Genomic DNA, 70,284 nt, shown 5'->3' on the forward strand with positions numbered 1-70,284 from the left:
ATTATGAAATTATACGTGTTTATATGTTTGTATGTTTTTGTTTTGTGTATTGTTTGTTTTCATTATGTGTTTGGAAAATCAATAAAAATTTATCGGGTCTTACCGTGCCGGCGACGCGGGGACCCTCAGAAACCACAGGTGCGGATGCCTGTGGACTTGGTGACTCGGTGGGCACCTTAAACGCCCTCCTCGACAGTCAAAGAGCCTTTTCAAAGGCTGCGGAGAAGGTACGAGGAGTGGCGTGGTGCTGAGAGTAGACCGCTACCTCGGCGGAGCGAAGCCGCAAGCCATTGCCGGAGAGCGTCAACTTTCTTCCCGACATTTGGACTGGAAACAAATACCCCGTGAGTAGAACGAAATTCGGATTTTAGAAGAAATTTATCCTTAATCTGGAACGAACGGGGGGGTTGTGCTAAAGGGAAGTCCGCACCCCCCCTCCTATGCAGACAATCTGAAGCAAGGAACGGAAACCTAAGATCGGATTAAAAAATCTTTTTGTGCCTTTCGGGACTGACAAGAGATTCCATTAATTTGTGAGAATAAGCTTCTATCTTTTTATTTAAAGCTGTGCTGGAGGAAAGAGGCGTTTTTTGAAAGTTTTTATGAACCCCCCCCCCTCCGGGACCCTGGAGTGTCCTGTATCAACTTAGCCTGAAAAAACGGGAGTTTGACAGCTGTCAATTGAGCTGTCAAACGGCTGGATCAAGATAAGAACTGTATCTCTATATCTCTCTGACTTAAAGGTGTTACATTGAACTAGAAGTGATTGGAAACAAAGTAATAACAAGTAACCATAAAGTAAAGGACTGTTGGTGGGGAACTTTGAAAAATGGCAATCCCCCTAGGGGAAACCAGTGATATTACAATGGCTGCAGAAGGAAAACTACTAGCAGAAATAGAAAGAGCTCTCTTTCTCGTGGGAACTCTACAAGAGCAAGAGATGGTTATGGAAAAGCAGCTCATGACCTTGATTTCTAAAACAAACAACCCTGCTGGTGGAAAGGAGGATCTGATTTCGGAAGATTCTACAGCTGAACCAGAAAAAACATCTTTGGAGCTGGTGGAAAAGGAGACTGGAGGGGAAAAAGTGCAGGAATATGAATTTGTGCAGCCAGGGAACAGAGAACTCTCTTGGATTACAAGTTATGAGAGGAGAAAAGCAAAGGAGGAAGTCCATGGACACTATGAAGTTAAAGTTAAAGGAATAAAGAAACACAACTGGGGCTTCCTCCTCTTTTCTGGCCTTGCTGACTGTGATCTGGGGGAACCTTTGGCAGAACCCTGGCAGCAAACTCGACTGGAATTCGACTGGAGAGAAAGTGAAGAGATTGTGCCAGACATCCCTCGAGACCTGGAGATCTACAAGAAGGACTACCAACATAACAGGCAAAGAGAGACTCAAAGGGACTTAAAAGCCTCTGATGTGAGAAATCCAGGCTAAGAGTTCTACAAGAGGACAGTGATCTGGGAAGGGACAGATACCAGGGCAGGGAGGAAAGGGGGAAAAATTTTACTTCATCTTATGATTTTTGGATTTTATAGTTTTAATCTATATTTTAATATGAAAAAGTGGGAATTTATGGTATAAGAACCTGGATCGATCTTAGAAAATGGGTTTAATGTATATAAGAGAAGTAGACAAGTAAATTGGACTTAACAAAGGGAATTAACTCTAAGTATAACAAGAATAGGTTTAAGGAGTGAAACAAGAACTTGCTGAATTATATAGGAGAATTGGGATGCATGGGGGGGGGAAGTCAGGGAAAGAAGGTTATGAAAAAATCTATTTGTGTTTTTCTTCTTTCTTCTTTTTTGTTTTTTTTTTTTGTTTTGTGTTGTTTTAAAAATGTGAAAATTCAATAAAAATTTATAAAAAAAATAAAATAAAAATTTATTTAAAAAATAAAAAAATAAAATAAAATCCAATTGTTGCTGAAACCATCCACAATTCCTCTAGAGGGCGAAATATCTCAAATTCTCTTTTCAGTTTTTACTATAAGCACATTCTTACTTGTAAACCAGTCCCACAATCTTTTAGAACAATCTCAAAGTCTCTTTAAGAATTTCTTAAGAAGCCACCAAAATACTGTCCTGCATAAATCCTCTGAATGCAACAAAGTAGAAATGTTTCCAGTCTGAGAGTATCCAAAGTTAATGTCCCAGTTACTTTTTTGCCTTAATGTAGCAACAGTCCACAGCCGGCTTCTCTTCTCCGGCAGCCCGTTCCCAGGGTTAAGAATAGCGGTGTACACTTTAATTTATTTCTAAAAAAGCAGGAATGTAATGTAGACTTTCTTCCCCCCCTCTCCTGCCTTTGGGGGGGGGAGGTCCCTGTCTCTTTGACGGTGGATTACTTATCCCACCACCACATCTTCAATAGTTATAGCTTAAAAGTCCTTTGCTTTGATCTTACTGCAGAACGGAAAGCAGAGATCCTTTTTATTGCTTTTCCGTCCTTTAACTTTGACTTCCAATTAATCCTTGAACTTTTATCCTACTCACGGATAGTTGTTTCTTTTAGTTCCAATTCTCAGGAAGAAGTCAGCGCTCTCCGCTAATGGCGACGCGGCTTCACTTCGCAGGCTGGGTGAAACGACTCTCAGCAACGCTGCTGTTCCGTAGCCTTTAAAAAGGCTCCTTCACAGCTTGGGGGGGGGCACAAAGGTGCCCACTGAGTCTCCAGTTCACAGGCTTTGCGCCTGTGATTTTTAAGGGTCCCCGCTCCGCCGTAACTGCGGGACCCGAACCTACGAAGCAGATCCCCCTCGAGAGCTCCAAGGGAAATCCGCCATTAAGCGCTGGCGCTAACCGGAACCATTTTCACCTTGTACTTTCCCTTTTCTCACCCAGCCTCTCACCCTGGGAGATGCCCACTTCTCCACCTCTCCACCTGGTAACTGGCACCAGGTTCAGATTTCCCACCACCACCACTTGCAGCACATTAAGCATTTTATTTTATTTTATTTTATTTTATTTTTTTATTTTATTTTTTTATTTTATTTTATTTTATTTATTTTATTTTATTTTATTTTATTTTTAAAGCCATGGTGGGTACAAGGGACATCTGGGTGATTCCAGAAAGCAAGAGCTTTTTTCAGATGTCTCCAGCAGAACATAACAGCCAGGCTTCCCGAAAGGATCTGAGGTACTGGTTTGGATCAAGACTGCATCCAAATATCCACAAAAAGTACAGAATACATATTTCTTTAAGAAAAATAAGACAACAGTGGAGTAAGAATCCAGTTACCAAATAGGAATAAAAAAATGTCAGAAGAAGGTCACTTAAGATTTTGGGAACATTTGGGGAAATATGTACACAGAAATCAACAAATCTGACGTAGTCTAAGCTAGTATATTTTCACACCACTTTCTAAACCTCAAAGAGATGTGGCAGCCATGTTAAAGTTTGTGGGTTGTAAATCCTTTGGCCCACGGAGTTTGATTTATTGTCACTCCGACAAACTTCAACGGCGCCCACACGCTGCCACTCGAGTGCTGCCACTCTTCTCAGTTGCCAGATGTTAGCAGAGTTCACACGCAGTGTAAAAAGGCTTTGTCTGTGTCTGCGTGGTGTCCTCAATAACTCAGCTTGACACCAGTGCTTCTATTCTATCATTCTTTATTTAGAAGCATACAAAAACAGAAAAGAAAAACCTACAGAATCTAGCTGCATGCTGGCAGCTTTCTGTCTCTAACAAAACGAAACTACCTTGCTCGCATTCTCAGACAGACTGCTCTCAGCAGCCCCCAGAGAGCACAGATCAAAGGAAAATGCCTGACTCATGTGGGCAGTGCACCCAGTTGATAAGAATGCTCCTGTAGTGTTAACTCTTAACTATCCAGAATCACAACACCCCCTCTCATTCGCAATGACCTGGGTGCAAATGTACAAACAGTTCAACCCATGTTTAGCCCCTCACAGAACTCTCTGTGCTTCGGGAAACTTAAGGGCTTGGTAAAACCATCAGCAAGGTTCTCTTCGCTAGGACAATACTTCAGTTTGATCATGTTTGTCCTAACACCCTCACACACGTTTTTGAACCGTATGTCCAAATGCTTGGTCCGGGCATTGAATTGGCCTGTCTCTGCCAGTTTCAGGCAAGCTTGATTGTCCTCCCACACTGTTATGGGTAGGCAACAAACTCCACATATCTCCTGGACCAGACATGTGTAGAATTCCAGCTGTCTACACACTCCTGAAAGAGCGCTGAATTCTGCCTCAGTTGATGACAGAGCAATGAGGCTTTGTTTTTTGCACCTCCAGCCAATTACAGAATCTCTGTACATTACAACCATTCCAGAGATAGACTTCCTGTCTGAGTTGTTGGCCCAATCTGCATCTGCCCATCACTGAATCTGTGCATGTCCCTTAGCTGACAGTGTGAGACTATACTACTTGGTCTCTTGCAGATACCTAAGAACACTTTTTACACCATTCCAGGCCACCACACTGGGTTTTGCAGCCTCTCTGCTTAGGAGATTAACAGCAACAGCTATATAGGGTCTGCACCATTGTGAGAGATATAGCAGACTCCCCAGAGCAGATTGAAACACCTCCCAGTTCTCGAACTCTGGCTTTACCTCAGACTGACTGTCTTTCAGAAAACACGTTTCCACTGGTGTTCTGACACGTTTGCAGTCTGCCATCTTGAACTTTTGCAGTAATTGCTCTATCTTTCCTCCCTGATTTAGCAAAAAACTAAAGCTCATACCAAGAACTAACTTAGTTGGTCTTTAAGGTGCTACTGGAAGGATTTGTTTTGTTTTGTTTTGAGTGTAGGTGTGGTTAGACTGGAAGAGGCATCTGGCTGATTTGCACAGAGTTCCTTAAAAAGACTGCATCCAATATGAAAAAAGGGCTTCATGTTACACTATAAAAATATAGGATTTCTGGGAAACCTACAGAATCTAGCTGCTTGCTTGCAGCTTTCTCTCTCTAACAAAACGAAACTACCTTGCTCACATTCTCAGACAGACTGCTCTCAGCAGCCCCCAGAGAGCATAGATCAATGGAAAATGCCCGGGCCATGTGGGCAGTGCACCCAGCTGATAAAAACGCTCCTGGAGTGTTAACTCTTAACTGTCCGACAACTGAGAAGAGTGGCAGCGCGGGAGTGGAAGCGTGTGGGCATCATTGAAGTTTGTTGGAGTGGCAATAAAACAATTTTATTGCAGTGCTGTTGCAGCAGACTCCGTGGGTCAAAGGATTTATGACCCACAAACTTTAACAGGTTATGGGCGGCAGTAACACGCTAATGGCTGAGTGTCCTGAGGTGATTGATGGCCCTGGAATCAAGGCACAGCCCATGACAGCTTAATGAATTACGTGTCCATTCTGGCCAAATTGGGACTGTTGAGGGGTATACGTTCAAATCAGCTTGAAAATAACTTTGCCTCCAGGGTGAATGTACTCTTCAACTGTAAGGAATGGTCAGAGTAGAAGGCCCATAGGATTGGCGTAAATGTCCATTGCCTTTTAAATATGACTTTTTGTATGCTGTGTTTTAAAAAGGTTAAGGTACCTGAACATACAAAGATTGTTAGGCCCAGCCAGTCTCTTCCACCACCTGTTCTAACTTTTTTCTCATTTCACTTAGTTGAGAGATGTGTCCTCTTGTATTGGGGTTAGATGACATAACCATGCATTCAAAAATTGTCAAACCTCTGTTTGCCTTCTGTTTTACATTAAAAACAAAACTCTGGTGCTTTATATCAGCATATACCATACTTCCCCATTCCAAACTAATGATTTGAAAGATGCACATTTTAGAACCAATTTTTTATTTCACACAATCCTTTATATTTATCATAATAAGTATAATGACACACTATGATACAGCACACTTTTCTCTGTGTCCTGCATCCCATCTCCCTCCATCAACAGCAAAAAAGGAAGAGACACGGATCCTGAGGGCTGACTCTCACCACTAGGCTTCCAACTCCCCAACTGCCCCATTGTTGTGAATTCTTGAATTCAGAAGGAGGAGATTTATGCTGAACCATAATTACCCATCAGTGTGAGGCTGGTTTAGTGGGAAATGAGGATATTGCTCTGTGTCCAAGAGCAGTGGAAAGAGAAGAAAGAAATAGGCAAAAAGCTGTCCCTCACCCATTTAAACACAAGGTGAAGATGCTGGATCAGGACAATCACCCATCTAGTCCAGCATCCCAACCGATCCCTGTCGAAAGCCTACAAGCTGGACAAGACTGTGACAATATTCTGTCCATCAAAAATCCCCAGCACCAATTATTCAAAGGCAAAACTTCTTTTGACAGTGGAAGTAGAACATAGGCACTGTGGGAAAACATGCCCTCTCTAATCCTCTTTTTAAGTCATCTGAGTTGGTGACCATCACTGCAGCCTATTAGAGTTGCCATATCTTGAAGAGCAAAATGAGCACAGCCAGAGCTGCTGTTAGCCTTCCAGACAGCGAAAGAGGCATAAGGGCCCAGGTTCACGGGGCCGCTACTGCCACCCGCACAGTGGGAGTGGCCTACCACCCTCCTATCATGATATTCCTGTACCCATGGACATCTGAACAGCCACTCCAAGAAGGATTCTTCTGTACTTCAGGGCTCTTCTTATCTTTTGGAAATGAAAAATGGGATTTGAAGCAGGTATAAGCAACTAGCTGGGTTCTATTCAAGACAATGTGGCTAAGGACAGTCATCAGCAAACAGATGAGCTGAGTCAAAGTACCCCCCCCCCCAATGATCTGACACAATTAGAACAAGGAGGGGCAAAGTTCCATAATATGATTTAATTAGTTCTCAGTAATTATCTTGGAGTCATTCAGTGCATAGCAGTGTGTCCCTGCCACCTTTCAACAGTCCTGAGCCATGCCAGCTGAGCAGTCACCTGAGCTGTACCTTGATCAGTATTTTGCTCCTTCCAACTCAGTAAGACTCCCACATCAAGTAAGAGCAAAGACTGAGGAACAGGCTCAGAATATACTTTTATTCATCAAGGACCCAGCAACTTCTCATAGACCTTGGATGCGATAGTATTAGCAGTTTGTGCACATGGCTGTCGCAAATGAGGGCTACAATCAGGCACTGAAGAATATGGTTGGCGGTCACAGCCATTGCGGGAAGATATTTAAAAATATTATCACAAGCACTTAGTGTTTGCAGCAGAACAACCAAAGAAACAAATTACAGCATTTGTTCTGCTTTAATGATGGACATAGTTATATGGCCTCAATGGACTTTTCAGCCTCCTTACAACACGTTGTTCGCTTGGAGCTGTCCATTGTCCTGCAGTATCCCTACCAGGGGGAATCGACACCTTCCCTGCTGCCCTGCACCAATACATATGGCAGCTGCCTCTTTTGCTAAGAGACAATGGCCTGTATTCTCACTATCCACAACCTTTTAGGATTCTTTAAGGAGTTTCTGCTTTAAAATTGCTATATAGGTACAGGTTTATAAAACTGAGTGGCATGCTGTTACAATAATAATAATTTTAGAATCCAGATTACTAAAAATAAAAAAAATGAAGAGCTGTAGTTGCCTGACTGCATAAAACAACAATGTCTCAGAGGAGCAGATTGTAGGACAGAGAAATATTTTTGTATGGTACAAGTGGATTTTATAGAGTCCAGAGGTGGATGTACTTCTACACCCATTGCGTTAGGAGACTGGGCATAAAGAGAGGAGACAAAAACATACTGTATCGGATGAAAAACTCTGAACCACACAGGTAGGAAAGACCACATGTGCACAGTATGCAAATCATCTGTTAGGCTCCAATGCTTTTTGGGAAGCCTGCCCTGCAAGAAGGACAGGTAAGTTAATCTTCTGGAGGAACTGCAAACCAAATTTGGACATGGAAGCTGCATTTCAGCAATACACACAAAATGTGGAGATCTCTCTCTCTCTCTCTCTCTCTCTCTCTCTCTCTCTCTCTCTCTCTGGGTGTGGGTGGGTGAGGGTAGGGATACTGAGGGGGGGATTTGCAAAGGCAAGAGATTGCCAGATGAAAATGTTGGGCATGATTTCAAAGTGCAGGGAAAGTGCTAAGAAGGTGAATAAGCTTTTCTTTACTGGGAGAGGTGGAGGAAATATGGCTTAAAAATAGGATAGAAGAATAATTCCATTGGAATGGAGAGTAAAAGTTGCTTAGGAAAGGAAGGGGAAGAAAACAAAGTATGGCCATTGCAGGAAGAAATTAAATAAATTTTACAAAGAAAGACACCTTCAAGTCTACTCCTTGGAACAGATCACATCAACTCACTGGTGAGGATCCAGATTCACTACTGCTACTCGTTGATTGTGGAAATTTGGGGAGCTGAATGTGATTTGAGTGTCAGACAAGGATGCAGGAGGCTAGGCTTCACTCAGCCACAAAGCTCACTGGGGATCCCTTAGCTTAACCTGCCTCACAGGAATCTTCTGAGGATAAAATGGGGAGGAGAAAACCATGTACACTACCTTGAGCTTCTTAGAGGAAGTGGCTGCAGATAAATAAATGAATTAGAAAAATAAGAAATTGACAGCAAGTGAAATGGATAGATAGGTTCATCCCTAGTTCACGATCCTGTCCTAACACTGGCCAACCTAGTGACTAAGGAAAGTACACAATCAGGACCACACCACAGCAACACTCTGGCTTACTGTGGGTTCCAGCAACTGTTATTTGAAATATGCTACTTTTGATATTGGAGGTAATACATAGCCGTCATACTTAGTAGCCTTAGTAGTCTTATTCTCCATCAATTTATCTAATCCTCTTTAAAAGTCATTGAAATTGGGGGCATTCAGTGCCTCTTGTAGAAAATGCCATAGTTTAATTGGGCTCAGATCTACGCTTGTGACCAAACAGTGGGAAGAAAATGTATTTAAGTGAGAGTCTGGATGGGAGGAAAAGTTGGCTGTGAGAAAGGGAGGGTACACCTCCCCACTTCTTGGAAATAATTAAACCAGTGTTCTGAACAATGGCTACAAGAGTTTTAATTAATGAGTGTTTTATTCATTTCATTTCATCCTCTTCTATTAAAATGCTTATTAAATTAAACACTTTTTAATTTAAAAGTTTAATTCACGAACACCTCCTCCTCTGTACCTCATTAAGCAAACAGCAAAACAAAACAATGATGATGATGATGATGATGATGATGATAATTCATGAATCTTTTCCTCCTGTCCTCAGCGGTACGTCTAATGTGCAAACATAAGTTTAACAGGACTGGATTCACAGATAATAGCAATGCAGATACACCTTGTAATAATAATGTTATGTATACCTGTTCTGCCAGTGTTCTGCGTACAAATATAGGTAAGATTTGCCTGTCTTTTTGTCTTTTGCTGTTGGATTTGACCTAGGTTAAGATATAGGTGAACTTTAAGGGTTCTACTAGCATATAGAAGTCTATGCTGGAACAACTCACCTATGAAAAAAGTGAGGTGAGGAAGCTGTGACACTTCAGCTGTAGATGAATTAGAACTCCCATCAGCCTCAGCTAGCCACCCACCAGTCAGGGATGATGGGAGATGCAGTCCAACAACATCTGAAGTAAGGAATGCATGGCTTGCATATGAAAATGGGGAATCTAACATCACCTGATCACAAGCAGTGGCTGAATTTGGTGCTGATCGCCAAGCTTGGAGAACTTTATTTGCATCAACCAGAAATCCCTATTGAGTCAAACCAATGAACTCCAGTTTGGTTTTGGTTATCAATCTAGGACAATAAGCCTGGAATATAAGCTGAATATCCCCTTTGCCGTAAATGACATTAAAATTGACAATCCTTTCACAGATGTATAAAAACTATTCAAAATCTGAGCAACCAGAATGGGAGATGATGGTGCTTCACACTTTTATGGCTCCTTGAGGGGGGCCTCAAGTAATTTTGAAATAATTCTCAGTGATGAAATGATGAGGAAGCCACCAACATGAAGGAAGTATTCCTGTAGTTCACCTCTTAAAAAGGGTTTCAGTCACACAGCTTGATTCATAGTGGGTCCCTCCTGTTGGGATACTGCCAGGGAAACACAGTCCATCATGGCCCCCAAGCGGCCTCTGGACGTCCATCGATCTCCCGTAGACACACAGTATCAGCAATTAGCGACATGAGCTCCAAAAATAGCCTGCCACATTCTAGAGCTGATGCACGCTCTCTATCAGCAGATAATGCACAGCGAAAGTTGCATGCAGGAGAGTATTATTTACAAATTTTATTCAGCGTTGATCAGAACAAAGAAAAACATGGCTGCCTGCTTCAGTGTCTCTGACACAGAGAGAGAAATGAAAGCAATAGAAAACATAAACTTCCTGTGATCAGGAAATGCGCAGACTCTGTGACTCACAAAGCCTGCTCCCTTTTAAGGTGGAACGGAAATATCCTAACACCTCCACCTTGATGGTTTTTGGTTCCTACTTGAACCATTGGTTAAGGTTGATTTGATCCCTTTGCTTGTTCCTGGTTAACCCACCACTCCTTTTACCCAGGTACCATTTGGCACTTCAGTGCCAAAATGCCTTGGGGCGATCCTGCGTGGGATGGTGCTTGCTTGATCATCTGTTCCAACATCACTGCTACATTCTTGGAGGGAGAGGCATAAGGGGGTAGTAAAGTTGGTGCAATGCAAGTGTCTTGCTAAGTGTCTTGTGTTCAACAACAGGAGTTCAGGGAAGCATGCCCTGAACCTGCAAGCTGTTAGGATCGACTAGAAGAGAGCGTGCAGTGTATGGCAGATGTATTGTCAGGTGTATGCAAAAAGGCATGATTCTTCATGCAATAAATTTGACCTAAAATGAAGTTCTGCAGAAATTCCAAATTTAATGCATTTTGCAAATTAATTGTGAACATAAAAAGAATGTCTGGTTCTATCGATTAAGGAGGAAAGAGTCTACTGCTTGTGATTGAGAGATGAACTCTTTTTTTAAAAATTGGATTTAATTCATTATAAAACAAAGACAACATATAAAACATAAATACACAGAGAAAAAATACATAAGACAAACTTAAAAATAATAATAATAAAGAGAGAAAAGAAAAAAAGAGAGAGAAAAAGAACATCACCTGACATAAGACATCAGCAAATTATCTTACATTAACTTACAGAACACTAAATTGACTTCACTTCATCTCGGTTTCGGAATGTGTTAAGAATATCTCTATCTGCAGTTTCTTTTCCTCAAAAAACTCTTTGCGTCACAGGCGTTATGTCACACCTACTGTGGTTTTAAAATTTTTTACTTCTGTTTCCATGTATACCATAAATTTATTCCATTCGTTGTTAAACTTTATGCCTTTTTGGTTTCTTATTTTCTGTGTCATTTTTGCCAATTCTAAATAATCCAATAGTTTAGATTGCCACTCATTTATGGTTGGGTTTTTTATGTCTTCCAATTCTGCGCTATTAAAGTTCTGGCAGCCACTGTTGCATACTGAAAAAGTGTTTGATCTTCCTTTTTGATTTCCTCTCCTATTATCCCCAGCAGAAATGCCTCGGGTTTTTTTATGAAGGTGTATTTAAGGATTATTTTTTTTAGCTCATTATAAATAGATTCCCAGAATTTTCTGATTACCTCACACGACCACCACATGTGATAAAAGTCACCCTCCTTGATCTTACATTTCCAGCATAATTTATCACCAGTTTTGTATATTTTTTCCAATTTTACAGGCATGATATACCACCTGTACATCATTTTATACATATTTTCCCTGAGTGTTATACATGCCGAGAATCTCATTCCTTTATTCCATAATGCCTTCCATTTATCAAACTCTATGTTATGTCCAAGGTCCATTGCCCATCTCACCATTACCTCCTTTACTTCCTCATCCTTAGTGTCCCATTCAAGCAGCAAGCAGATTTCCTATTTTCGATAGGAGTTTTGTTTTGCTCTCTAATATTTCAATCTGGAATCTAGATTTTTTCTCACTCATACCATTCTTTTTATCTTCAGTCCATTTAGAGTTGATTTGGTGAAATTGGATCCAACCTGTCAATTTGTTTTTTATTTCTTCATATGGCCTAATCCTCCAACCATTCTCTGTTTTTACTAGCAAGTCTTCATAGGTCCACCTTTCTCCTTCAATGTTTGTTTTTTTATTGTTAGAATATCAATTGGTGATAATCACCAAGGGGTATTTTGTTCCAGTAATTTTTTGTTTCTATCCCACACTTCTAGCAGTGACCCTCTAAAAATGTGGTTAGAAAATCCTTTATGGACCTGTCCCTTGTTGCGCCATAGGTAAGCGTGCCAACCGAATCTTAAGTTAAATCCTTCTAAGTCTAACAGGTCTTTATTTTTAATAATAATCCAATCTTTAACCCAACAAAGGCACTAGGCTTCATAGTATATAACTTTAAATTTGGAACCACGAATCCTCCCCTATCTCTTTGATCTGTAAGTAATTTGAATCTAATTCTTGGTCTTTTTCCTTGCCAGATAAATTTAGAGAGTATTTTCTGCCAGTCTTTAAATATTGAGGTTCCCCTCATTTTCGGTATATTTTGGAATAAGAATAGCAATTTCGGTAATAAACTCATTTTAATAGCCGCCATTCTCCCCGACCAAGAAAGTTTTATTCTGTTCAAAGTATCTAGGTCCTTCCTTATTTCTTTCCAAGTAGTTATATAGTTATCTTCCATCAGATTTATATTCTTCATCGTTAACCAGATTCCAAGGTATTTTACTTTTTTTGTTGCTTTAATTCCAGTCTGAGTTTCAAGCTGGTTTTTGATCTCTTCTGTCAGATTTTTAGTCATCATTTTAGTTCTATTTAATTTAAAGCCAGATAGTTTTCCAAATTCTTCTAGCATATCTAACACCTTACCGACACTCTCTTTTGGTTCCTCCAAAGACAACATAAGATCATCGGCATATGCTTTCAATTTTTATTCTTTCACTCCAATTTTAATTCCTCGAATCTCTGGGATTTTTCTTATCTTATTTGTAATTATCTCTAACATCATAATAAACAAAAGAGGTGACAGAGGGCACCCCTGTCTTGTACCTTTTGAAATTTCAAAAGATTCTGTTAGGTTGTTATTAATAATTAATTTAGCACTTTGTTGTGAGTAAATTGCTTTTATTCCTTCCAGGAACGTGCCCTCTATCCCTGTCATTTCCAAACATTTTATAAAAAAACGCCAGAATACATTGTCAAAAGCCTTTTCAGCATCAATGAACATTAAAACTGCGGGAATTTCATTTTTGGATTCCAAGTATTCAATAATGTTTATTGTGTGTCTTATGTTGTCCTTTATTTGCCTATTTGGTAGAAAACCAGCCTGATCTGTATGGATAAGATTGACTAAACACTTTTTAAGTCGGCTCGCCATTACGTCTGCGAAAATCTTATAATCATTATTCAATAATGAAATCGGTGTATAGTTTTTAATGTTAAGTCTGTCCGAATCCGTTTTCGGTATCAGTGTAATGTATGCCTCTTTCCATGACGCTGGTATTCTTCCTCCTCGTAAAATCTCATTCATTACTTCACATAACACCAGTGTTATAAGTTCTTCTAGGACTTTATAGTACTTGGCCAATAAACCATCTGGGCCTGAGGCTTTCCCCAATTTCATCCTCTTTATCGCCTCTTGAATTTCCTCTGCTTTTATGGGTTTATTTAATGCAGTTCTTTCCTCTTCCGATATGCTGTTAATTCTATTTTCTTCTAAATATTTTCCTATTTCTGTTACATCTTCTTCTTCTCTTTTATATAGGTGTTCAAAAATTTTAAGGAAGCTCTTTTTTATTTCCCTAGGGTCCTCCAAGACTTGTTCTTCTACTTTTATTTTATTGATGACACTTAGTTTTCTTCTTTTTCTCAGTTGCCATGCCAGAAACTTTCCAGTTTTGTTTGCCAATTCAAAAAAAATTTGTTTCATTAACTTAATTCCCCATTCCACCTCTTGGTTTATTAATATTGAGTATTGTGTTTGCAACATCTTGTGCAATTGCTTGTTCCCATCATCTTTGGTTTTTCTATCAAGATCTTTTCACATTTCTTAATTGGTTAATTAATTCTTCTTTTTTTTGTTCTCTCACCTTTTTTCTTTGACTATTTTGTTGTATCAGAAAACCCCTTAACACTGCCTTACTGGCATCCCAAACTATATCCATATTTGTCTCCTTATTAATATTGAACTCAAAATATTCTTTTAAGGTGGTTTTAGCTTTTTCAATCACTTCTTCTTTTTCAAACAAATAATCATTCATTCTCCATTTATACATACCCTGGATCTTCCAATTTAGATGTAACATTATTGAGCTGTGATCAGATAGTGTTCTAGGTTGTATCTCACATTTTGACACTCTTATTGTTAATTCTCTTGATATCCATATCTGATCCAGCCTGCTCCAACTCCGATGTGGCTCCGAAAAGTGAGTGAACTGTTTTGTCGTAGGGTTTTTGTGTCTCCATATATCTATTAAATCTAAGTTTTCCTCAAGGTGAATTAAACGATCTCGGAAGTTTCCCTTGATTTAAATTCTTCTTTTTCGAGCTTCTATCTAATTCTGGTGTTGGCACTCCATTTAAATCTCCAAGCAGGACCAACTTGTTGTTCTCTAAATCTAGTAAAACTTGTTCCAGTTTTTTAAAAAACTCTGTTTTATTTGTGTTTGGTGCATAGACCGTTACCACGTTCAGTTTTCTCCCTGGTAGTTAATTTGTACTCCTAGAATTCTTCCTTCCTCATCCTTACATATTAATTTAGGTTCTAATCTCTCTTTCACATATATTACTACCCCTCTTTTTTTCTTAGAATCTGAATTAATGAATTCTATTCCCAACTTTTTATTTATTAGAATATGTTTGTGTTTTTTGGCAACATGCGTTTCTTGGCAACAAATCACATCAATGTTTTTTTTCTTTACAATTTTCTCAAATTTATTTCTCTTGGACTTTTCGTTAAAGCCATTAACATTCCAAGACAAAAACTTAAGAGTCATTTCAGTTTATAGCTAACCACACTTTATCCTAGTTTCTGATTTAAATTCTGGTACTTCTGTTTCCAGTAGTCTCCACCTCTTCCCCTCCTCTTCCTCCCCCGATCCTGTGTCTTCCGCTTCTTCCTCCACCTCCCCTCCCCTCCTCTCCTCCTCATCCTCCTTCCCTCCCCTCCCTCTCCTCTCCTCCATGTCTATTTCTCCTCCTCCATGTCTTTCCTCTTCCTTACCCAGCTCCTTTTCATATCTTCTCAAAAACTTTCCTGCTTCTTGTATGTCTGTCAATCTAAACTTTTTATTCTTGTAAAAAAAGGAAATCCCTTCTGGGAATTCCCATTTGTACTGTATTGTGTTTCTCTTCAGGACACTTGTTAATTGTCTGTATTGTCCCTTTTGCGCAGAATCCTGATTGGAATTTCTTTAAAGATGATAATTGGACGGCCTCCAATCATTAACTTTCTTTTGTAGCTTGTTCTTAGTATTGTGTTCTTCATTTCAATAGAATTAAATATTACTAAACAATCACCAGGAATTTTTTTTGACTTAGTTTGTTGTGGTTTCCCTCTTATTCTGAAAGCACTCTCTCTTGTATATGCAACTTGTTCTTCTTTTATTTCTAACCATTTTGCAAGTTCTTTAACCATTTTTTCTCTTATATTCTCATTTACTTCTTCTATGACACCTCTGAATTTTAAATTAAGTTGTTTCTAATGCATTTCTGTCATGGCTAAATTGTCCCATAATTGTTCTTGCGTTTTATTTAAATCTTTTACTTCTTCCTTCAATTTTTCTGTTTCTTTCTTTTGGTCTCTCAATTTTTTGGGGGTTCTTTTATTGGTTTCCTCAATTATTTTTGACTTGACTGTCAAGTCTTGTATCTTCTTAGAAAGTTCTCCTATGGCACTTTCTATTTTCCTATCTATCTGTTCCAGTATTTCTCCTAATTTGCTTTCCATGTGTAATTCACTTTGCTTAAACTCCTCTTTAATCTTTAACCATAGAATGTCTAAATCTCTGATTTCCTCTTGTCGGGATGCCTTTCTCTCTCCTGGAGTCCCCCCGACATTTTATGGTTTATTTCTCAGTAATTAGCTTTGCTTTTAACTCTCTCCCCTAGGGGGCACACAATCTTTCCTCTACCCTTTATCTATATATTCTTATGTCCTTTCCTTACATCACTTTATTTCCTCTTTAGTTTTCATCCAGCCTTTATCCCCCAAATGAAAATAGAAGTCTCTCATTGGCTTATTCAAATTATGCAGTCCCACTAGCTTCACCAATGACCTTTTGTTATCATATATTTAGGTTATGTTAGTGTGTTAATATAGTTATTTCAACAACAACAAAAAAGAAAGCAGAGTAAAAGACAGAAATCACAGATGGTAATCTCTTTTTGTAGTCCAAAAGAGATTGTACAATCTCTGTAGTTTTCTGTAGTTTTCAGCCACTTGTCGGCCTAATCCAGTTCATTGCCTCAGGTTCTAAATTTTATTAGTTCACTTTTGTAGTCCTAAAAGAGATGTGAATATTTCAAGAAGTCCTCACTGGTTACATCAAATAATGTCCGGCTTTTCAGAACCTGAAGTTGTTCAACATGTCATTTGCTTTTCTCAGGTTTGAGTTCAGTTGGTTATTTATGTCAAAGTATAGAAAGACATAGGGACGCGGGTGGCGCTGTGGGTAAAAGCCTCAGCTCCTAGGGCTTGCTGATCGAAAGGTCGGCGGTTCGAATCCCCGCGGCGGGGTGCGCTCCCAGCGCCTGCCAACCTAGCAGTTCGAAAGCACCCCCAGGTGCAAGTAGATAAATAGGGACCGCTTTCTAGCGGGAAGGTAAACGGCGTTTCCGTGTGCGGCTCTGGCTCGCCAGATGCAGCTTGTCACGCTGGCCACGTGACCCGGAAGTGTCTGCGGACAGCGCTGGCCCCCGGCCTATAGAGTGAGATGGGTGCACCAACCCCAGAGTCTGTCAAGACTGGCCCATACGGGCAGGGGTACCTTTACCTTTATAGAGGTACCTTTACCTTTATAGAAAGACATCTTGGATTACCGTATTTTTTGCTCTATAAGACTCGCTTTTTCCCTCCTGAAAAGTAAGGGGGAATGTGTGTGCGTCTTATGGAGCGAATGCAGGCTGCGCAGCTGTCCCAGAAGCCAGAACAGCAAGAGGGATTGCTGCTTTCACTGCGCAGCAATCCCTCTTGCTGTTCTGGCTTCTGAGATTCCGAATATTTTTTTCCTTGTTTTCCTCCTCCAAAAACCAGGTGCGTCTTGTGGTCTGGTGCGTCTTATAGAGTGAAAAATATGGTAAATACTGTTCCTGTTCAAGTTGGTATAGTCAGGTTAAATTCTCCTCAAAACTGAGGGTAAGGAGGATAGGTTCTTAATTATGTTATTATAGTGGAAACAAAAAGAAAAAGAAAAAGGGAGGGGGAAGTCAGATGAGAAAGAGGGATGAGAAAAGAAGTAGGATGAGAAAAGAAGGAGGGCAAAATTCTCTAATTTAAAGCAGAGGTGAAAATATCATGAATAACATAAGGGAACGTGGAAAGAGAGAGAGAGTGGGAAGGGAAAAGACCAGAAATTTATCGGCAGGAGATAATTGCAGCCTTTGCAGAAAATTCTGAAGAAACTTCTAAGATTCAAAGCGTCCCAAGGGTCCTCAGATTAAAGTTCTTCAAATTAGAGTTCCAGATGCTTTAACTTCATAAATTTCCTGTCCTAGCCGTTCAAAGCATACATTGAGTAAGTCTCAGAAACCTTGATTGATTGAGAGATGAACTCTTAAATGCCTGCAGAAAACCTTTCTTTTCCACCAGGCCTATGCAGACCATTAAGAATACACTGGTTTATTGAAATCTATTTACTTTTAATATGGTTCTTATTGTATCTTTTATGTATTATAACTGAAAAACATTTTAATATTTCTTTCCTTTTATGATATACCAGTGTGCACACATTTAAATAAATAAACAGCACCTCACTTTAGATTGCCAAATTGAATAATACCTTCCATATTGTATTTTTCAAAAGGTCCTGATTCGGGTAACACAGAAAATTGGAACCATTATATTGAATGTGCTTTAGTAGCAATAGACCACATTTCCACCCAGATCCTGATAGTTCTTTCAAATTCTTTTTCATAGAAAAACCGGAAGTGCAAATTGAGAATATATGTGTGCCATCCAACTCTTGTTACTTAGGCGATTACAGCTTTACTGCAGGGGATGGTAAATTCTTTGAGATGAAGACACAATGCTGCAACACTGACTATTGTAACAATGAAACTCTCAGCCGTAAGTTTCTGCATCATTGTGGAATCATTAACATGTTAGGGCTGTGCACTGGATTTGGCCACGGCTTGGATCCTTTGTCAATCAGCAGTACTTAGAGAATCTGTGCCTCGTTCAGATGGGGTGAGACAGCCCCAGATGGCTGTAGGTTGGGTTGAGCAGCTCAGGACTATTAGGGGCTCTCAACGGGTGGGAATTCAGATTGGACAGAAAGTCGGGCATGAGGAGATACTGTGAAAAAGAGGGACCTAATAGGCAGCAGGGAGGGACCTACTAGGGATGGATTGCCTTTCCAGCCAGGCCCCTCCTTCTTCCTGTCCCTTGAAGTAGCACCAAGAAGGATCAGATATACCATATTTTTCACCCTATAGGATGCACTTTTCCCCCTCCAAAAATGAAGGGGAAATCAGTGTGCATCCTATGGGGTGAATACAGGCTTTCGCTGAAGCTTGGAAAGCGAGAGGGATGTTGGTGCCGCCATCCGGCTGTTCCTCTACCTGGTTTGGAGGCTGGCGCTGGCGTGCTTCTCCCCAGCGCCAGCCCCACAAGCTTGGGGGAAAGCGGGGAGGCGGAGCGCCGCCATACCGCTATTCCCTGACCTGGTTTTTTTGGGGGGGAAATAAAGGGAAAAAAATTTCCCTTTATTTCCCCCCAAAAAACCTAGGTGCGTCCTATGGGGCGGAGTGTCCTATGGGACGAAAAATACGATATAATTGGATACCTAAGCTCCTGAACTGCTCATAAATAGCTTATGGTCCCTTCAAGTTCACTTTCAATTGGATGTTTCAAATATGGACCTTACAACCCACCTATCTTATTCAAGTGTCCTCCTGAATTAAGCTGGTTCTTCTCTGTCTTTTAATTGGCAAGCACTACCTAAGCCAGCAGTTATAATGGTGCAAATATAAGACCCTACCTAACAGCATTCTCTGAAATTTGTTTATTGAATTTATTGAATTTTTGTACCAACCTGTACCTGGGTGTCTCGGGGCGGTTCACAAAAATTATTGGATAGCTCATTGCTGAAGAGCAGAAGAGAGAAAGAATCTCTGTACAAAAATGGAGGACTAAGAAACTATATTTTCAGAGAGGCTACACCATAATCGATGGCATGAATACATTCAGAGAGATTAAAAGTTCACACTCTCCCACCCCACTTTGGGTAAAGGTCATTCATCTCAGAGACCAATGGTGACTTTGTCCCATGCTCAACCCTGAACCCAGATTGTTTCTAGATCATGTTTTCATCCAAGAACACTTGCAGCTGCCCCAGCAGAACAGTAAGTTTCTAGGGTGGATTCCATTTATATAACACAGAGATACAAAAACAGACAAAGACATTAACATGCTCACTTTACATTTGATCTTGGAAGTTCCTGATCGCAACATGCTGGCTGAAAATGGTCTGCGATGCCCAGCCTGCTTCTCCAAAGGAGAAAATGAGAAAGTGAGAAAGTGTAAAAGTGAGAAGACCGTCAACTGCCTTGAGAATGAGACCCAATGTGCTGATTTTAGAGGAGCTTTTGCTAGAGGTAACATTGCTATTCAGTCAGGGGGAAAGGCCTAGACATGGGCTGGATCACACAGACTCTGTCCTAATCTCCTTCTCTCCCTTCCTCCCTCTCTTTTTCCATTGGACTTTGCTGGAAAAGTGAAAGGGATCATATCTCTTACTGGCTGCACTCTGCACTCTTCCTTGGTGTTTTGCCTGCCTGGACTTTGCCCTTTAACTTTCATAATGCACTTGCTTGTCTAGAAGCAGGATTCAGATCGGGATGTTTATATTAAATACTCTTCTGAACCAAAGAGGAAAATGCATTCATTGCTCCACCCCAGTTGCATCTGGATCTTTCCACCACTGGGATGCAGTGCAGGACAAAATGTGTGCCTCTTTCTCAAAAAGCATATTTCTTATGTAAAAGAAATGTAATTAAATTTCCTTAAATTCTGTGACAATGAGCAGTATCTGGCTAACTCAGACCATTAGTGCAAGGATTTATAGTTGTGCAACAGAATTTCCACTCTCTTCTGCCTGTAGGTGCTCCGTATCCTCCTAAAAGCTACTCCAAAGATTTAGCTGTCATAATTTAACTAAATTTGTAAAAAGATGCCGTATTTTTCGCCCTATAGTACACACTTTTCCCCCTCCAAAAATGAAAGGGAAATGTGTGTGCGTCCTATGGGGCAAATGCAGGCTTTCGCTGAAGCCTGGAGAGCGAGAGGGGTCGGTGTGCACCGCCGGGCTCCCATGGCTTGCGGAGAGCTGCCTGCACCCCGAAGCCCAGGCGCGCTGAGCAGTCACGCCCTGGCTTTGGGTAGCTCTGCGCAAGCTGCGGGAGCCCTCTCATGGCTTGTGCAGAGCTGCCTCTTATTCCGAAGCCCGGGCGTGCTGAGCAGTCACGCCCAGGCTTCAGGTAGCTCTGCGCAAGCTGCGGGAGCCCTCTCATGGCTTGTGCAGAGCTGCCTGTACCCTGAAGCCCGGGCGTGCCGAGCAGTCACGCCCGGGCTTCGGGGAAGCTCTCCGCAAGCCGTGGGAGGGCTCCCACGGATTGCGGAGAGCAGCCTGTTCTGGGGGCTGGGGTTGGGGGAAGCTCGGTCTTGCCCCGCCCCAGCCCCGCGCCTGGGGGGGAAATAAAAATTGTTTTATTTATGCCCCCCCAAACTAGGTGCGCCCTATGGGCTGGTGCGCCCTATGGGGCGAAAAATACGGTAAATTGCTTTATATGCCAGTGTTTCCCAACCTTTTTTGGGCAAAGGCACACTTGTTTCATGAAAAAAATCTCGAGGCACACCACCATTAGAAAATGTTTAAAAAATTAACTGTGTGCCTATATTGACTATATATAAAGTAACTCTCTTTAATAGGCATCAAATAAACACAAAGAAAGTATTTTATAATTACTTTATTATGAAATAGGACGCACCTACTTTTTTTGGGGGGGGGAAATAAAGGAAAAAAATTTTCCTTTATCTCCCCCCCCCCAAACCAGGTCGGGGAACAGTGGGATGGCGGTGCTGCACCTCCCCGCTGTCCCCCGAGCTTGTGGGGCTGGCCCATGTCTGCCTGGCGCGAGGGGCACTCTGCTTCAGGGCGCCCCGCGCGTCGGGCGGCAGGCTACAGTGCGCAGCATGGGGAACCCTCTGTTTCAGGGTGCCCCACGCGCCCCCCGGGTGCGCAAGGCTTGCCAACACGAGCGCGGAGCACGGGGCGTCCTCCGAAGGGCGCCCCGTGCTCTGCGCTGCCAGCTGCCGCCCGCAAGCCTTGCGCTCTCGGGGGGAGATCCCCCAGGTGCGCAAGGCTGGCCAACAGCAGCGCGGAGCACGGGGCGTCCTCAAAAGGGCGCCCCGTGCTCCCGGCTTCCGCCCGCAAGCCTTGCGCTCTCGGGGGGAGATCCCCCGGGTGCGCAAGGCTTGCCGACACCAGCGCGGAGCACGGGGCGTCCTCCGAAGGGCGCCCCGTGCTCCGCGCTGCCAGCTGCCGCCCGCAAGCCTTGCGCTCTCGGGGGGAGATCCCCCGGGTGCGCAAGGCTGGCCAACACCAGCGCGGAGCACGGGGCGTCCTCCGAAGGGTGCCCCGTGGTCCGCGCTGCCAGCTGCGGCCCGCAAGCCTTGCGCTCTCGGGGGGAGATCCCCCGGGTGCGCAAGGCTGGCCAACACCAGCGCGGAGCACGGGGCGTCCTCCGAAGGGCGCCCCGTGCTCCGCGCTGCCAGCTGCCGCCCGCAAGCCTTGCGCTCTCGGGGGGAGATCCCCCGGGTGCGCAAGGCTTGCCAGCACCAGCGCGGAGCACGGGGCGTCCTCCGAAGGGCGCGCCGTGCTCCGCGCTGCCAGCTGCCGCCCGCAAGCCTTGCGCTCTCGGGGGGAGAACCCCCGGGTGCGCAAGGCTTGCCGGCACCAGCGCGGAGCACGGGGCGTCCTCCGAAGGGCGCGCCATGCTCCGCGCTGCCGGCTGCTGTCCGCAAGCCTTGCTCCCGCCGCCCGCCTCGCCCGCCTCCCTCCCACGGCACACCAGGCAATGTCTCGCGGCACACTAGTGTGCCGCGGAACACCGGTTGGGAAACACTGTTATATGCATTATAATACTGTGGTACCAGACGGCGATGTGGAGTCCTATCTTTCTGCATTGGGATTTCACAACACATTGAACCAAATTATTTAACTGTATCACTGTATTCATGTGCCTGCATCCAGCCTTACATGCACCCCCCCACCCCTTTCAACAGCGTTTTTGAGGAATAATACTCTTTGGAGAGGGACCAATTTTACCACACCCTTCCTTCCTGAAAAGAAGAGGGGATTGGAAATGAATAGGGGAGGGGTATATGGGCTGATTTGCCCCAGGAAGGAAGAGGCAGAGTCCAGGCCATTTGAGCTGCCTCTGCCCTACACCCCCCCATCCTTTGCCTGCCCTTTGCTAGTTTCACTTTTGAGAGCTAATTAAGAATTCGGATAGGAGTTCCTGATTGGCTTTTGGGACCCCCTTTTCTCCCACTTCATGTTAGATGTGTTTAACATGAAAATAGATATGGCAAAATAAAAGGAGGATTCTCTGGATGGCTAGGTCACAGTTTTTGACAGTGCGGGAGCCTCAGTTGGCATCCAACCATCCTGAGAAACAATGGAGTGCAACTCCAGCTTCTTATGCGGCTGGATCACCTTGTTGACTCACGGCAGGTTGTTTTCAAATATCTTTGTGTGGCCACAGCATGTGCCTTTTTAACAGGCCCAGGAGATACTCGGATTGAATTCCTGTCATTTTAATGCAAATCACCAGACCACAAGAATTTGATTTAAATAATATATATAAATAATATAGTAGTAATAATAATAATAATAATAATAATAATAATAATAATAATAATAATAATAATAAATTATTATTATTATTATTATTATTATTTTGTTAACATGGTTAATTAGGGCAGTTTTCAGAACCTCTAATTTCATTATATTTTATAAATATAACCTGTTTATTAATAAACTTCATGTCTTGAGACTCCTTTGGGTGCCAATTTTGATTATATCTGAGTAATTTTTTTACCTGAATTCCTAATGCTGAAAATTATGTACATTCATGTTATGATGAAATTATATTTTTCAGATTTCTTAAATATACCCTTTTTAAAACTAACGTGTTAAAATTCTCATTCACCATCACAGGCACCATCTCCTATTCCCTGGGAAAAGGACTAAAGTCAACACTTCTTTTTGTTTTCCAGATTTCTTCTTTATCACCTTTTTCACTTTCAAAGGTTGTGCAACAACAAAATTTTGCGCCATCCGGAAAAATGGAGGAAGAATTATTGGAAGAGGAACTGCTCTTCAGAGGTTTCGGAGGCTCTCTGTATCCCAACAGCTCCCCTGCCTCCCTCCCCTGTTCCAATATCAGTCCCCTGACATCCACTCCCCCTCACCCCCCCCCATCGGTGGGGTCCAGAGCTGCTTCCCACTCACTGGCGTTGGCCGGAGGGGGGAAAACAATGAAGGAATTGTCCTCCTCCTCTGTGGAATCAAAAAATGCTTCCCCCCGACAATCCTTGCCCTGGTGGGAGGTCCCAGGAAATTTCCTCCTCATCAGAGACCTCTGCAACTTCGTCCCCTATTCCCTCCCCCTCCCCTGAGGGCGGGAATCCCTCAAAGTCACCCTCGTCCACTGTGGGTCCAAACACTTCCCCAAAAAACAACTTCGGGGGTTTGGGCTTGTGCCAGAAGAGTGCGTGGAACTCCTCTATGAGATACTCCTCAGTCACACGCCCCACCAGAATCCATGCGTTTCCTGAACTAGGAACCCCCTCCCAGGCAAATAGGTATTCTAGTTGATGTCCGTTCCACCTGGAGTCAAGTATCTCCATCACTTCATTATAGAGTTCCCTTTCTTCTACGCTAGGTGGGGTGGGGCCCCCCTGTTCCCTCCCCCAGAAACTGTGCCCCTCCCTGTAAGGCAACAGCAGAGACCTGTGAAGCACTGCATGTATCCTCATGTTATCCGGCAACTTCAGCCTGAAAGCTAATGGGTTGACCTGCTGTGTCACCTCAAAGGGGCCCACCCTCCTAGGCTGCATTTTCTTGCAACCCCCCCCCCCCGAGGCAGCCCCTGAGATGACAACCACACCTTGTCCCCCACTTGGATAACCTCCCCCGGTCTCCTATGTTTGTCCACCGCCTTCTTGTACGCCTCCTTGGCACTTTCCAGAGTCATCTTGAGCTGTTGGTGTATGGCCTCCACCTCTTCTGTGAATTGTTCTGTGGCTGGTACACTCAATTCCTCCTCCTCACACTCTGGAAAGGCCCTGGGATGACATCCGTAATTGGCAGGAAAGGGACTCATCGTTGTGTTCAGCATTATTGTATGCAAACTCTGTGTTCAGCATTATTGTATGCGCTAGCTTCTCCACCCTATCGTTCTGCCGCTGATTTACGTAGCAGCACAAGTGCTGCTGCAAAATGGCATTTGCCCTCTCCGCCTGTCCATTTGTCTGCAGGTGCCTGGCTGTGGAAAAGCTCACCTCTACCTGCAACAAACTCATGATCTTGCACCAGAAACGCAAGGTGAGCTGTCTTCCACGGTCAGAAATCACCCTAGAAGGGACCCCATGCAGCCAAAAGATGTGATTCAGGAACAATTTGGCAGTTTCCTCAGCTGACACAGCATGAGAGCATGCCACAAAGTGGCACATCTTGGTGAGTAGGTCCACCACCACCAGGACTGCCATCTTACCTCGGGCAGGTCCATCATGAAATCTATGGACACCATCTCCCATGGTCTCCCCGGTGTTATTAAGGGTTCCAGCAGCCCAGCCGGGGCCGCCCTTTCCCTCTTTGCTCTTTGACACATGTCACACCCTCGGATATATTCCCGCACAGCCTCCCTTACCTTGGGTCACCAGAAATCCCACTTAACTAACAACATGGTCTTGTGTTGCCCAAAGTGCCCAGCTGTAGGGATGTCATGGAACTGCTCAAGGACTCTGACCCTCAAGGGCTCTCCCGCTACATACAGTGTCCGTTTGTAGAACAGCCCCTCTTTCTCCTCAAAGCCCCCAGACCCTCCTTGAGCTCCCTAAATTTCCTTTGAGCAAAATCATCGTCTCTGTTGAGTCTAACCAGTCCTGCCTCCCCTGCCAGTGTTCCCCCACAGGCCCATTTGTCCTCCTGGAACATTTGTCTGGCCACTGGGGGCCCTTCATCTTCCATGTACTCAGGCTTCGTGGAAAATGCGTCTGACCTCACATTCTGCTCTCCAGGAACGTATTGGATCTTAAAGTCAAAATGGGCAAAAAACACCGCCCATCGGATCTGCCTCTGACACAGCACACGTGCAGTGTGCCAATATTCCAAGTTCTTGTGGTCTGTCCACATCTGGATCTGCTGCTGCACCCCAAACAGAAAGTGTCTCCTGCTGCGTGACATCCCCCTGAATTTCGCTGGTAAACATTGCATCCATCGCCTCATAAAATTTCCACATGTCCTGGAGGGCATTGTTTCCCACCGCTATCAGGGGTCTCACCCATTCCCAGGCTGCACTTTCTAAGTGGGAAACTATGAATGCCACCCTCTCCTCATCATTGGAAAATTCCTTCTTTTGTAAGTCCAGGGCGTATTTAATCTCAGTGCTAAAGGCAAGGTACTCTTGAGGGTTCCTGCCAAATTTGCTCACCAGTGCGGCATCTTTCGCCCCACCGGAGTTGCCATGATTTGCTGCTCCTGCAATCTGCGCTCCTCCAGCCTCGCTGCGAGGCCAGCAATGTGCACTTCCAGCTCCACGTTCCACTGCACCGAAGCCGGTACGTTCCGTGCCGCATCTTCCTCAGCGCCTCTGCCTGCAGCTCTTTGCTCCTCCGGCCTCCCTTTATTCTCTTGCCTCATCATGCCGCTCTTCACTGCTACACGCGAGCAACCGCAAAGACTCCTGGATTGCTGTCAGATGCTAATGGTGGTTGCTTGTGAGTAATCAGGCAGGACTCCGACCTGTCTTTTACAGGTTTTATTGTGCAAACTATTTACAGTGCAGATCTACAAAGTTCATGTCTGTCTTAGTCACTTGCAGATTCTGGGAATGCCCCCTTCCGGCTTCTCCCCCAATGTAAGAACTTCGGCACCTGAAGCCTCCTCCTCCCCTCCTTGCGTTTCACCCCTCTGCACAAGTTGGGCGATGGAAGTGGCATGTGTCCCTCCTAGCCTGCCTGGCGAGTTGAGGTGCTGGGGCTCTCAGCAGCATCCTCAAGCCCTTTCCTCTCTTGGCTGGCCCCTTCCCTCTCTTCTCCACTGGAGGTGTGGCTTTCCCCACCGCTGGAAGAGGAACTGCTCTTCAGAGGTTTTGGAGGCTCTCTGTATCCCTACGGCTCCCCTGCCTCCCTCCCCTGTTCTGATGGCAGTCCCCTGACATCAAATGCTGGTTCTCAGATCTGTTTCTTTTGGATAAAAATGCAATTATTATTGATTGCTTTAGCTGAAGAAATTACAAAAATAAAATACATAAAATTGGATAAAAACAAAATAATATACACTGCACAGCTAAAATCATTATTGTAATCAGACAATTTGTTAGATAAGAGGTTTCTCCTCTGAAGAATTTAACTTAAGGCATTTTTTTCTGCCAGAGTTCATGTGGGTTCTCATGTGGGTGCCATTGCAATTCTAAGAGAACAAGGAAAGAGAACATGATTGTTCAAATCGATTGGCAAGGTGAAAAAATAATAATTGACGGGATTTATGCACCTAATGAAAACAAAACTGTTTTTTACAAAAATTTGGAAGAAATATTGTTGGAATATATGGATCAAAAGATAATTTTGATGGGAGATATGAACGGGGTAATTTCAACAGAAATGGATAGACTGAGGGACAGTGGAACAAAAGAAGGTAAATTACCCAAAACATTTTTTGAATTGGTTAGAAACTGTAACTTAACAGATATTTGGAGGTTACGACATCCACTGGAAAAACAATTCACATTCTATTCAGAACCAAATCAGTCGATGTCTAGAATCGACCAAATTTGGATCTTAGGTGAGCTAATTCCAAGAATTTCTCAAGTGGAAATTGAAGCAAGAGTAATCTCAGATCATAGCCCGATTAGATTAGAAATGAAAGGCTATGAGGAAAGAACATTCAGATGGAGAATGAATGATTATTTATTTGATGACCAAAAATTTGTACAAGAGGCAGAGAAGAAACTGAAAGAATATTTCGGTGATAACTGTAACAAAGGAATGAGAATGAGTATAGTGTGGGATGCAGGAAAGGCGGTGATGAGAGGGTTTTGTATACAACAAAACTCGATCAAAAAGAAGAATAGAGAGAAAGGGAAGAGAGAGATTTTAAAACAGATTATGGAGAACGAACAAAAGCTAATCAAAAAACCAAATAATTTGAAAATTAAACAAAGTATTAAGGCCTTGCAAATTCAATTTGCAATGCTAATTAATAAGGAGGTGGAATGGAATATCAAAAAATTAAGACAAAAAAACTTTGAATTCGCGAATAAATCAGGAAAATGGCTTGCCTGGCAGATCAAAAAAAGAAAAGAACAAAGTACAATTAAAAAAATCAAGATAAAAGAAGAAGAGATAATCAGTCCTAAAGGAATTAGGAAAGGATTTTTGGATTTTTATAGTCAATTATATAAGAATAAAGAGAAGAACAACATGAGGAAAATAGAGAGATACCTAAAAGAGAAAGAGGTGCAAAAGATCTCGACAGAAGCAAGGGAAAGGCTGAACACCCCAATAGATAGTGAGGAAATTAAGATGGCTATAACAGAGTTGAAAAATGGGAAAGCCCCAGGACCAGATGGGTTTACAGCAAGGTATTACAAGGAGCTGAGGCTAACCCTGACGACACCACTAAAAGAAGTACTGAATAACATTCTTAAAGAGAGAGAGATTCCAGAAACCTGGAAGGATGCATTTATAACCTTTATCCCAAAAGAGGATGCGGACCCAACACAAGTAAAGAATTATAGACCGATCTCTTTGTTAAATACGGATTATAAAATCTTTGCAGGAATAATGGCAAAAAGATTAAAAAAGGTACTACAGGGAATCATTCATGAAGACCAAGCGGGTTTCCTTCCTGGCAGACAGATGAGGGATAATGTGAGAAACATAGTAAATACATTGGAATATCTGACAGCCAGGAATGAGAGACGAGCAATGATAATGTTTGTAGATGCCGAAAAGGCATTCGACAATATATCATGGGACTTCATGTTGAAAAATATGGAATATTTGGAGATGGGGAACGATTTTCTCAACGGAATAAGGGCTATATATAACGAACAGAGAGCCAAATTGATAGTAAATAATGTGATAACAGAAGAAATTAAGATATCAAAAGGTACCAGACAGGGCTGCCCGCTCTCACCCTTATTGTTTATAATGGTTTTAGAAACTCTTCTGAACTCAATTAGGAAAAACGAAAAAATAAAGGGGGTAACAGTAGGCCAAAATGAATATAGAATCAAAGCCTTTGCTGATGATTTAGTCATAACGGTGGAAGACCCGATGAATAATGCAATGGAAGTACTAGAGGAAATGGAAAAAATTGGGGAGGTGGCAGGTTTTATATTAAATAGGAAAAAAACTAAAATTCTAACAAAAAATATGGGCCAAACAATGATGGAGATGTTACAGCAGCAAACGGGAATTGAAATTGTCAAGAAGGTTAAATATTTGGGAATATGGATAACACCGAAAAATATTGACTTGTTTCAAAACAATTATGTCCCGGTATGGAAAGGAATTAGGAAAGATCTGGAAGGGTCGGGAAGGTTAAAACTATCCTTTTGGGGTAGAATAGCAATGATAAAGATGAACGTGCTACCCAAGATACTATTTTTATTTCAGACGATCCCTATATTAAGAGGAGTAAAAATCTTTAAGGAATGGCAAAGAATTATTTCAAGATATATCTGGCAGGGCAAAAAACCAAGAATTAAATATAAACTGTTAACGGATGCAAAAGAAAGAGGAGGATTTGCCCTGCCAGACTTGAAGTTGTATTATGAGGCATCATGCCTTTGTTGGATAAGGGAATGGATCATACTCAAAAATACAAAATTATTGGATTTAGAGGGATTCGATAATAGATTCGGGTGGCACGTCTATCTAGGACAAGAGAAGAAAAGGGGATATAAATCGTTTGAAAATCATATATTCCGGAAATCTTTAATCGAAGTTTGGGACAGATATAAAAATATATTAGAAAGGGGGGTACCACATTGGTTATCCCCACTAGAGGTAATGGGAGTCAAAAAAATTAACATGAGAAGCAATTGGATTACTTATGGAGATCTGGTGATAAAAGAAGGAGAGAAATGGAGAATAAAACCATATGAGCCAGTAAAAGAACATGTATTTGATTGGCTGCACTATCTTCAGATAAGTGAGATGTTTAAAAAGGAGGTGAAAGAAAAAGGGTATAATGAAAAAGATTCGAGGTTTCAATCAGAAATTGTCAATAATGACTGTAAATTAATATCTAAAATGTACAAAATCTTATTGGAATGGCATACGATGGATGAAGAAGTGAAAGAGGTAATGATCCATTGGGCTAGAGATTTAGGGTATAGTATAGAGCTGGAAGAATGGCAAAAAATATGGAATGAAAATCTGAAGTTCACCGCATGTATAACGTTGAAAGAAAATGCCATGAAAATGGTATACAGATGGTATATGACACCGGCCAAGCTGGGAAAAATGTATAAAATCTGTAACAAATGCTGGAGATGCAGAGAGAAAGAGGGAACGTTCATGCACATGTGGTGGGAATGTAAGAAAGTGAAGGGATTCTGGGAAGCAATATATAATGAGTTTAAAAAAATGCTGAAGTACAGTTTTGTAAAGAAGCCAGAGACCTTCTTGTTAGGGATAACCAGAAAGGAAATAAAAAGAAGGGACTTTAAACTCTTCCAGTACGCAATTACAGCAGCAAGAACACTGATAGCCCAAAGGTGGAAACAAGAACAAGTACCGACCCTGGACGAATGGAGAAGCAAACTAACAGACTATGCGGAACTGGACAAATTAACTGGAAAAATCAGACTTCAAAGAGATCATATGTTTTTGGAGGACTGGGGAAAATTTAGAGAGTATTTGAAAACTGTATGTGAGGAGAATATAATGCTAGTGTGTTTTAAAGAAGCTTTGTGAAATTTAAGGAAGATTGCAAGATGGTAAATGAGGATAAAAATTCTTATTTATAAGCGATACTTGAAATAAGGAATGTGTAGATAAGAGAATAACTTTGGATGATTTTCAGGGGAGTTGAGGGAAGTTCAACAAAATAGAATATGTGATATGTAGAATTAAATGACTAGAGTTTTTTACGGGAAAATTCAATTAAAAATAAAAATAAAAAAAAGAGAACATGATGATCTCCAACAGCTCCTTTTCTAGAAAAACCACTGATGGGCAAAAGATGTGGAACATAACATATAGATGATAGATTGGGAATGATAATGAAAAATGATATAAAATTTATGGCACTTAAGGAGAATTATATGAAAATGATGTACAGATGGTATTTAACTCCAGTCAAACTATCAAAAATGTACAAAACAAAAGAAAATAAGTGTTGGAAGTGTAAAAAAAGCAGGGGGTACGTTTTACCACATGTGGTGGCAATGTAAGGTAATAAAAAGTTTTGGGAAATGATCTATAATGAATTCTTAAAAAGTTTAAAATAACATTTGTTTAAAAACCGCAAGCTTTCTTAATAGGTATAACTGGAATTGATACACCGAAAGAATACAAAAATCTGTTAGGTATACAACAACAGCCGCATGGAACTTGATGGCCCAACAATAGAAAGAAGAACAAGTCGCAACCAAAAAAGATTGGGAACTTATTTTCTTTTCTTTTCTTTTCTTTTTTATTGATACACCAAGAAAAAAGAAAAAAACCACAAATCTCAAATTACACATAGGAATAACCATAGACACACAATTTTCTTAACAAACAATAAAACATATATATATATGAATGGAAAATATTTATTGCATATTTACAAAAGAACTGTAAGGAAATTAACACAATAACAGGTTCTACAAATAAAACCACACCACTTGTAATATTAAGGACAATGTTGAAAATTGGGAATAATTAAGGATAAGGAAATTATAGACATGTACAACATAAGATAATACAAAAGAACCAGGGGAGTGAATGGAGGGAAGTCAAAGGATCTGAGTTATCCCAAAATAAGGTGTGATTGATTATGCAGAGTGAGACTTTCCTGCCCCCCCCACTCTATTTTATTCAAGTTACCAGTGCTGACAACTTCCAAAAGGAGAAGCTCTGTAAGCTCACAGATAGTGCAAATGTATTTATTCTCTTACAGATTCAGCTTTTGAGGAGATCCTCAGATTTGTGCACCATAACAGATTTGTGGACTGACTTCTTTTAAACTGCTTTTTAATTGTATTTGTTATATTTTAAAATTCTTTTTAACTGTTTTTATGTGGGGGTTTTTCTGCCATTGTGATTGGATAACCGGGTTGCTGGGGAAATTGTATGTTGCAAATTGGGTGGGTGGGACAATAGTCTTTAAATATTGGTGCACTCTGGTTTCTCTTTGCAGAGTGCATCGGATCACCCGCCCGCCCACCCTCTTTTCCGGTTGACCTTGCTTTGCCTGTCATGGGGTCGTCTGCCTTGGCGCAGGGGCCTAGTAGGAATTTTGCCATTTGGTGATTGGCTGTGCCATTTGGTTTTTGCCTACCCCTCAACAATTCGTCATAACTTGTAAGGTTGTGGTTAGGCATTGGTTATAAAATGCTGGTGGAGGAGGGGCCAGGATAGGCTGTGCCTGCCCCTCCTATTGCGCTGAAGGTAATTCTGTTAAAGGAATCCTGGGGTTTGCCACAATTTCATCCAATCCCTGTCATGGGATCAGTGCCATCCAATCCCTGTCATGGGACCAGGGCCGGCAAGCTTTCGGGGAGCTGCTGGGGTGAGCGGCGTGGGTCCGACGCTTAGCTCAAATGACCCCCAGTTTGACTTTCCTTTCTACTGTCTACCGATCGGACCTCGGGATGTCAGTTCTGTCCCAGGCAGAAACGGACGCCTCGGACAGAGCGGTGGGGGCGGTCCTATTACAGCGAGACCCGCAAGGGGACTGGAGGCCGTGCGCATTCTACTCCAGGAAACTTAGCAAGTCAGAACAGAACTACACCATCTGGGACAGGGAGTTGCTGGCCATTCATGCAGCCTTCAAGGCGTGGCGGCACTTCCTCATCGGAGCCAGACACACAGTGCAGGTCCGCACGGACCATAAGAACCTGTAATACTGGCGCACGGCGCGGTTCCTGAACCAGAGACACATCCGCTGGGCGGAGTTCTTTGCGTATTTCGACTTCTGGATAGTATACATCCCGGGGGACAACAACGTCATGGCGGATGCACTATCCAGGAAGCCGCAGTATCTTGAGGAAGCGGCACCGGTGGCGGCCAAACACATTTTCGCACCAAAAGCGTGGGCGTGTGCTTCAGCCACCGTGGACCTGGACGTGGTGCGTCGCGCGCTGCAGACGGATTCGTTCGCACAAGCCAAGATGGAGGAGGTGCAAAGAGGTACAGCGAAGGACGACGAGTTCCAGATACGCGACGGACTGCTCATCCGCAAAGGGGGTCTCTACGTGCCGGGAGACGACCTCCGCGCGAAAGTCCTGCAGCAGTTACACGACGCGCCCAGCGCTGGGCACTTCGGCAAAGACAAGACAGCGGAATTAGTAGCCAGAGACTTTTGGTGGCCCAAGATGAGAGGAGAAGTCGAGGATTACGTCGCGTGGTGTGACACATGCCAAAGGGCCAAACCAGTACACAGGGCGCCGGCGGGACTGCTGGAACCGCTACCAACGCCGCTTGAACCGTGGGAGAAAGTAGCCCTGGACTTTGTCACAGATCTGCCCAGCTCAAGAGGCAAAACAGCGGTATTCATGGTCGTAGACCTGTTCACCAAGATGGCACACTTCATTCCTTGCGCGAAGGTGGCTACAGCGGAACAGACCGCCAAGCGGTTCATAGACCACGTGTTCAGAGTTCACGGCTTACCGAGGTCCATCCTGTCCGACCGCGGTCGCCAATTCGTCTCGAGCTTCTGGCAGAAGCTGCTGGGCATCCTGAACGTCAAGATCAACTTAGCATCGGCCCGACACCCGCAGACCAACGGACAAGCAGAGAGGGTCAACGCCATCATGCAGCAGTACCTGCGATGCTACGCGAACCAACAACCCTCGACCTGGGTGGACTACCTACCGCTGGCCGAGTTTGCCTACAACAACACGAAGCACATGACGACAGGGGTGACGCCGTTCTTCGCCAACAATGGGCGGCATCCCAGAACCTTCCCGGGATTAGAGACGAAGGGGGAGGGGGAGCCACAGGGAGCAGAGCACTTGGCAGCCGAGTTGCAGGAAGTCCACGAGCAACTCCAAAGGAACTTGGAACTAGCAAAACACGCCTACAAAATGCAAAACAAAAAAAATTCCTTCCAGTAGCACCTTAAAGACCAACTAAGTCAGTTCTTGGTATGAGCTTTCGTGTGCATGCAGAAGTGTGCATGCACACGAATGCTCATACCAAGAACTGACTTAGTTGGTCTTTAAGGTGCTACTGGAAGGATTTTTTTTTGTTTTGACTATGGCAGACCAACACGGCTACCTATCTGTAACTACAAAATGCAGGCAGACAGGCACAGGAGAGTCGGGGAAGACATCCAGGTGGGGGACTGGGTCTGCTTAGCAGCTCAGGCAGTGCCGGCCAGAACGTTAGCTAAGAAGAAGTTTAGACACAAGCAGTTAGGGCCTTACCAGGTCGAGGCACAAATCAATCCAGTGGCTTTCCGGTTGACACTCCCGGAGGGCTCCAGAATGCACCTGGTCTTTCATAGGTCAGTGCTCACACCCTACAAGGAACCCCACAGGTTTCAGGCACCAAGGGACGCACCAGACCCACTGAGCAAATCACCAACAGGGGAGGGGTCACCGAGGACGACGCCACTCAACGAGGTCACAGAGATTTTAGACTCGAGATGGGGGGAAGAGGGCATTGAATATCTCCTCGCTGAGGAAGGTACCCCAGCCAGCACCAACAGGTGGGTACCGGACTATGCCTTGGAGGAGCGCTACCTCAAGGACGAGTTCCATGCACTCTTCCCACACAGACCTATGCCAGCAGATTTTTTCGACGGCTGGCTGTTCACACCCACACTTTCCGCCAGCACGTTCCAGGGGTTCTCATTAGCTGAGGAAACAGCGCCAGAATCGAGCTCCCCAAAGGGATCACTCTCGAGGTTTGGCCCAGACCGCTCTTATTGGTGGGAAGATCAACCGGAGGTGGGGCGGAGCAGGGGACTCTTTCACGCAACCTCGCCCAAGGAGACAGGGGGAGGGAAGGACATGGACGTGTTGGGGGAGGATCCTGGGTTCGAGCACAGCTGCAGAGAGATGGAAGCAGAGGAGATCGACGTCGACAAGCCGATTACGGGCTGGCCGGATCCAGCTGGATGGCTGCATGCCAGGGGGACAGAACGGTATCCCGCGCTCACCCCCACAGTACTGGAGCACCCGAAACCCACTCCCGAAGAGGGGGAGGGGGGAAGGGGGGGCTTCGAGGGGGGATGGATGTCAGGGGCTCAGGAGCTGAGCCACAGGGGAGAGAGGAAATGGAGAGCGAAGGGGAGGAATCTGAGGGTAGCGGAGGAGAGAATGACAGTGACCCGAGAGATTCCATAACCCTCTCCAGTGAATCAGAAGATTCCCAGAAGGGGGCGCCGACGGCCAGGGAAAGGGGGGTCCCAGGGGGGACGCACCAGAAGCAAGGGGCCAGCGGAGACTCCCAAAGTAGTAGCTGGAGATCAGGACCAGTTTCCCCACCAGAGCGTTGTGGGGGGGGAAGAGTCCCTTGGGTCAGAGCCAGCGTCCGCTCCAGCAGGGAGGGAAGAGGAGTCAGGGCTGGCCACGCCCCTGTCAGAGAGTGAGGGAATGGAGGGGAAGTCAGACCCAGTTAGCATCCCCGGAGGGGAAAGTAGCGACAGGAGCAGTGTTACGGTCAGGAGGAAGGTGTCAGGCTGGGCGCCAAGTTCAAATGTACAGGCGCGCGGGACAACTGACGACCCGGAGTGGGAACCAGGTCCTAAAGCCCGCCGGAGGGAGGGGGAAGAATCAGGAGACTCAGCGTCAGAAGAGTCTAGGATGGGCAAGACCCCAGCGGACAGGCGGACCCAGAGGAGGAAAGAGCAAAGGAAGAGGTGGAGCAAGGCTAGAGTCTTAAACTGGTGTATGGGGGGAGGAGACTCAGACGCAGCTTCGGCGGTCTAGAGTTTGAGACGTAGAGCTGCGCGCCGCGGATGTAAAAGCGAAGCTGAGCTTAAATAAAGACTGTTTCCTATAACAATGATCTGGCGTTGGTCCTTTGTGAGCTGGGACCTAGGGCAGCTCTGACAGTATCCATAACGGACAACACTACTTTGTGACCCACAAAGAGGATGTGGTAACTATCAATGCATGTGTATCCCTTTATAGATCACATTTTCCGCTGGGATATGCAACAACAGATATTCAGAGGCTTACTAGTTCTCATACTGGAGGGAAAATAGCTATCATAACTATATTAAAAACAAAATACCGTACTGATAAGTTACAAAACTGACAGTGTAAACTTGAAGGACCCCATGGATACAAGCAGGTTCCAGGTTCACCTGATTTCTGGGAAGAGCATGTGTGTGACATGCTAATTGTTTATTACTTTGTGCCTCGTTAGGATTAGTTTGTTTCCAGCTCAGCTTTAACATAAAGCCTGAGGGAGGAACACATTTATTAAAAGTACCTGCTTACTGAGAGTGTAAATGTGGTTGAACTGGAAGAGGCACCTGGCTGACTCCCACAGAGTTGCATCCAATATGAAAAAAGAGATTTGTGTTACAATATAAAAATATAGGATGCACTCCCTATTTTCATAATTTCCTGCTCCTCACTGGACCAGTCCTTCCCAATTGGAATCCTTAGTCACCCTTCCTTGGCCCATGAATTCCTCCAAGTCAACTTCTTCTTCCAGAGGTCACCTGTTGGTTCATTCCTCATTGGCTTCTAATCACTCAGGCATTATGAGGGTCTTCTTGAGTATATGCTTCTTCCTTGAAGAGTTGGTTTCGACTACTGCTTAGGCTAAACAATACAGAGGTGTGGGAGCAGTGCAATGGTTGGGTAAGCCCCTTCTTCCAATCTGAAAGAATTAGCAAAAGGAGGTGCTTCTGGCAGGAGGTGTGAGGACTCTGACAGGATCCTGGAGTCAAACGGCCTTTCCCACAAAGCCTTTAAAGCACTAACTAGGCTTTGGAAAGCAGCCCTCCTGTCTCTTTCCCAATGCTGCTGCCACCCCAGGAGCTACTTCCGTGGCCCTTCTCTGCTGGCAGGGAGAAATCAGGACACCCTGGAATCAAGGCACAACCCAGGACAGCTTAAGGAATTCCGTAGCCATTCCGGCCAAATCAGGACTGCTGAGGCGTATGCATTTAAATCAGCTTTAAAATAAATTTGCCTCCAAGGTGAATGGAATCTTGAAGTATAAGGAGAATATGAGAACATTTACAAAGCAAAATGGTCAGAGCTGGAGGCCCATAGGATTGGCGTAAACGTCCACTGCCTTTTGAATATGACTTTTTGTATGTTGTGTTTTAAAAAGGCTAAGGTACCTGGACATACAAACATTGTTAGGCCCAGCAAGTCTCTTTCACCACCTGTTCTAAATCTTTTATCATTTCACTTATTTGAGAGATGTTTCATCTTGTATTGAGGTTAGATGATATAACCATGCATTCAAAAACTGTCAAATCTCTGCTTGCCTGCAGTTTTACATTAAAAACAAAACTTTGATGCTTTATATCAGGAAATGCCATACTTCCCCATTCCAAACTATTGATTTGAAGGATACACATTGTAGAAGCAACTTTTTATTTGCCACAATCATTTATATTTATCATAATAACCACAATGATAGACAGCACTCTTTTCTCTGTGTACTGCATCCCATTTCCCTCCATGAACAGCAAAAAAAGGGAGAGAGAGAGAGAGAGAGAGAGAGAGAGGGGGGGGGAATAGACAGGGATCCAAATGCCTGACTCTCACCACTAGGAATCACCCTCACATTGCTATGAATTATTGAATTCACAAAGAGGAGATTTATGCTGAACCATAATTACCCAACAATGTGAGGCTGGTGTTAGATATGTGAAGCATTATAATAGTTATTTCAACTGGAAAAGCATTTGAGGCAGTGGAGAGAAAGGGAAGTGCCAGAGAAACCAAAACTCCAAAGTATACTTTGAGGAAGTTGCAATACAAAACTATACAGACTTATCTGTGAGTAAGACCCATTGAAATCAGTGGCACTTACATCTAGATAGACAGGTATAGAATTGCACTGGAATCCCTTTGAAATAAATGGTTATTAGTTCAACCAAAAGTGCATAGGAGTGTGCTGAAATCCCTAGGAGTTTGCTCCAATCCTTCCAGCCAAATATATTTATTGGTGAGGGATGGGGTGGAAAATTGAGAAATATCTTTCGCTTTCAAGGAAGGAAGCAAACTTCCTTTGAAACTGGAGGTGGAACATAGATATTGTGGGTTATTTTGCCCTGCCTGAGGTTGTCTAATCCTCTTTTCAAGTAATCTAAGCTGGTGGCCATCACTGCCTCCTATGGAAGTGAGTTCCATGATTGAACTATGAACTGCATAAAATATTATACAGCACATAGCTTCTGAACTGCACTAAGCATGCTTCATCCCTCCTTTCAACTATCTCAGCTAAAATATTTGTGATATTATGGGGTTAATCATTAAATAGAATACTTTTCTTTTTTCTTTAACTTACTAAACACAAGCAAAATAATTAAGCAACATTAGGTTACCTTCTCCAGGACATCGGAAATTTTTGTTAGGTCTAATTGGAGATTAATCTATGTTTGCCACAATGGCCACAAGGATACTCCTGGCCCAGAAATGAAAATCACAGGAGATTCCAACATTGGAAGAATGGTGGAGTAAGATGGTGGAATACGTTGAGTTAGCAAAGCTGACGGAGAAGATCCGGAATCAGCGCGACAAACTGTATCAAAAGGACTGGAACAAATTTGTATTATATATGAAAGAATATTGTAAATATCTGAAAACATTTGTAGCTGTGAGTTGAAATGTTTTGTAATGACAATATAAGGAACTGATTTACATTTCATAAAGGGAAATATAAAAATAAGAGAGAAGGTAAAAAAGTGGTTATAGAAATGCTAAGAATAAAGTAATTACGTACTGAAGTCAGAAAAAGGGGCGGGAGGAGGTCGATGCTCGGCTAGAGCAATGTTTGAGCATATGGATTAATGAGCTATAGATAACCCACATCAGCAGTGAAAGTCACAGTTGGATAGACCTAACAGTAGACTAGTCACATTTATGGAAGAGGCTATCAGTGGCAATTAATTTGATGGATATACCATTTCCATTTGCTCGGGGAGAACAGGGGGAATGGGTGACTGCCCTCCTGTCATGATAGTCCTGTACCCATGGACATCTGATCAGCCACTCCAAGAAGGATGCTGCTAGACTGCAGGGTTCTTCTTGTCTTCTGAAAATGGAGGGTGGGATTTGAATCGGGGATAAACAACTACGTAGCTGGATTCAGTTCAAGACAACGTGGCTAAGTCTAGTCATCACTAAACAAATCAGCTGGCTCAAAGTATCCTCTGCCTTTCACAACAATCTGACACAATTAGAACAAGGAGGGGCAAAGTTCAGTAAAATGATTTAATCAGCTCTCAGTAATAATCTTAGAGTCACTGTATTCTATTACGTGCCTACCAGTGTGTCCCTGGCACCTTTCAACAGCCCTGAGCTATGTCTAGCTTTGCCAGCTGAGCAGTCACCTGAGCAGTACCTTGAGGCTTTGATTGCACTTTGATTAGTAGCCTGGAAGAAGAGAAAAAGTATATTGTTCCTTCCAACTCAGTAAGCGAAGGCAAAAAAATGATGAACATAGTCACATGGCCTCAATTGACTTTGCAGCCTTCTTGGAACAAGTTGCTCATTTGGAGCTGTTTGTGGTCCCGCAGTAACATTACCTTACAGTCAAAAAAATAAATAAATTCCTTCCAGTAGCACCTTAAAGACCAACTAAGTTAGTTCTTGGTATGAGCTTTCGTGTGCATGCACACTTCTTCAGATACACAGTTTAATTTATTTTGACTATGGCAGACCAACACGGCTACCTATCTGTAACTGGAACTGGAACTATGGAAATTACCTTACAGTGTTACCTCTGGTTAAGAACTTAATTCATTCTTATCCTTAGGCGCACTTTCACTAATGGGACCTCCTGCTGCGCACGATTTCCATTCACATCCTGGGGCAAAGTTTGCAACCATGAGCAGCTACTTCCAGGTTAGCGGAGTTCGTAACCCGAATCATTCGTAGTCAGAAGTGTTCGTATCCAGAGGTGAAGATGATGATGATGAAAATGTTTATTCGGCTTTACGCCCATCATAAAGCACAACACAACAAAATATATCAAATGAAATAAAACAGTGGACTCGTACAAGCCACCAGTAATATAACACAATTCACAGCTCACAAGGACAGATATTAGCAATTCAAAAGAAAAAATTAAGATTAAGATTTAGGCACTACACTAAAATCAATATCTGATGTCATTATAGAAAATTCTTATAACTATCAATAATCTGCTAACATTCCATTCCGTCTCTTATACGAGAGGACGGCTGTTAGGAATTTAGCAACCTGTAGGGTAATATAAGGATCCACATCTTGAAGAACCCAGGCAAGCTGTAGGTCTACTGGTTTGTCAGCCATAGGCTGAATTATGGAGTTTAGTATACTAGCACGAGCTGAACTGTACATAGGGCAGATAAACATGACATGCTGTAGAGATTCAGATGTTTTCATTTCACAAGCACACATTGAAGGGACTTGGCCCTTAGTGAATCTATGTCTCAGGACATTTGTTGGAAAAACATTGAACCTAGCTCTAATGAAGGCATATCGGTGAGACGCGGCCATAAGCGATGTTAAGTAGGACGGAGCATGGTAGATAGGGATTATGCCAAAATTTAATGGTGAGCAGACTCCACCACCAGCTAAGTAATTTTGGTATAGCTCCACATCATCCAGCCTTTGATTTATGCACATTTAGATCCAGTTTGAGCAATTCAGTGGGCGAGATCTCATAGGACAGCAATTTGGCATGGATTTTTCCTGACCACAAATTTGTGAAGTCATCCCGCCACATGCATTGAATGAGATAGTGGTTCGGGAGTTTATGCCATAGGGATATCCAATAAATCAAAACTCTCCTCCATAGAACTAACTCCACTGAGGGGATCTTCATTTCTAAACGAATAGCCGCATTACTTACGCATGTTGGTAATTTTAGAAGTCGGCGTAAGAATTGGCTTTGAAGCGACTCTAAAGGTGAGAGGTTTGCAAAGGCAGCCCATAAAGGTGCAGCATAGGCCATCACATCCTGGGGCAAAGTTTGCAACCATGAGCAGCTACTTCCAGGTTAGCGGAGTTCGTAACCCGAATCATTCGTAGCCAGAAGTTTTCGTATCCAGAGGTATCACTCTGCTTTCTACCTCAGCCTTACTTGCCTGCCCCAGAAGTGATTGCTTTGCTGCCACTGAGTCACCCTCCTTTTTTCTGTGTGGATCAGTTTTACTGGTTGAAACCTCCATTGCAGCCACGTGAAATGAAGTCAACATTTTAACCACAGCTCATCCTATACTTTGAAGCCTTGCTGGGATGGATCTAGTATCCAGGCTTTTCTCTTCTTTAGAAGAGGAATCCTTAGATCAGTGTTTCCCAACCTTGTGCCTCCAGATGTTTTTGGCCTACAACTCCCATCATCCCTGACCACTGGTCTTGCTAGCTAGGGATGATGGGAGTTGTAGGCCAAAAACATCTGGAGGCACAAGGTTGGGAAACACTGCCTTAGATGGAGACTGCATTGAGGGGGTTTCTTGTAGGTGGCTTCCGGGCTTTGCCATTGCCTTTTTTGGTTCTCAGCTCCTTTATTGGGTACCGTCAGAATTAAAATTTTATATTACCGTATTTTTTGCTCCATAGGGCGCACCTGACCATAGGGCCCACCTAGTTTTCAGAGGGGGAAATCAAGGGAAAAAAATATGATTTCCCCACTCCCCCCAGCTCTGCGAGCAGCGGACAAGCTGCCGGCAGTCTGTGCGCTTCTCCCAGACCTTCTCCCTGCTTTTACAGGAGGGGGGGGAATTCCCCCACCTCCCGCAAAAGGCCACAGTTTGGGGAGAAGCGAACAGAAGTGCACAGCCTATGCGCTTCTCCCAGACCTTCTCCCTGCTTTAGAGGGAGGTGGGGGAATTCCCCCATCTCCCGCAAAAGCCCACAGGAGCCACGCACCCTTTAAGGAGCGCACGGCTCCTGTCGGCTTTTCTACGAGGAGGGAGAAGGGACTGATGCGGCCAGTCAGTCCCTTGTCCCTCCTTGGGGAAAAGCCCCCAAGAGTGGCCCCGCAAAAGCCGTGTGCTCTTTAAAGGGGCTGCACGGCTTCTGCTGGCTTTTCGCAAAACTGGCAGAAGCCGCACGCTCTTTAAAGGGTGTGTGGCTCCTGTGGGCTTTTCTACGAGGTGGGAGAAAGGACTGGTGCGGCCAGGCAGTCCCTTCTCCCTCCTGGGGAAAAGTCCCCAAGAGCGCACGGAGCTTGTGTGCAGCTCTTGGGGGCTTTTCCCGCCTGCCTCCCCTCTGCATTCGCTCCATAGGATGCACACACATTTCCCCTTGCTTTTTAGGAGGGAAAAAGTGTGTCCTATAGAACGAAAAATACGGTAACTGTATAGAAGAAAAATTTTGAAAAGTGCCTGTTGACAACTAATGAGATTGTGGTGAAATAATTCAGACAATGTCAACAGTGATATTTGAAGGTCATCATTTTCTCTATGTCGTTATGCCAAAGGGAAAAATAAACTCCTCTTCCCAGAGTTCACTGAACATTTGTCCCCAAGTGTTGTTTGCAGCGCAAACACGTAACCTATAAATCCCTCCAAGTAAGCCTCTATGTGCATCACTTCTCTTTCTAGAATGATGAAGGCACTCCTGAGCACATGCCTCCTCTTGGCCCTGCTTTCTCCAGGTAAGTAGGAACCAGTAGGATGGGGAACTTTTACAGAAATAATATTTAGAAGCACAGAGGAATCCGGAGAGCTGAATTTAAGAGAGCTAGTATGTTGTAGTAATTAGAGGGTCAGACAAGGATCCAGGAGACCAGGGTTCAAATCCGCACTCAGCCACAAAGCTCACTGGGGGATCCTGGACCAGTCACTATACCTCAGGTTAACCTACCTCACAGGGTTCTTGTGAGGATAAAATGGGGAGCGTAGAACCATGTACACAGCCTTGAGCTGCTTGGAGGCAAGTGCAGAAAAAAAACCAAAAAAACCCCCCCCACACACAAAAAAAATTAGAAGCCAAGAGCAATGATGTTTGAAATATGCTAGTAACTGAAGGTACTATGTTTAGTAGCCACTGGTAGCCTAATTCTGCATCATTTCTCTAAACCTTTTTGTGAAGCTTTTGTGAAGCCATTCAAGTTGGTAGCATTGTCAGTCTTATGAGAGAGGGATCAAAATGTTTGTATTTCCACTTTGTCCATGTCATGCAGAACAGTATGTGCTTCCAGGAAGTCCCCTCTTTCTCCCCTCTTAACTGTCCTAACCCCCCCCAAAAAAACCCAAGAACATCGTCAACATTTTTCATAGGTGAGTTGCCCTAGCATAGCTATTAGAACCCTTAAAGACCAACTCTCTTAACCTGGATCTAACCCTGTTCATTTAACTCTGCTTAAAACTGGTTGAAATGCAAAATCTGCTCCCCAACAGGTCTGGGTCAGTGATGGGACAGAGTATTCCTGCAGAGGGTACCCAGTTTCCACAATGCTTTTTTTCTTACCTAAATGATGGGATAAGTCTTCCTCCTGCTCATCTGGCCATTGCTCCTTTATCTAAGCTCACATCTAAGATTGTAATTGAACAGTAGGGGAAAAAGGCATTGAAGTAATAGAGTGGATGGGAGGAAAAAATGGGCCGTCAGACAGGGAGGGTTTACCTCTTGGAAATAATTAAACCAGTGTTCTGGCCAATGGCTTTTATTCATTTTCTTTTACTGAAAGCTCTTATTAACTTGAACCCCATTTCATTTAAAAGATTTAATTCACTCTCACCTCCTTCTCTGTGTCAAATGAAGGAAACCACAAAACCAAATAATAATAATGATAATAACAATCCATGAACTAATCTTTTGCTCCTGTCCTCAGCATTGCCTCTGAAGTGCAGATACGGATTTAACAAGACTGCACTGACATTTGCTGGCAATGTAAGAGCCGATTGCACCTTTCGTCAAGATGTCTGTGTTGCCAGTGTTCTGCGTACAAATATATGTAAGATTTATCTGGTTTTTTGTCTTTTGTTTTTGGAATTACTAAATTAGTGGTAAGGAAGCGGTGGCACATAAGCTGTAGATGAATGAGAACTCCCATCTGCCTCATCTATCCTGGCCACCAGTCAGAGATGATGGGAGATGTAGTCCAGCAGCATATGGAGGATCACAGCTTCTCAATCCTGCAGTAAGGAATCACTAACATTTGAAAATGGGGAATCTAAAGTCACCTGATCACAAGCATCAGATTTCCATCTTGATGTACATATTCACCCACCATTTTGTGTTTTGCCTCAGGTGCCAAAATACATTGGGGCTATTCTGGGTGGGATAGTGGTGCTCACTTGACCATCTGATCCTACATCATTGCTACATACTTAGAGGGAGAGGGGAAATGGGACAGTGAGGTTGGTGCAGTTGAAGTGCACAGCCAAGTCTTCTTCCTTGGCGATCACTTGTAGCTGAGTAAGTCTGTCTTCCATAAACACGGTTTTAACAATGAGTCCGTAAGTGACTGTGGAGGCCAATTCTGGATCCACACGTCCTTCCACAGTGGGGGCATTGGTTTCCAGACAGGAGTTGATCAAGGTGTGGATTTGCCAAGCGTGCCTTCCTGCTAGCATGTTTCTCCCTTGCGTCCTGAGTTCAAGTGACTTCAAAGCCTATGACACCTTTGGTAATGGCTGTTCTCCAACTGGAGTGCTCACAGGCCAGTGTTTCCCAGTTGTCAGTGTTGATACAACATTTTTTAGATTTGCTTGGAGACAGTCTTTAAACCTCTGCCAAGTATTTTGGGTTGGGCAACAGGAGCTCAGGGAAGTATTTTCCTGCCCTGTAAATGGTTATGATCGACTAGCAGAGAGAATGCAGTATATGGCACATGTATTGTCAGAAGTATGGAAGAAGCCATGATTCTTCATGCTGTAGATTGGACCTGAAATGAAGTTCTACATTCATTCCAAATTTAATGCCTTTTACTCTGGTCTATGATCGTAATAAAGCTTTGAAAGCTTTGGTTATAGTTTACAAACTACGGTTGCAATCAAAATTATTCACGCCCCATTGCACATTGGGTTGATTATCAAATTTTACAGACTTCTAGCTGTTTGCATTGAGCAAATCAAGCAAAAGCCATTGAAATAGCTCTTAACAATGGCTGCTTGAAGTGGTTTCCGAAATTCAGCTGAAAATGCAACTGATACTGCCAAGAACAAGAACATTATTTATTTCGGTCGAAGACCCACAAAATCATTTCCAAAAGCAAAATAAAAGAGAAATACAGGGAAGATTAAAAGGTGGTCACATTGTTTTATCTGCAGTATCTAGGTTTATTTCTTATTACTTCTGAGAGGTAAGGGTAGTATCATCTGAGTTATATTGGCTTCTCTACACTCACTATTATTCAACCCATCCTTGGCAAGCATCTTTTACAGAAAATTGGAACCATTACAGTGAATGTGTCTTAGCAGCCGTAAACCTTCATATCTAGATATTTCTTTCAAATTCTTTTTCATAGGGAAATCCCAACAGCAACTTTCGAATCAATGCTCGCCATCCAGAATCTGTTTATCAGGCGATTACAGCTTCACTGCAGCGGATGGTAAATTCTTTGAGATGAAGATGCAATGCTGCAAGACTGACTGGTGTAACAATGCATTTCTCAGCCGTACGTTTCTTCATCAATTTAGAATCATTAACATGTTAGGGTTTTGCACTGAATTTGGCCACGGCCTGGATCCTTAGTCAATCAGCAGTACTTAGAGAATCTGTGCCTCATTCAAATGGGGTGAGACAGCCCCAGGTGGCTACAGATTGTGTTGAGCAGCTCAGGACTATTAGGGGCTCTCAAGGGATGGCGAGTCAGGCAGGACGGGGAGGCAGTCATGAGGAGAAACTGTGAAAAAGAGGGACCTAGCTAGAGACATGGGTGACACTGTAGGTTAAACCACAGAGACTAGGGCTTGCCAGTCAGAAGGTCAGCAGTTCGAATCCCCATGACAGGGTTACCTCCCGTTGCTGGGTACCTGTTCCTGCCAACCTAGCAGTTCAAAAGCATGAAGTGCAAGTAGATAAAATAGGTACTGCTCCGACAGGAAGGTAAACAGCATTTCTGTGCGCTGATCTGGTTCGCCAGAAGTGGCTTAGTCATGCTGCCAGATGAGCCGGAGGCTGGTTGAAGACAAACGGCGGTTCCCTAGGCCAATAAAGCGAGATGCGCACCACAACCCCAGAATAGTTCCCGACTGGACCTAATGGTCAGGGGTCCCTTTATTTTTTACTTGACAGACATGTCAGCCAGAGAAGGGATGGGTTGCCTTTCCAACCAGGCCTCTCCTTCTTCCTGCCCCTCAAAGCAGCACCATGCAGAATCAGATCATCCTTCTGATAGGTGGAAGGATTTGATCTTGCACAGTGCTAGTCCCCCTTGTCCCAGCCATATTTTTACTGTATGTTAAGATATGGTTACATATCGCCCCTATATCCAAGTGATGTGAGATTCCATGGGTACCAGGCATGCTGTAACCCAGGCTCTGTGTTTCCTGTGGGACCATAATGCACTGTGGTGTCTTTATCATATATGGTTATGCATCAATATATACAACCTGAGGCCTACAATGAAGACATCCACCAGAAGATGTCCTGTCCCTCTCATAGACACAGCAGCATCCTTGCCTTGGCAGTTTGTCTTTTCCTGAGAATGGTCACATCCCTCATTTTCTAATAAAACCCAATCCTGGTTTTATTACTACACAGGGAGCAGCCTCCATTCCTTTGATGTGCTGCTGTGCTAATTTGCTATTTTAATGACCCACCTCCCCAAAATGGTTACCTCAGAAGTAGATTGCTTCTGGCATAAGTCATGTTGATTTCCGAGGATTTAGAAGTGTCTAAAGAAGTGTCAGTTATGTCAATTGAGGAACTTTGCCTACGTTAATTAACCAAGTGGATAAGTAAAAAAAAGTCTAAAAAAAATCGGGGCCAAGAATACAATCTTCAAGATGCCTTTATAACATTCCCTATGCATAATTAGCCATCAAAGATCTATTTCAAGCAATATAATTGGATACTTAAGCGCATGAACAGCTCATAAATAGGTTATGGTCCCTTAAAGATAACGTTCAATTAGATGCTCCAAATATGGGCCTTACAACCCACCTATCTTATCCAGACACTTGAACTGCTTCTGGTCAGTCTTTTAATTGACAAAATAAGCACTGTCTAAGCTGGCAGTTATTTTATTATTGTTATTTATTTAATTTATATACTGCCCTGTACCTGGAGGTCTCAGGGAATTCACAGAAAGTGACAGTTAGTTCATTGCTAAAGTGCAGAAGACAGACAGAATCTCTGTACAAAGATAAGGGACAAAGAGCATCCATTTTCATACAGCCTACACCATAATCAATGGCAGGAAAACCTTCTGAGAGACTGAGAAGGGAAGAAAGTTCACACTCCCCCACTCCCCTTTATGTAAAGGTCATTCATCTCAGAGACCAATGGTGACTTTGTCCCATCCTCAGCCCTGAACCCAGATTGTGTCTAGATTATATTTTATCCAAGAGTACTTGCAGCTGCCCCACCAAAACTAGAAGGCCCTAGGGTGGATTCCATTAATACAACACAGAGATACAAAAAAAAGAGAAAAACATCAACATGCTCACTATACTTTTGATTTTGGCAGTTCCTGATCGCAACATGCTGGCTGAAAATGGTTTGCAGTGCCCATCCTGCTTTTCCAAAGGAACAATAATGTGTAAAAGTGAGAAGACCATCAACTGCCTTGAGAATGAGACCCAGTGCATTCAGTTTAAAGTTGATCTCAGTACAGGTAACATTGCTACCGTCTTGTTCAAAAGAAATATTTATTATGTAAAATAAATGTATTTCATTTCCTTAAATTCTGTGACAATGAGCAGTATCTGGTTAACTCAGACCATTAGTGCAAGGATTTACAGTTGTGCAAGAGAATTTCCTCTCTCTTCTTCATGTATGTGCTCTGAATCCTCCCAAAATCTGCTCCACAGAATTGGGAAAACCCTCAGAATTCATTTAGGGGATACACAAAAGGAGGAAGAGAGAGAGAGGATATGTTCCTTTCTACAACCATACATTATTTTGTTGATGTCATGATTTAGCTACATTCATAAAGATAAAGCGCTTTACAGTGGTGCCCCACAAGACGAAATTAATTCGTTCCGCAATTTTTGTCGTCTAGCGAATTTTTCGTCTTGCGAAGCACGAAATCCCATAGGAATACACAAAGGAAACAAAGTCGCGAGACGTTTTCGTTTTGCGAAGCAAGCCCATAGGGGAATTCGTCTTGCGAGGCAAATCGCGGATGAAGAAACCTTTCGTCTAGCGAGTTTTTTGTCTTGCGAGGCATTCGTCTTGCGGGGCACTACTGTATATGCATTATAACAATTTGACACCAGATGGCACTTGGGAGTCCCGTCTTTCATTAACAGGATTTCCTAGTACCTCTGGTTAAGAACTTAATTAATTCCGGAAGTCCGTTCTTAACCTGAAACCATCCTTTCAGCATATTTTTCAGGAATAATGCTACATTGGGAGGGAATTTGGAATGAATGGGGGAGGGGCATATGGCTGATTTGCCTCAGAAGGACAGAGGCAGATTCCAGGCCATTTGTGATGCTTCTACCCTACATTCTTTCTTCTCTTATTTCTGCTGCCCTTTACAGCCTTGGCTTTGCTATTTTCTCTTTTAAGGGTTGAGTAAGAATTCTGAGATGAGTACCTGATTGGCTCTTGGGATTCGCCTTTTTCATCTGCTTTATGTTTGATGCGTTTAACATGAAATTAGATATGGTAAAATAAAAGGAGGATTCTCTGGATACTTAGATCACAGTGGGGCAATGAGGGAGCCTCAGTTGGCACCCAACAATCCTGAGAGACAATGAAGTGCAACTCCAGCTTTTTTTCTGCTGGATCACCCTGTTGACCTATGGCAGGTTCACTCAAGGTTCAGACACCAAGGTGGGAGTGTTGTTCTCAGATCTTGCTGTGTGGCCGTAGCATGTGACTTTTAATATGCCCAGGAGATGGCAGGGATAGAATTCCTCGTATTTTATTGCAAATCACCTGCCCACAAGAATTTGATTTAGGCCTGTTTTCAAATTCTCTGATTTCATTATATCTTATACCATATTTTTCGCTCTATAACACGCACCCGACCATAACACGCAAATAGTTTTTAGAGGCGGAAAACAAGAAAAAATATATTCTAAATGAAACAGTGGATGTATGATTTTTGTGGTTCATGCTGTGGCCACAGACATGTGATCTGACGGTGAGTTTGGGGTAGCCCAATGCAAAAATCCTGAGGATCCATGTGGATCCATGCTTTGTAACCACATTTTTGCACCACTGCGGCCCCAGGCAATAGTGGGTGCGTGCTTTTTTTTGGTGCAAGCTGTAGCCATGGACATGCTATGTGATCTGATGGTGAATTTGGGGTGACCCAGTGCAAGGAGACAAGGACAAGGAGCATGCGTGGGGTGTGTGGAGAAGGATGCTGCTAATAATGCAGAAGAGGGGTGTAAGAGGAGGAACACGCGTGGGGTGTGTGGAGAAAGATGCTGCTAATAATGCAGGCGAGGGGTTTAAGGGGAGAAGGAACATGTGTGGGGTGTGTGGAGAGGTATGCTGCTAAAAGGGGAGAAGGAACATGCATGGGGTGTGTGGAGAGGGATGCTGCTAATAATGCAGAAGAGGGGTATAAGAGGAGAAGGCTCCTCTCCTCTCCCACTTTGCTCCTTTGAAGCAAGCAGGCTCTGCTTCTCTCCCACCTCCCCGGCTTAGCGATCTGAAAAACCTCTGCTCATGACTGCAGCAGATCCCCCCGCCATCCGTAGGCATTCACTCCATAACACACACAGACATTTTCCCCTACTTTCTAGGAGGAAAAAAGTGAGTGTTATGGTGCGAAAAGTACGTAAGTATAACCTGTTTATAAATATTCTTTGTGTCTTGAGAGTCCTTTGGGTATGATAGCAATTTTAAATTATATCTGATCTATTTTTTTACCTGAAATTCTAATGCTGAAAATTTTGTATATTCATGTTCTGACGAAATTATGATATTTCTCAGATTTCTTAAATATACACTTTTAAAAACTAACTTATTAAAATTATCATTCACCATCACAGGAACCATCTCCTAGTCCCTGAGTAAAGGACTAATGCCAACATTTCTCTCCCCCCCCCCCCCCCCAGATTTTTTTAAGGTCTACAGTTTCACTTTCCAAGGTTGTGGAACAACAGATTTTTGTGCCATCAGGAAAAATAAAAGAAAGATGTTCGGAGCTGGGAACTTTGTTCTTTATGTTACCCAAGAAGGTTGTTACAATGCTTCACGAATCTCACACCAGCCTGAACATGAAGAGTGAATGGGAAAGTGTAGACCTCCTCCTTATGTATTCCAAAATGAATTGCAAAAAGGGGGAATTGGAAGCCTAGTGTTAAAATTCAGGACTCAGGATCTCTGTTTCTTTCTTTTTTGCTTTTGGTTGAAGTAAAGGGAAGCAAGGGGCAGAGGAAAAGAGGTCAGAATATGGGAATTGTGGATTCTAACTTCAAAGAATCCTGTTGTGTATCATTAAAAAACAGTTAAGTTTTCATTATGACGATTACAATGCAAACTAAATGGTTATGGAGAATCAAATGCTGGTTCTCAGATCTGTTTCTTTCAGATACAAATGTAATTATCATTTATTGGTTTAGCCACGGCGATTACAAAAGACGCAATACATAAAACAGAATAAAAACAAAATAAACTACATTGCACAGCTAAAATCATTGTTCAAATCAGATGATTCCTTAGATAAGAGGTTTCTCCTTTGAAAGATTTAAATTAGGGCATATTTTAAGCAGAGTTCAGTGGAATTCAGCTCCGGCACCTCTCAGGTTAGTGCCACTGCCATTCTAAGAGAACAAGGAACAACTTCGTGGTGAACGTGGTGAACTCTGGCACCTGCAAATCTAGAAAAATAGTGCTGATCCCTACAAACCTTTCTCCTTATAATCGTAACTGTAAAGGCAAAACAGATCAATTTTTCAGAGGGGTAAGCGGATTTGTCCCTTAATAAATAGTTAATCATATAACCAATCCATCTCTCAAGTGGGAGATTTAAATATTTTAACAAAGCTTCTCTTAAGTCCTCTTAGATGGAACAAACCAGTAAGTAGTTGGGTGAATATTCAGGCCCCTCACCTTTACGTAGGCAAACTACATGGGGGATCCAGAGAGAGCAGCCTTCAACTATGACAGAGTTGTAAAAGCTTTTCCCCGTTTGGTATTTGTGATGTGCTTACATAGTGAGGGGGCTGAATGGCTAGTTTGGCATAGCAAGTTGCAGGCAGTTGGGATTTCAGTTCCCACCAGCTGCGAGCAAGCAGCTACATTGTTGACATCATGTGATGTCTCTGAGCGTGAGACAGGAAGTCTCAGCCAGTTTTCAGTGTACCCGGGTGGAGCTACTGAGAGTTGTCTTTCGCTTCTGTGTAGAAGCAGAGTCGAGTCAGATACTCTCGTGCTGTACTGCTCAGGAGCGCAGACATGTTTTGTACAGTCTTAATAAAGTAGCAGTAGACTACGGACTGCCTCTTTCTTCTGTGATGCGGTGCCAGGAGAAAGTGAATGTGCTCCTCTCAGATGGGAGGGGTCGCTTATCATCGGTTTCTCTAGACTGAGGGAGGATTCCAGCCAGAGAGTGACCACCGGAGAGAAGCCCCGGCGTCCCGGTTGGGCGTTTCTCCAACACAGGCTGGTCCCCATGAGGCAAGGTGAGGCAACCATCTTAGGAGGATAGATCCATAGGGGCAGCAGATCTGACCTCCAAGGAATTCCTTGCCCCTGCTGCTGACACAGTGGCAACAACAGCCACAGTGCGCTTCTTAAAGACCAGATTTGCCCCTCCCCCACAATCAGGTTGCCTCTTCAGTGGACTCTTGGCCAATAGTAGGCACTGCTGGTCTCCTCCTATGCTTGTTTCCTGTGAGGATCTTTATTCCCCACCCTTCACATTCTTCCGGATGTCGATCTGCACTCATCTCTTCTTCCCTGGAATGGGGAGGCACTATTTTGTGGTTTGCCTCATCTGCCAACATGTCTAGGGACAGACTTGCCAAGGAAATCATGCTTTAAAATATGAAATTTCATATGACAAGGTGTCACCTCAATATCTAACACAGTAAGAATATCTCAAGGAAGATCATAATCATCAATAATGCGTAGTATTTTCTTATTCCAAGATGGAGTCTCTCTATTATTAAAAATCTGATTCTCCTTGCAGCCTCCATCCCCTTTTTAAATTTTAGCCAATACCTTAGAGAAAGGATATGCACGGTGACCTTCACTGAACAAACACCAGTTTACATTGGAGGCAACTCCAAGGTGGCAAGGAGTCTTCGCTCCCCACCTCCTAAAATGCCTGAGGGAGCCGGTCCCTCCCAAAGTAGATGGGCTTGGCAACTGGTCTATAGGTCTCTCCTAGTTACCTTCAGACAGGGTGCCATAGACACTGCCCCCCCCCCCAATTCCTCTGATTGAGCAGCCTGGCAGGATACTTTGGTCATGCATACAACAGGCATCAGTAGTATTAGTAAACTACCTCCTGTCAGTTCATTATGCCCCACCCCTCTACATATCTCATATGACACTCTACCCAAAAAGTCCCATCTCAGATGTCCCAGCTCCAAGGGCTAGTATGAAATAACTTGGGGGGGGATCCACATAACTCATCTGTGATGATGGCACACCACTGCCTCCTTCAAGTAGACAGGGACCACCCCCTCTTTCAAGGAGGCATTAATCACCTCCCTGACCCAGTCAGCTGTCCCCTCCCTGCTACTTCAGACAAGAGGGGCAAGGGGCAATGTCCTTGAATCTTACCAATTGAAACTCAGTCAACACATCAGGGCTAGACCGTGCTCTGGACACTCCTTGAGTTTCATCTCCTGTAACAGCTGAGTCAGGTTCCCAGTGGATTAAAGCAATTTCATCCTCAAAATGCTTTGCAAACAAGTCACAGCATTGACAAGTCACAAGCACATTCCCCGACTCCCAATGACAGGCACCCCCCATTTTCACCTTGGAGCTTTCCTTTTTCTCACCCAGCCTCTCACCCTGGGAGATGCCCACTTCTCCACCTCTCCACCTGGTTACTGGAACCAGGTTCAGATTTCCCACCACCACCACTTGCAGCACATTAAGCATTTTATTTTATTTTTAAAGCTCAGTCCAATGTTTCATATCATCATGTGGTTGAGATGTCTTAGCATTGCCTCATCTTTGTGTCCCCCCCTTTTTTTAGTGTGAGAGGATTTCCTAATTAATGAAACATTGGAAAGCGTGTTCTCACTAAAAGAGAGCACGTGTTGCGGTTGGGGCCAGCAAAAGCATTCCTAGTTATCTAGCCAGGCTGTGGCAAGGGGAAATTGAATGGATTGGTTGTTGTTGTTACTGGGTAAAATTTGATGTTGCCAATTAAGGGGTGGGAACAGAGGTTATTTATACTGGGTCCACAGAATGTTCCTTTCTCTTTCGCTGTGGACACCGGATCAGAACGGAGTGCTGGCAGCGAGAGACTGGTTCTATATCTCCCTTGTTTATTTCCCCTTTTCTCAATTTTCCCTGTTTCTTTATTGACTTTATTCCCCCTTTTCCTTTTCATTTAGTCCCTAATTCGGATTCCCTCTTGGTTGTAGGCGTGCTCTCCCCTTGGGCAGCGGGTGGGCGCCTGGCCCGGGTGCCTAAGGCCCGGGGCTCGGCCAAGCTACAGCTTGCCCACCGCGAAGGGTTTTTTACTCAGAGGGGCCGTTCTGCGGCCGGGAGGGCTTGGGGCCTTTTACCGCCCCCCTTTTTTACTAGGCCTTTCTGGGAGCCGGGGTGATTTACCTGGTAGGGCTGGTCCTCGGGGCCGCCCGTCTGGCGCTGCGTGGCGGCAGCGGTGGGTGCTTGGGGGCCGGCAGGGCTTTTGCTGCTGATTGCGGGCTGCAGGGCGCCCGCGCCAGCTGCGCCGCGCCGTGAGCCGCCTCCCTGCTGAAGGAGGCCTTCGTGCTCCGCGCGTCGTTTGGCGGCCTGCGGGGGGCGGTTGGGGCATTCCTTTCCCTCCGCCCTTTATTAGGACGCAGGCGGCGGCCGTAAGGCTCCGTGGGCCTAGTTTCCGGCGCCTTTTTGGGGCAGGTTTGAGGCCCAGTGGGCCAGCGCCTCGTGGGGCGCTTGGCGGTGGGGGGGGGAATCCTCGGAGGCCCGCCATTTTGTGGCGTTTGGCGGGAACGCCATCTTGCCTTCTCCCTGGTAGGTGGCGACATCTAGTGGCCAGTCGTGGTAACTGCAGGGCTGCCTGTTAGTGAAGTGGTTTCTGTGTATAGTCAACCTAGTGGTGGTCTCTAGTGGGCTGACTGCTTAATTGCAGGTGATTTTATTTCGCTTGTTCTGTTGTTTGCTGACTGTTATTTGCAGCTGTACTGCTTGTGCTGAATTCTACCGCATTGGTGGCGGTTGCTCTGCCAATTCCGGCTGGTGAATTTACTTCAGTTTACTTTGATTTTATTATTGGCTAATTATTTTATTTTATTTTATTTTATTTCTTATTTTATTTTGTGATTTTGTCCTTATTGATTTTATTATTTGTCAATTAATCTTCTTGTTTTCCACCAGTGCTAGGAATGGCTCCTAAGAAGGCAGTGAAGCGGGCTGCGCCTACCCCCCCCTGCAAAACGGCCTATAAAAGGCCCCTCTCAGGCCTTACGTTCTCCTGTGCCTGGCCAGTCGCTGAGTCGTCTTCAATCCATGGTCGCTAGCTTGGCCGGTGACCCGGTGGCTCTGGCGAGGGCCGAGGCTCAGATGGAAGGCCTGATGCATCGTTGTTCAACACCTTCGTCTTCATCGGCATTGTCGGCTCCTCTTGGGGGAGCTTCTTCTCCTGTATCGTCATCTAGTGAAGATGAAAGAGTATATTTGTCAGCCAGTGCTTCTTTACCTGACATGCAGCCGGCTCGGCCCTGGGTCCTGCCTGGGACCAGGGCCGTCACACGAAGGGGGCGGGGGCGTGCCAGGGTTGGGGCCCGCAGAAGGACATCGGCACGGGGCCGTGTTGAGCAGGCTTCTGCTGGGCAGCCTTCAGTAGCACCGAGTTCGGTTATGGGGCATTCACGGGTGGTCTCTTTTCAGTCAGTTCCAGGCGCTGTGTACCACTCTAGTGATGAGGAGGGAGATCCTCTGTCCTTACCTGTGTCGCAGTCAGCTTCAGGTGCGGTGCAACAAGGCGATGGTTCGGAGTCATCAGTTGAAGACAGCCTCCCTCTTCCTCCAAGGGCCTCTTCTGGTGGGCGCCGCCGTCGCAAGAAGAGCTCCAGGAGGCGCTCCAAGCGTAAGCGGAAGGGCACTTCTTCGTCTTCGTCAGGTACTTCTTCGCATAGCTCTAGTAGTGATGAGGAAGCTTCCCTTAAGCTTTACTGGGGCTTTGGCGAGACATCCGGGCTTCCCAAGTGGGTTTGGGAGCGCAGAGCAAATTCACATCGTGCAAAGTATGGGGCGGTGCAAGAATGTCTGGAAGGTGTCTTGGTGCCTGACGTTAAAGTCTCCACCAATTCTGCTAGGGACCTTATTCCTGGTGCCCATTTGTCGGCAAAAATGCGGGCCAGGATCTTGAATGGTCGTTACGTGGATATTTTTAGCTTAGCCCCTCCGCTCGAAGGTCAAGAGCCCTTGGAGAAGGATTTTGCTGCTCCAAGGAGGAGGGCAAGTATAGCTAAAGCGGATAGGAATTTCGAGCGTTGGCTGGACAGTTTTCAGGTGTTCGCTGGCATAGTTTCTGCAGCTTATCCTAAGAGGTCTTTGCACTTATGGGTTTACCTGTCCATAGTCCGCTCGGCCTTCACGATGGCTGGAGAGACCGCTGCTTTGTCTTATGATCAAAATTTCAGGCGCAGAGCAGCCAAGATCCCTACTGCCCGCTGGGATCGTAAGGACTTAGACGTTTGGACTACTTACGTTGCCCCTCGCATTGACAAAAAGGCCCCTGATCAGCCAGGGCTTAAGGCGCTCCCTCAAAAGGCGGGTCGCCGGTTGTATTGTTGGGATTTCAACAAAGGCGCCTGCCAGCGGCGGCCCTGTAGGTACACACACCTTTGTGAGAAGTGCTCAGGGAGCCACTCAGCGTCCGTCTGTACAGGGGTGCGGCATCCCTTTCGCAAGGGTGGGGGCTCTCAGCAGCTCCCGAAAGCTGCCCCCCAGGTGCCAGCCGCTGGAGCTGGAAAATAGTACCCTGTTTTCTTTAGCCTACACTCCGGTGAGGCTGCAGCCGCTGTTATCTTTGTTGGATTTATACCCTGACAAAGAAGCGGCCTCTTATTTGCGTGAGGGTTTTTCTTTGGGTTTTAGGATTCCGGTGGCATCGTCCCCCATAGCCGGGAATTTAGTCAACCAAAAATCTGTTAAAGACATGCCAGAGGTGGCGCGTAAAAAGATTAGAAAGGAATTGGCGCTGCGTCGTATGGCCGGTCCCTTTCCGGTCTCCCCCTTTCCTAAATTGCATGTGTCACCCTTGGGTATAGTTCCCAAGAAAGCCCCGGGGGAATTTCGCCTCATTCATAACCTTTCTCACCCGAGGGGCACGTCAGTAAATGACGTGATTCCCCCGGAACTTTGTTCGGTGCGCTATGCTACTCTTGATCATGCGATCAAGATGATTCGGAAGTTTGGGCCGGGTGCCCTATTAGCTAAATGCGACATTGAATCTGCATTTCGGCTGCTTCCGATCCATCCAGATGATTTCTGGTTGTTGGGTTTTCAGTTTGAAGGAGGATTTTATTTTGATAAGGCCATGCCTATGGGCTGCTCTGTAGCCTGTGCAGCCTTTGAGTGCTTTAGCTCTTTTCTGGAGTGGGCCTTGCGTGAAAAAACTGGCTTGGACGGTGTCACGCATTACCTCGATGATTTTTTGGTCGCCTCAGCTAGTGATACGGGGGACTGTGTTTTTCTGTTGCAGGCATTTGCTTCCTTAACGGAAGAGCTGGGCGTTCCGTTGGCAGCGGAAAAAACGGAGGGTCCCTCCACGCAGCTTACTTATTTGGGTATCTTATTGGATACCGTGGCCCAAACCTCCAGCTTGCCTGCAGATAAGATAATCACTGTAAGGTGTGTTATTGAGGAATTGATCCCTTTGCGGAAGGTCACCCTACGTCAGTTGCAGTCGTTGTTGGGTCATTTGAATTTTGCTTGCAGGGTGGTCGCTCCTGGGCGACCATTCTGCTCCCGCTTGGCTAAACTCACCTCGGGTTTGCAAGCTCTGCACCATAGGGTGCGCCTGTCTAGCCAGGTGCGTGCTGACCTCAGTATTTGGATGGAATTCCTAGAGGAATTCAATGGCGTGTCATTGTGGCAGGACACTTTGAACCTCCATAATGACTTTCAAGTGCATTCGGATGCGGCGGGGTCCCTAGGTTTTGGTCTGTTCTGGAACGGCAGATGGTGTGCCGAGCGGTGGCCCTCCGCTTGGCGTGGGAAAGCTATAACCCGGGATTTAACTTTTCTCGAGTTTTTTCCCATTGTAGTGGCTGTGCATCTGTGGGTTGAGTATTTCAAGGACCATCGCGTTTGCTTTTGGTCGGATAACCAGGCGGTAGTGAAGATACTAGCCAAGCAGGCTTCACGCTCTCCCAGAGTAGTGGCCTTGCTGCGGGTCTTTGTTTTGTATTGTTTGCGTTCTAATATTGTATTTTCTGCTCGTTTTGTTCCGGGCATTTCTAACGAGATTGCTGATGCTCTGTCCCGTTTTCAGATGGAGCGATTCAGATCCCTGGCGCCAGAGGCTCGAGACCGTCCGGAAATTTTACCGGATCATCTCTGGAACCTTGGCAGCACTTAGTTTTACAGGGAGTAGCTGCATCTGTTGCCCCTTCCACTTTAAGGTCTTATGAAAAGGCCTGGGCGGATTTTTTATTATTTAATGGACAGACGGTCGTTGGAGAGGTTACTGCACCCCATTCTACCTCCCAGGTGCTCAGGTATTTGGCACACCTATTCCAGTTGCGCCGGGCGCCCCGGACGCTGCGAATGCATGCGGCAGCAATTTCCTTTTTTAGCAAGGCATTTTTTAACAAGGACCCGTGTGGGAAGTTTGTAGTGCGCAGGGCCTTGGAGGGTTGGGGGCGTCTCAATCCCTCCAAGCCTACCCCTAGACGGCCTATCACATTCGAGTTGCTGGCGCAGATGCAGTCTAAACTGCGTGGCATCTGTTGGTCTAAATTTGAGACTCGTTTGTTCTCTGCAGCCTTCTCATTGGCTTTCTTTGGGGCCCTAAGGGTAGGAGAGGTGGTCCTCGAGCCTATGCGGGATGGAGGATCCAGGGGCTTGTTGTTGCAGGACGTGAGTATTTCTCCGTCTGATTTACATATTCACATTAGGAACTCTAAGACGGACCAGCTGGGTAGGGGAGCCTTTATCAGGCTCCCGGCGACTGGGGAAGCTGGCCCTTGTCCGGTAAGGGATCTTAACAGGTACATGTCATTGCGTCCTGTTGGTGAAGGGCCCTTGTTGATTCATGAGGATGGGCACCCTTTGGTAAGGCATCAATTTTCTAAGGTGCTGCGTAAGGCTATTGCAGCGTGCGGGCTCAAGGCGTCAGAATTCGCTCCTCACTCCTTCCGGATTGGTGCAGCAACGACAGCTGCCCATTGGGGTTTATCCGTGAAGAGAATAAAGGACTTGGGTCGGTGGAGGTCTGACGCCTTCAAGACTTATGTGCGGTAATAATGTGCTGTGTACTTACGTTTCTGTTTAACCCTAGGTCCGGGCACTGTCCGCATCTGGATAGTGGGCCACAGTATTGTGCACTGGGCCGCTGACAGAGCTCGTCGGGCTGGATTGGGAGATGGTCTGGGCCTTCCACAGCAGGTGCAGGTGTCCTGGATCTCCAGAAGGGGCATGCGTTGGAGGGAATTCTTGCCACTTATGAAGCGGCGTGTCCTCCTGCTTGGTCCACCCTCGGCGATTGTGGTGCAGCTGGGGGAAAATGATATGGTTTCTTTTCCATGCTATACGCTGCGTACTGTAATTTTGCAGGACCTAAGGGAGCTGGCGGCTATAGTGCCTACTGCTACACTGATTTGGTCACAGTTGCTTCAGCGCCACATTTGGCGGGGCAGTCCTTGCCCGGCGTCCACCGAGAAGGTTAGGAAGCGGATTAATTCCGCGGTGGGCAAGTTGGTTGTGAGCTTGGGCGGATTGGTGATTCCTCACCCTCGTATTTCCTTTAAGGAGGAGGTTTTATACAGGGCTGATGGGGTTCATCTTTCCATGTTTGGGAATGATTTATGGTTGGATGCAGTGGTGTCCAAGTTGAGAGTGTGGCTTGCTTTGTGAATGGTGGCGGCGAGCGTAAGGGCTCTGGTGGCGGTTAGGCATTGGTTAAAATTGGTTGGTGGAGGGGTATGGATTGGCTGTGCCTACCCCTCCAATGCTGCTGCGGAATGGGAATTCCGTTAAAGGAATTCTGGGGCTTACCATCCCCTTGTCCAAACCCCTGGAATCGGGTGCGGGCCGTGTAAGACCCCAAGGCGCATGCAGGGAGGAACTGAAGGGTCTGTATCACAGCCCCAGTTGCCCTGCCTGTTCCTCCACACTGACTTACGCTGGAATCCGGGAGTCAGTGCTATCCCCAAAGCGGGGGGGGGGGGGGGATAGCTAGTCATAACCAATGCCTAAGCAACCATTCACAATCTTGTATGATAATAAAGTTGTGGCCAAAATTATGCCAAAAACCTTAAACAAAAATTTATGTGTGATGTGTGAGTTATTTGGGGAAGGGATGTTTTGGGGACCTCAGCACGCAAATAAATGGAGAGGGAAAATGCCACATTTTCTTAGATGTGATTACACACATATGACTTTACTCCATCCTTTAGAAATTCTGTTAGTATAAATAAATGAGTAGAAGGAGGTGTATTTAAAATAAAATTAATAGCAATAATGATGGCAATGTTGATGCTGTTAGGATTTATAAAAGTGAGAACACAATAAAAGCAGGAAAGTGAGGAGAAAAGAAAGGGGGGAACTGAGAAAAAGTAAAAAGAGAAAGAAGGAAGGAAGGAGGGAGAAAGAAAAGCGAAAAATGGGGAAGAGAGGAGTGTGTGTGTGTGTGTGTTAAAAATGGGGATGAAAGCTATTCAGAAGTCATATCACTGGAAATAGGTTACAAGAGAAAATGTTATCTACAACCCTTTCATTCCTGTAGCTCCACTAGTCCAACCTGTAGATCGCGATTTACTGATTGTGGAAAGAATTCTGCTCGATCACTGTTACCGAGGCATCTGCCAGAGACAAACCCAAGCAGCCACCACCTCATCCCAAGCTCCTCTCATGGGAGGGGATGTTCTGATGCTGCACAAGCCCACCCTGCTCCCACTACTGCCCCATCAGGGAAGCAGCTGGTGAGCTCCTCTCACAAGAAGGTATTTTTGGAAACCCACCCCTGCCCCTTACTGGAGGAAACCTCACTTGTTGGATGCAGCCCCTGCAAAGGACGTGCCTGCCCCACCCTGCGGGAGGACAAGCCCCCACCCCAGCAAGATGGGTGCTCAGGGGCCACAGCAAAAGCAAGTTTCTCTTTGGATGCCATGCTTGCGTTGCTTGCATCATCATCATCATCATCATCATTGATCAACTAAATAAAATTACTTGCTATCTTGCCCAGGGCAGCTCAAAGTAACTTACAAACAACACCCCACAGAGAGGGAGGGGGTATTGGTTTGTGAGAAGGGGTCGATCTGGTTTTCATTATGTGCTTTGTGTTTTTCTCTTGTAAACTGCCATGAGATCAATAGATAAAGGGCAATATTCAAATTTAATAAAAATAAACCAAAGTGTGGGTGGTGGTGGGAATTACATTAGAAACACCCCACCCACTCCCAGAACATTAGGGTGTCAATGCCCCATGGATGTGAGCAGGTTCCAGGTTTACCTGATGTGTTGGAAGAGCATGTGTGTGACATGCTAATTGTTGATTACTTTGTGCCTCATTAGGATTAGTTTGTTTCCAGCTCAGTTTTACCATAAAGCCCGAGGGAGGAACACATGTAGGTGTGGTTGGACTGGAAGAGGCACCTGGCTGCATCCAATATGAAAAAAGAGCTTTGTGTTACAATATTAAAATATAGGATTTCTGGGAAAGCATGCACTCTCTACTTCCATAATTTCCTGCTCCTCACTGGACCAGTCCTTCCCAGTTGGAATCCTTGGTTACCTTTCCTAGGCCCATAAATCCCTTCAAGTCAGCTTCTTCTTCCATAAGCCACCTGCTGGTTCGTTCCTCCTTGGCTTTTGATTGCTATGTTATTATGAGGGCCATCCTGAGTATATGTTTCTTCTTTGCACAGTTGGTTTGGATTGCACTTCAAGGCCCCCAAGCCCTTCCCCTGAAGATTACTTCACACTGACACATAATTTTAGTTTAAGTTACTGGGCAAAATTTAGGCCACAGCTTTATTGTATACAGCAAAGTGAGTGGTGTTGGCTTAGGCTTGGCAGCAGACTATAACTGACTTCTTCCTCTCTGGCTGGAAGTCTGAAAGGGTAAACACCAAATGAGGGAGCAACATCAATGAAGACCAGCGTAGCTCACCCCGGGGTTCCTGTGGTCCAGGCATGGCCCTAGCCCCTTAAGAGGACTTTGGATGAGATCCAGGACCCCCAGATTCCTTTACCAGAATACCCTTATTCATGGAGGGGTAGGTGATGGCTGCACCTCCCCTACCACACACTCCAATAAGCCAATGCCTAACCCCCAAACCTTACAAAGTTGTGACGATTGCTAAGGGGGTAGGCGAAAACCAAGTGGCTACATCCAATCTGCCAAATGGAAAAATTTCCTACCCAGCCCCTGCTCCAAATCAGGCGACCCAATCCAAAGCAAGGCCAAAGCAGTACCACCTAAAATTAGGGAGGGAGGGCGGGTGTTCGGCAACGTGATGCAAGTACCCCCAGTTACGCCACACTGCCGCTTTTATAGGCCCCAGGAATTGCGCCAACTGCCTGATTGGCCCAAACAGCCTGGCACGATCCTGGGACCCAATGGTTAAGGCTTTGGCCATGCCCGGCAACAACTTTCCCAGCAAGGGGGGGTGCCTTAGGGGCCCGCGTGCAACCAGGACCCTCATTAAGGAGGATCCCATCTACTTTCCAGGCTAAACAATACAGAGGTGTGGGAACAGTGCAATGGTTTGGTAAGCCCCTGATTTCTGGTCTGAAAGAGCAGCAAAATGTATGTACAGCAGGAGGCGTGAGGACTCTGCCAGGGTACTAGAGTCCAACAGCATTCTTCCCAAAGCCTAGTAAGCAGTAACTTGGCTTTGTGAAGGAGCCCTCATGTCTCCTATGAACAAAATCTGGAAGGAAAAAAAAGAAATGTTCACATTAGTCTTTTACTAGGGTCTAGGAGTTTATGGTTCTGGGGGTCGATGAGAATCTTAATGACTTAATTTTATAAGTGTGTGTGTGTGTGTGTGTGTGTGTGTGAGAGAGAGAGAGAGAGAGAGAGAGAGAGAGAGAGAGTCTACTATTTTATAACTGATTTTTATATTGTCCAGATCAAGGGAACTAATAGTTCAGCTCTATTCTGACTTGGTCACACCACAGTTTTGGGCACTGCACTCTAGGAAGGATATTTACAAGCTAGACTGTGTGCAGAGGAGGGCAACCAAAACGATAAAGGGTCAAAAGACTAAGCCTTATGTGGAATGGATGAGGGAGTTGGGTATATTTAACCTGGAAAGGAGGCAACTGAAAGGACTCCTTTTCAAAGCCTTAGCCACTGGACTGGAAGCGATTATCATTTGTTAGTTTTCCTCAGGGATGCGGGTGGCACTGTGGTCTAAACCACTGAGCCTAGGGCTTGCCGATTGGAAGGTTGGCAGTTCAAATCCATGTGACGGGGTGAACTCCCATTGTTTGGTCCCTGCTCCTGCCTACCTAGAAGTTCAAAAGCACATCAAAGTGCAAGTAGATAAATAGGTACTGCTCTGGCGGGAAGGTAAACAGCGTTTCCGTGCACTCCTCTGGTTCGCCAGAAGCGGCTTAGTCATGCTGGCCACATGACCTGGAAGCTGTCTGTGGACAAATGCCAGCTCCCTCGGCCTATAGAGAGAGATGAGCGCACAACCTCAGAGTCATTCGCAACTAGAACACAAGAATCAGGGGTACCTTTACCTTTTTACTTCCACCAACGGTGCATAGGAGTTTGCTGAAATCCCTATGCCACCTCTAATCCTTCCAACCACATATATTTATTGGCGAGGGATCGGGTGGAAACTTGAGAAGCACCTTTGGCTATCAAGGAAGGAGTTGCTTTGCTAAGTAGGGCTAACAAAAATAATGAAGCAAAGGGAAGGACACCCCAACATAGACAGCTTAGTGCAAAATGTCCTCTGTGCCTTCTGTACTATGTGGCTAAAAAATACCTTGGGTGGTGATATAAGTGGGAAATGAGGGTATTGTTCTGTGTCCAAAGCAATGAAAAGAGAGGAAGATAGGCCAAAAGCTGTCCCTCACCAGTATAAACATCAGTTGCAGATGCTGGATCAAGACAATCACCCATCTATTCCAGCATCCCAACAGATTCCTGTGGGAAGACTGAAAGGTGGACAAGACTGCGACAATATTCTGTCCATCAGCTATTCCCAGCACCAAGTATTTAGAGGCAAACTTCCTTTGACTGTAGAGGTAGAACATGGCCATTGTGGGTAACATTGCCCTGTCTGAATTTCTCTAATCCTCTTTTTAAGTAATTTAAGTTGGTGGCCATCACTGCTTCCTTTTAGTGTTGCCATATCTTGAAGAGCAAAAGAGCACAGCATAAGGGCCCAGTGGGAGTGGGCCCTCCTGTCATGATAGTCCTGTACCCATGGACATCTGAATAGCCACTCCAAGAAGGATGCTGCTGTATTTCAGGGCTCTTTTTATCTTTTGAAAATGGAGAATGGGATTTGAAGCAGGTATAAACAACTATCTGGGTTCAATTCAAGACAATGTGGCTAAGGACAGTCATCAGCAAACAGATCAGCTGAGTCAAAGTAACTCTCCCTGTCCCAACAATCTGACAGAATTAGAACAAGGAGGGGGGAAATGATTTAATTAGCTTTCATAATTAACTTGGAGTCATTCAGTGCATAGCAGTGTGTCCCTGGCACCTTTCAACAGTCGTGAGCTATGTTCAGCTTTGCCAGCTGAGCAGTCACCTGAGCGGTACCTTGAGGCTTTTATTGTACTTTGATCAGTATTTTGCTCCTTCCAACTCAGTAAGACCCTCACATCAAGTAAGAGCAAAGACCGAGGAACAGGCTCAGAATATGCCTTTATCCATCAAGCACCAAACAACTTCCCATCGACCTAGGATCTGATAGTACTAGCAGTTTGTGCACATCTCTGTAGCAAAGGAGGGCTGTAGTCAGGCACTGAAGAATATGCTTGGTTGTCTTAGCCATTGTGAGAAGAGATTTAGAAATATAATCACAAGCCCTTCAAGCACTGCTTGCAGCAGAACAACCAAAACACTAAATGAGTTTTTCTGCTTTAATGATGGGCATAGTCAGATGGTCTCAATTGACTTTGCAGCCTTCATGGAATACGTTGCTCACTTGGAGCAGTCGGTGGTCCTGCAGTATCTCCACTAGGGGGAAATGACACCTTCCTTCCACCAATATATGTGGCATCTGCCTCATTTGCTAATAGACAATTATCTGTATTCTCACTATCCAAAACCTTTTAGGATTCTTTAAGGAGTTTCTGGTTTAAAATTTCTATGTACATACAGTCTTATAAAACTTATAAAACTGAATGGCAGCTATGCTTTTAAAATAATAATAATAATAATAATTCAAAAACCAAGATTACTAAAAGAAATTGAAGAGCTGTAGTAGCTGTAGGAGTCTGGCTGCATAAAACAACAAAGTTTCAGAGGAGCAAATTGTAGGACAGGAAAATAATTGTGGAAGGTTAGACAAATTCAAAAATATGGGCAGGTGAGGATTTTGTGTAACTCTTGTGTGGAAGCAGTACCCCCCCCCCCCCAAGACTGCCATGTGTATGCTGTAGCCTCCAACTGTGGGTTCCTGAGAAAGGGCAGTGAAAAATGGACTCACTTGTTTTGGGTATCAGGTAAAGGTAAAGGACCCCTGGACGGTTAACTCCAGTTGAATTCGACTTTGGGATGTGGCACTCATCTCCACTCTCATGCCAAGGGTGCTGGTGTCTGCCCACAGATAGCTTTATGGGTCATGTGGCCAGCATGACTAAATTGCTTCTGGTCCATAGAGGAGCATGACAAGTGTCAGAGTGCATGGAAACACCGTTTACCTTCCCACCACAGCGGTACCTATTAATCTACTTTCATTGGTATGCTTTCCAACTGCTAGGTTGGAGGATGTGGGACAGAGCAACAGAAACTTACCCCGTAGTGAGGATTCAAACTGCAGACCGTGTGATCGGCAAGTCCGAGAGGCTTGGTGGTTTAGGCCACAGCACCACCTGCATCCTTTGACTATCAATCCAACAAACACACCTAGGTCCCATTACTCTGTTTTTACTCATTTTGACCATGTTTGTGTAGCTGCCTAATGGAGGAAGTTCCATGGCCATTGCTGACTCCCATCGAGACCTTCCTCATACTTGTGTGAGTGGCTGATTCATACCTGGCACTCTCTCAGTCATTGGCACATTCGACTCCTGAGGTCTCACTTTATCCATTTTACCCTTTGGAAACCTTTGCCAAGACAGGCGGATCAGTTTTACTTGTTAAAGCCTACAGTGCATCCATGTGCACCCGGAGCACATTGCATATGGATCCAATATCCAGGATTTTTCTGAAGGAGCATCTCAACCCCCGTCATTCACCCCAGACACTGAGATCTAGTTCTGAGGGCCTTCTGGCAGTTCTCTCAATGTGAGAAGTGAGCCTAGAGGGAACCAGGCAGAGGGCCTTCATAGTTGTGGTGCCCACACTGTGGAATGACCTCCCATCAGATGTCAAAGAGACAAGTAACTTTCTTTTTTATTAAGAGGAAGAAAATTCCAACAGTGAGCTTTGAATTTCAAAATGTCTCTCTTTTTCTTTGTAGTGAACAAACAACTCTCATTCCCAGACCTCACAGAAGTATTTGTCCAGCTTTTTTTGCTGCTGCATCACCCTGTTGACTTATGGCAGGTTCACACACTCAAGGTTCAGACACCAAGGAGGGAGTGTTGTTTTCAAATCTTGCTGTGTGGCCACAGCATGCGTCTTTTCACATGCTCAGGAGATGGGGGGATAGAATTCCTCCCATTTTATTGCAGCTCACCCTCACCCTCAAGAATATGTTTTGGTTAATCTTGTTAATTAGGCCTGTTTTCAAAAGCTTTGATTTCATTATATCTTATAAATATAACTTGTTTATTAATATTCTTTGTGTCTTGAGAGTCCTTTGGGTATGATAGCAATTTTAAATTATATCTGAGTTAATTTTTACCTGAACTTCTAATGTTGAAAATTTTGTATATTCATGTTCTGATGAAATTATGATATTTCTCAGATTTCTTAAATATACACTTTTTAAAACTAACTTATTTAAATTCTCATTCACCATTACAGGCACCATCTCCTAGTCCCTGGGTAAAGGAATAATGTCAACATTTGTTTTCTTTTCCCTCAGTTCTCTTAGTGCACCAGCATTTCACTTTCCAAGGTTGTGCAACAACAGATTTTTGTGCCATCCCCAAAAACAGAAGAATACTTGGAGCTGGGAGATTTATGCTTTTTATTACCTAAAAAATATGTTATAATGCTTCATTAATCACACACCAGCCTGAACATGAAGGGTAAACCTCCTCCTTGTGTATTCCAAAATCCACGGCAATGAGGGGGAATTGGAGGTTTAGTAGTGAAATTCAGGGCTCAGGATATGTGGTTCGTTCTTTTATGCTTTTGGTGGAGGTAAAGGAAGGGGGCAGAGAAAAAGTTCTAAATACAAAAAAACAACAACTCTGTAGTGTATCATTAAAAAATAGTCAAGTTTTCATTATGATCATTACAATGAAAAATAAATGCTATGAAAAATAAAATGCTGGTTCTCGGAATTGTTTCTTTCAGATGCAAATGCAATTATTATTTATTGATTTAGCCAAACACATTACTAAATATAAAATACATAAAACAGGATGAAAACAAAATAATATACATTGCACAGGAAAAAAATCATTATTAAAATCAGAGGTTTTGTTAGATAATAGGTTTCTCCTCTGAAGAATTTAACTTAGAGCATTGTTTCAGCCAGAGTTCACTGGAGCTCAGCTTTGACACCTTTTTTTGGTGGGGGGGGGTGTTATTCTATTGCCATTCTCAGAGAACAAGAAAGTTCATGGTGAGCTCCGGCATTTGTAAATCTAGGAAAACAGCACTGATCCCTACAACCTCCTCTTCCCCCCTTATCATCGTCCTTTCTTTTTATAATTAAGTTTTAGTTTTTCTTGCATTACCAAGTCTTCTTTCAGATGAATATTTCAGAATAGGGAAGCATATATAGCAGACAGGAAGCCTGAAAGTTACAGGACCCTTGTGGCAATCATGGTGGAGCGTCAGTATCAAGATTCAAGCTCAGTTTTGCAGTCCATGGTTTATCATTCCTGGACTCTGCCAGCTCATCTCTCTCCTGACACTGAATTACAGGAGCAGCCTTGCAAGATACATTGGTCATGCATACAACAGGCATCAGTAGTATTACAATACGACCTCCTGTCAATTAGTTATGCCGCACCCCTCTAGAGTTTGATTGAAGTTGTCATATGACACTTCACCCAAAAAATCCAAGCCCAGAAGTCCCACCTCCAGGGGCCACTGTGAAATAACTTGGGGGGGGGTACACATAACCCATCTGTGTTGATGGCTCACCACTACTGCCTTCAGATAGGCAGGGACCACACCCTCTTGTAAGGAGGCATTAATCACATTTTGAGCCAGTCAGCTGTCCCCTCCCTGCTCCTTTTCCTCAGATAAGAGGGGCAAGAGGCAATATCCTTGAATGTTACCAACTGAAACACTTCCAACACAACAGGGCTGGACAGTTCTCTGGGCAGCCCTTGAGATTCATCTGCAGTAACAGAGGGGTCAAGTTTCCAGCGGGTGCAAGCAATTTCATCCTCAAAATGCTTCGCAAACAAGTCACAGCATTGACAAGTCACAAGCACCAGCAAAGTGGAGATTTGCCCCAAAACTTGTTCTGACCATAATGCTGTGAAGATGGAAATGAAATTGAAGCCAATTGGTTCTTTTAGATGGAGGATGAATGATACTTTGTTTAGGAATGAAGAAGTGATCAAGAAGGCCCAAATACGAATACTACAGTGGGAAAAAAAAGTAACCTGGGACGGAAGTAAAGCCTTAATGAGAGGATTTTTGATACAACAGAATGCAATTAAGAAGAGAACTCAAAATGAAAGAAAAGATAAAATCTTGGAGAAAATAAAGATAGGAGAGAAGAAACTGAGAGCAAAACCAAAGTCACAAGAGATCCTGAAAGAGATAAAGTTATATCAAGTACAATATATGAAAATGATGAATCAGGAAATAGAATGGAAGATCAAACAGATGAGACAAAAGACATTTGAATCGGCAAATAAGTGTGGAAAATTGTTGGCTTGGCAAATGAAAAAAAGACAAAAACTTAATACTATTACGAATTTGGAAGTGGAAGGAAAGAATATACAGAACCCAGCGGAGATCAGAAAGTGCTTCCAGAGGTACTTTAAACAACTTTATACACAGGAGAAGCAGAAAGAAATGGACATTGATCGATTTTTGAAAATAAATGGACTACAGAAAATATCTCAGGAAAATAAGTTAATGTAGAATTATAAAATAACGGATCAGGAAGTGGAAGGGGCCACACAGAACATGCAATTGGGAAAATCTCCAGGACCGGATAGTTTGACTTCAAGATATTACAGATCTTTGAAATAATGGTTAATACAACCATTGTAGGAAGTCTGCAATGAAATATTGGAAGGGAAAAGGGCACCAGAGTCGTGGAAGGAAGCTTATATTACACTTATACCGAAAACAGAGACTGAAAAGACACAGCTTAAGAACTACCGCCCCATATCGCTGCTTAATGTGGATTATAATTTTTTTGCAGACATTTTGGCCAAAAGATTAAAAAAGGTGCTAGTAGAAGACATTCATAAAGATCAAGCGGGCTTTCTCCCGGGCAGACATTTGTCTGACAATACGAGGAACATAATTAATATTTTAGAAAAACTACAAGTGAATATTAATACTAAGGCAGTTCTGATATTTGTGGACGCGGAGAAACCTTTTGATAATATTTCTTGGAGTTTTATGAAAAAGAATTTACAGGGGATGGGGATAGGTCAAGGTTTTGAAAATGGTATAGGTGCAATTTATTCAGAACAAAAGGCAAAATTAATTGTGAGCAATGTAGTGACAGAAGTTTTTAAGATTGAGAAAGGGACACGACAAGGCTGCCCAATCTCTACATTGCTTTTCATATCGGTCCTGGAGGTTTTGCTAAATATGATTAGAAAGGACCAATTGATTAAAGGTATACAAGTGGGAGCTAAACAGTACAAACTGAAAGCATTTGCTGATGCAAATTTTGGACAAGATGGGTTGTTTCAAGAAGTGGCAGAGAGATATTTCCAGATTTGTCTGGCAGGGCAAAAAGCCTCAAATAAAATTTAAGATATTAATTGATGCTAAAGGAAGAGGTGGATTTGCCCTGCCAGACCTTAAACTTTATTATGAATCAGCTGCTTTTTGCTGGCTGAGAGAATGGCTGCTTCTTGAAAACACTGATGTGCTGGATTTGGAAGGTTTCAACAACGTATTTGGTTGGCATACATATTTGTGGTATGATAAGATAAAAGCACATAAAGAGTTTAAAAACCATAATGTTAGAAAAGCACTGTTTAATGCTTGGATAAGATATAAGGATTTGTTAGAAAAGAAAACCCAAGATGGTTGTCACCAATTGAAGCGAAGGCACAGAAAAAACTCAATATGGAGGCCAAATGGCCGAAATACTGGGAAATTCTGGAACAAGATGGAGACAGAATAAAACTGCAGAGTTTTGAAAAATTAAAAAATAGAGTGTGAGATTGGCTCCATTACTACCAAATAATGGAGGCATATAACTTGGACAAAAAAGTTGGCTTCCAGGTGGAAAAATCAAAATTGGAAACAGAATTGTTAGATCCCAAAATTAAGAATTTGTCAAGAATGTATAACTTGCTGTTGAAATGGAACACTCAGGATGAAACGGTGAAATCTGCTATGATTAAATGGGCACAAGATGTTGGACATAACATTATGATGGCTGACTGGGAACAGTTATGGACCACAGGTATGAAATATACGGCATGTAATGCCCTGAGAGAGAATTTAATGAAAATGATTTATAGGTGGTACATGACACCAGTCAAGCTTGCAAAAATTTATAATTTACCTGACAATAAATGTTGGAAATGTAATGAGACTGAAGGTACATTCTTTCACCTTTGGTGGACATGCCCAAGGATTAAGACATTCTGGGAGATGATTTATA

General features: G+C 44.1%; 1 protein-coding gene and 4 long non-coding RNA genes across 6 annotated transcripts; all 5 read left to right on the forward strand.

The window, feature by feature from the left end:
* Positions 1–9,118: 9,118 nt before the first annotated feature.
* LOC310851835 lies at positions 9,119–23,512 on the forward strand. The gene is made up of 4 exons (XR_014567859.1): positions 9,119–9,277; positions 18,060–18,209; positions 19,580–19,738; positions 23,424–23,512. It is a non-coding gene; the product is annotated as an uncharacterized lncRNA (long non-coding RNA).
* Positions 23,513–34,824: 11,312 nt separating this feature from the next.
* On the forward strand, positions 34,825–35,600 carry LOC310851985. Its single transcript, XR_014567934.1, has 2 exons — positions 34,825–35,089; positions 35,136–35,600. It is a non-coding gene; the product is annotated as an uncharacterized lncRNA (long non-coding RNA).
* Positions 35,601–43,608: 8,008 nt separating this feature from the next.
* On the forward strand, positions 43,609–47,498 carry LOC310851845. Its single transcript, XR_014567875.1, has 3 exons — positions 43,609–43,676; positions 45,192–45,341; positions 47,358–47,498. It is a non-coding gene; the product is annotated as an uncharacterized lncRNA (long non-coding RNA).
* A 591-nt stretch (positions 47,499–48,089) lies between these two features.
* LOC310851874 lies at positions 48,090–50,356 on the forward strand. Its single transcript, XR_014567904.1, has 2 exons — positions 48,090–48,670; positions 49,909–50,356. It is a non-coding gene; the product is annotated as an uncharacterized lncRNA (long non-coding RNA).
* A 4,001-nt stretch (positions 50,357–54,357) lies between these two features.
* LOC310851530 (integrase/recombinase xerD homolog) lies at positions 54,358–59,527 on the forward strand. Of its 2 annotated transcripts, none has more exons than XM_083754048.1 (3): positions 54,358–54,649; positions 54,869–55,100; positions 57,480–59,527. In XM_083754048.1, exons 1-3 carry the CDS (start codon positions 54,488–54,490, stop codon positions 58,448–58,450), a joined length of 1,365 nt encoding a protein of 454 aa, XP_083610174.1. In that variant the 5' UTR covers positions 54,358–54,487; the 3' UTR covers positions 58,451–59,527. The 2 variants fall into 2 exon arrangements, with proteins under 2 accessions (XP_083610174.1, XP_083610175.1); XM_083754049.1 differs by having other exon boundaries at positions 58,488–59,527.
* The last annotated feature ends 10,757 nt before the right edge of the window (positions 59,528–70,284 follow it).

Source organism: Podarcis gaigeae (assembly GCF_964106915.1).
Source record: "Podarcis gaigeae genome assembly, chromosome: 8".
Lineage (NCBI taxonomy): Eukaryota > Metazoa > Chordata > Lepidosauria > Squamata > Lacertidae > Podarcis > Podarcis gaigeae.

Coding starts and splice junctions, on each gene's coding strand:
- LOC310851530 (XM_083754048.1), top strand. CDS start 54,488: ATGGTCGCTAGCTTGGCCGGTGACCCGGTGGCTCTGGCGAGGGCCGAG. Junction 54,650..54,868: donor CATCTAGTGAAGATGAAAGA/GTATATTTGTCA, acceptor GTCTCTTTTCAG/TCAGTTCCAGGCGCTGTGTA. Junction 55,101..57,479: donor CACTTCTTCGTCTTCGTCAG/GTACTTCTTCGC, acceptor TCCCGTTTTCAG/ATGGAGCGATTCAGATCCCT.